The sequence below is a fragment of the Henckelia pumila genome, chromosome 2 (genome assembly GCF_033568475.1).
Source record: "Henckelia pumila isolate YLH828 chromosome 2, ASM3356847v2, whole genome shotgun sequence".
Classification (NCBI taxonomy): domain Eukaryota; kingdom Viridiplantae; phylum Streptophyta; class Magnoliopsida; order Lamiales; family Gesneriaceae; genus Henckelia; species Henckelia pumila.
Genome location: NC_133121.1, coordinates 102,030,422 through 102,100,387, shown reverse-complemented (window position 1 = coordinate 102,100,387; position 69,966 = coordinate 102,030,422). Strand labels below are relative to the sequence as shown.

Below are 69,966 nucleotides of genomic sequence, written 5' to 3'. Positions count from 1 at the left end.
CCGTTTCTTTTGTGCATGAGAACTCGGGTACCCCAAAAATGCATATAACTAATCATTACGGTATTTCCAATAAAATTTGGATAATTTGCTTGTATGAAATTTGATTGCCCCTGAAGTTGTTTGGTGAATAATAATAATAATAGTAATAATAATAATAATTCCAAGTGGCCATAAGCAAAATGAAGTAACTTTTCTTTGGACTTAGAAAAAAATAATTGTGAAGACTTTTATTGACTTAACATTAGTTGTAATCAACGGTTTGGATCAGCTCAAGGGTTAAAAGACTTGATCTAATGGCCAAAATTAAAGCTACTGTTAGTTGTGACAGTTAATGAGCTAAACTCATACTTAAGGGAATTGGATTCCGATCGATGAGTAAGAGGGGCATAATTCTTTCTGCAGATCAAAAGAGCAAAGTCATCTTCTTCTCTTACGTTATTCGGATATATCCTCAAAGATATCACAAGCGACTATCTTCTGGATGAAGGTTGAGATCGAAGCAAATTTTGAGGAGTTTGGACTTCGATGAACTCAGTATATTGATTTTGGTCTCGTGTATTAGCCAAAGTAGATTTACAGCTTGTGGTCATCTTGTTTCTTGAGGATTGTATTGGACATATTCGAAGTTGGTTAGTAGTGAATTCATTTTGGGTGAAAACCCAGAACCTTGGATGTAGGATTTATTCAATCCGAACCAACTAATTCCCTTGTGTTTTTTAATCGCATCTGCTCTTATTCTCTATCTTTTCTTGATAGTTGTTGTTTCAATCCTTGAGTGATTGTTCGTTGTGGTTTTATGCGAATTGGTTTGGTTTTCTTGGGCTTTGTAATTTCAACAATAATATGGGCTTCAAAAAAAAAAATAATAATATGGCAAAAATGTTATTTTTATAATGTTATTATTTGTTTCGAAACTCTGAAACTTTTTTTTTTTGGAAGAAATAGTGGAATTAAGGTACAAAGAAATTTGGTTAGGCTTGAATTCAAAATTGGTTCAAAATATTCTACCATATTTATAAGTTGTTATTACAACTCACTCAAAATATATCAAAATATATTTATTTGATATACAATATTTATAATAGCAAAATTATATGTCAAATAAATAATTTTGAGGTTCAAAATTCAATTTTTTTAAAATATTAGCGGTCTCATATAATTTATGAATCTCTCATTTCATAAACCTAGATTAGATTCGAAGTTGATAGCTCACTCTCCCTCGCGCAGAAATTCACAATGACAGCAATGTTGGTAAGCTCGATCTTTCATACTCTCGCTAAAAGCATCAATTGCCTTAAAGATCCAAAAATTAATTGGGCCTAAAAAGCCCTAAATAGTAATCTTTATTCTCCCCCAATTATTTCTGCTCAGTGCGTCGTTCTATATCCCCCATTTTTCCGTCCATCGATCATCAGTCATCCCAAATTCCCAACACCACTCGCCGCTGCTCGCCGTCGCCTGCTGCTGCCCTCCAGTTTCTTCTTTAAATATGGTTTTCTACTCTAGGATTTTTAATTTCTAATACTAAATTTATATATATATATACTTTTATTACGGTGGCTTAATATTTTCAAAATTGTGTAAACAGGGGTAAAGTATCCAAGTTCCTGCTTGTTTTTGTGATTGTATAAGAAATATCATTTTGTTTTCTCGATTCATCATTTGCATTGCACTAAAAGCTTATTTTATTTGGTGGTGATGGTGATAAATTACAGCAACCCCAAATCATACTGCTTAAGGAAGGGACTGATACATCTCAGGGGAAGCCACAGTTAATAAGCAACATAAATGCATGTATGGCTGTTGCTGATGTTGTGAGGACCACTCTTGGTCCAAGAGGCATGGACAAGTTGATCCATGATGAGAAAGGGAACACCACCATTTCAAATGATGGAGCTACCATAATGAAGCTTCTTGATATTATACATCCAGCTGCAAAGATCCTTGTAGATATTGCTAAGTCTCAAGATTCCGAGGTATTTAAGTTTGTTTCTATATTTGTAGGTTGTGGTCTGTTTCACTGTATTTGTACCTCGCTAATAATGTTTCAAGGAATGGGCAAAACCCTTTCGGCACTCGCTAATAATGTTTCAAGGAATGGGCAAAACCTTTTCGGCAGGACAAATTTATTTGGACTGAGGGTGCTGTGTTTTGTCTCAACAGCTATTTATTCAAAAATATTTGAAAGTGGACAATAAAACTCGAGCTTTCTTGTTTGATTTTAGTTATTATTTTCCATGATTGCTATAGTTGGCTGCCTTAGGGGACACTGTTGCATATGTGATGCCTGTTTTGCAGGTTGGTGATGGGACCACCACAGTAGTTTTGCTTGCAGGAGAATTTTTGAAGGAAGCCAAGCCTTTTATCGAAGATGGAGTTCATTCTCAAAACCTTATCCGGAGTTACCGCACAGCTGCTCACTTGGTGAGCATTAGAAATCTGTTTTCCCTCAACTGATTTTGGCATAGACCCAGCTTACATATTTCTAGTGTTTTGTGGATTCCAACAGGCAATTGAGAAGATCAAAGAATTAGCTGTTAGCATAGAGGGGAAAAGTTTAGGAGAAAAGAAGAGTTTACTGGCCAAATGTGCTGCCACGACGCTATCCTCTAAGCTCATTGGTGGTGAAAAGGAATTTTTTTCAACAATGGTGGTAGATGCAGTCCTTGCCATAGGGAATGATGACAGGCTAAATATGATAGGAATAAAAAAGGTAATTTTTAATTTACTCTAAATTTTTGTCGTCTTGCTTGTTAGTTGTTAGGGATAGTACTGTTCGTTTAAATATTTTCCCTTAGTTTATTTGGTTAATAGAATCATTGTTAACTATGTTGTGTGAGAGAGTATGATGATTGTCTTTCAACTTTTCGCGACCATACAATTTTGAATGGGAGGACATGTAGCTCGAACTGTTTAATTATAAAATTGTGTTGCTGCTACAGGCAATCAGGATCACCAAATAGTTTGCATTCTACTTTCAGAGCTTTTTTTCCATCTGTTGCTTTTGGCTCTTAACTATTGATTTTTCGTTTTCCTCCTGATTTCCTTCTGCAGGTCCCAGGAGGTACAATGAGAGATTCTTTTCTTGTGAATGGTGTTGCCTTCAAGAAGACTTTTTCGTATGCTGGTTTTGAGCAACAACCAAAGAAATTTGTAAATCCCAAGATACTTTTGCTAAACATAGAGTTGGAGCTAAAATCAGAGAAAGAAAATGCAGAGATAAGGTTAGGAAATTTGCATCTTCAGAATTTAATCCAGCTCTTATGAAGCACTTGCCAAAGTTTTGAGAAAGCTCACATTTACTGGGAAATCTTTCATAGGTTGTCAGATCCGTTACAGTATCAATCAATTGTAGATGCAGAGTGGAATATCATCTATGACAAGTTGGATAAGTGTGTGAAGAGTGGAGCTAAAATTGTTCTGTCACGGCTCGCTATTGGCGACCTTGGGACACAGGTATTGGTTTATGTTTTTTTTTTTCGGTATTCTATGTTTAAGGATGATGGTAGTAAGTAATATCGTCATCTTTTAGATCTCTTACTAATTGAGTGAGTGTTTTTTTTAATGATACATGTATGTTTGAGAATTATGAGTTTGTACAATATGTGTGGAAATATATATGATTTATTTGCTAGATGATGGAAAATATCTTCTGATGTTTTTTCTAGTTTTTGTCTGTGAATTTTTATTCTAGCGCCATGTTTTTTTTCCCCATTCTGTGGTTGCTTTAATTTGACATATATTAACGACTTTGTGAAAAGGTACTATTTAGTCAAGCACTCATGCAGCAAGAGTTTAAAAAGTTTTTTTGTTATGTAGTATTTTGCAGATCGTGATATATTTTGTGCGGGTCGTGTTGCCGAAGAAGATTTGCAGCGGGTTGCAGCAGCTACTGGTGGAACTGTGCAGACAACCGTAAACAACGTTATTGATGAGGTTGTTTTTCTTTGCATTTGGTCACATTAATTCTAAACTACCAGTGGTTATGCCTACCTACTCTAGATTGATCTACTTTGATAACATTTTCATGTGAAGCACCTTTCAATGTTAATTTATATGATATTTATAATTCAGCTGACCAGTAATTTTATGCCTGTTCAAAAGGTTCTGGGAACTTGTGACCTATTTGAGGAGAGGCAAGTTGGAAATGAGCGGTTTAACATATTTAGTGGATGCCCATCTGGTCAGACCGCTACAATTGTTCTTCGTGGTGGAGCAGATCAGGTTTTGTGATCATTCTGAATATTTTGATCCTTGCTAATTATACATGATTCAACCACCAGTCACTAATTGTTAGTCTCAATAATTTAGTTTATCGAGGAGGCTGAGCGAAGTTTGCATGATGCAATTATGATTGTTAGAAGGGCTTTGAGAAACTCAACTGTAGTTGCTGGTGGGGGTGCTGTTGATGTATGAATTCTCTACCACCTTGGAGAACATCCTTAATTTATTCTCTTGAGGAAAAACATTTGCGACTGAAGGCGATTGCGGTTTAATTTTTTAAAGTTTCTGGTGTCTGCAGATGGAAATAAGCCGATGTTTGAGACAACATGCTCGCACAATCGCTGGAAAGTCCCAGCTCTTTATAAATTCATATGCAAAAGCCCTTGAGGTAGATATTTTGGAAGATTTATGCATTTAATGCAAATGACTAATAAGATTGCTTCTGTTTGGTTCTTACTAAGAGCATAATAAGATAAACCAGTATGAATAGCTGAGCTAATCCTTGTGACGACAAGGCATGGGATAATCAGACAAAGCAGCATGCATAGGACAATAATATACTTGTATGTCAAATCTCTGCACTTCAAGAATCTCTTTGTTCTTATCATATAGTTGTTCCAGGTTATCCCCCGCCAACTGTGTGATAATGCTGGTTTTGATGCAACTGATGTTCTGAACAAGCTGAGACAGAAACATGCTTTACCATCTGGTTAGTTTCTAATCTGTTTATAATACTGCATGCCAAACTCAATTGTCATGTTGATTAACCCGTTAGGTAAATGAAATACATAGTAGCATACTACTTATATCTGTTAATTCTTTCCCCTAAACAGCTGCTTTTTTATGTAAAACAGGTGAGGGTGGACCTTATGGTGTAGACATCAATACAGGTGGAATAGCTGATTCTTTTGCCAACTTCGTATGGGAACCAGCAGTTGTGAAGGTATGTTAAGCTTTCTTTAATCTGGGAAATGGTATGGCATGGTCTATTTGATATGCATCATATATAGAGGTCCTTATTTTTTCTTGACTTTGCCATTCCATAGATTAATGCCATAAATGCCGCGACCGAAGCAGCTTGCTTGATCTTAAGTGTTGACGAGACAGTGAAAAACCCCAAGGTAAATTGAAATTTGGACCTATCACTTGATCCTGTCCCTTGGACGATATGATCTTTCATTACCCATTTAATCCTTCAACGCAGTCCGAGAGCGCCCAAGGAGAAGCTGCTGCCAGTGCCATGGGTGGCAGGGGCCGAGGTGGAGCTGCTTTTCGGGGTCGTGGTCGGGGAATGAGGAGACGATAGGCTTTTGTACGTCTTATGCTCTAAAAGCAAGATTGCTGAATTTTGATTGGTCTCGTTTTTTAGATTACCGGGATATGATTTCTTGAGTGAGAATTTAGGACTCTCACATACATCTCATCTGTGGTGCTGTTTTATTAAATTTCAGTTCGAATTTTCCCATTGATCCTGGTTGATTTTACACTCCAATTGCTACCGTGTTTAATTGGTAAGAAAGAGTTCATTTCTTTGAAATGTATCTTTGAAACAATACTCACTTCAAGTTGAAATGGTAGAATACACTTCAGGTTCTTGTATCTTGACCAAACAAAGTATTATTTCTGAAATGTTGTATTATTGCGAGGATATGTTTTGAGCACATTGATGACATTATTTTTGGACTACTGGGAATTGTAAGGGTTCAAGATGAGCATACAAAAAATACGAGATCCTCTGAACACATGGAATCGTTAATTTGTTAATCGAAAAAGTAACTGCTCCAAATGTTTATGCTAATATGCCGTGTTATATTGATATTTAGGACGATCAAAAGCAAACCCAAAATCCATTCAATTGGTTACTGATTTGGTTGTCCAAAGAACTGACACCATAAACTTTAGAAAAAACTAACATTGTAAGTTCCTAATTCTGAGTTTGCATGAAACTGCATAAAAGTTCCCATGATCAAATTAGAACATTGACACCGGTGAGAAACTTTGATTCAAACTATGCCCCTGGAATACAACAATCTATGGACGACTTACATAATTTGACGATTTTGTGGTGACTAGCAGATGCAACGGTTGATACGGCCAACGACGCGATCAATCCTTCATGCGCAGAGAGAGTCATGGCCTTGTTTTCAGACATGTTCCAAAGCTCCATTGACTGAACATAAAAACAAACCCTTCGTTCAGAAACATCGATCTTGGGGGCATGGCATTTGTCCCATATGATATGGTGTATGCTGCTTCAATTCATGGTGAATTTATGTCATTTACAAAAAAACGAACCTTTAGTGAATGTCGGCAAACCTGAGTCTCTGCATCCAGTATTGATACAACATTTTACTCTACAAGTTCGATTTTATTAATTTATTTTTACCTTGAAAACTGTCGCACAATACTCCAATATCTTATCTCACCAAGATCTTCTTTGTTGGGATGAAAGTCCAGTGACATTATCTAATTATTGAACTTGTAGAAATCACAGGATGATTATGATTATGTATAGATAAGAAGAGTTTCACACACGATCACTTGTCAAGGTATAGTAACATCAATCATTAACTAACATTGTCTGCATCCCAGACTCTTGACAGTTTTGTCAAAAGAAGATGCTGCGAGGCGTGCCCTGCTTGGACTGAAGCGAGCATCGGTAGCAAGTGACGAGTGTTCTTCAAGAGTAGATTTTGGCTTCAAACTGTCCGTGTACAACAAAAAATTGCATGCAACAATTTAGGTCATTTCAGATTACTTTCACAAGCAAGAAAATTAACACTAGCAACATGCTCCTTGAGCTTCCCAAGTTAAAAAATTTGTTACTTGAATTGAATCCCCAAACTTCCTGAACTCTTGACACTTACCTTCTTGTCATGAAATTCCCATCTGATGAGAAGTGGCAACACACAACTTTACTACCACTGGCACGGACAGAACTCACTTTCGTAAATGTGAAGCCTAAATATCATAAACTCGTTATCAGAACTTACGAAAATCTACGTATAGATATTGGATTGGTATCATAATAATGTAGTTAGTAACAAGGATCTCCAGCCTCTAGTTTTATGATTATATTATATATAATTATTGTTGGACTTTAAGCTATTGGGCTTTAATGTGAATGAAAATATGGACAAGTAATTGGGCTTGTTAAGTGTATGGTTAAGTGGAAAATTTGAGTGTCCCACATTGGAAAAAAAATATGGTATGGGTGAGCTTATAATATGTTACACTTTATGAAGGTGTAAGAATGATTAGTCAAGAGGCTCTCTCTCGCCCACCCCTGCGCAGAGGGTGCAAATCAAAGGCCCGATTTGCACTGAAAAAGGCTTGACTTGTGTGCAAGCGTACGAGCGCGACCTGGATGCATCGAATGTCGCGGACCAATAACGTGATCTCTTACGAAATTTAATCTGACCTGGTGTGGTAGCCAACCTCTCACGTTTATCGACCTGCCATCTAGCCGACTCGGGGTCGGTGGTGAGAGAGTTGTGCCGATCTGCCACCTTGTCCACCTGAGATACTAAAGTAAGGGTCATCCTTGGGACCAAGGCAAAAATTGCCTACCTAGTGTTGGCCACCTTTTGCTAAGTTTTTTTTTTTTTTTTTGGTTGGAATTTGGTTCGGCTTGAATTCAAACTTGGTTCAAAATATTTTACCATATTTGCTCAATAACGTGATCCCTTGGCTCAGCTACGAGATTTAATATGACCTGGTGTGGTAGCCGACCTCTCACGTTTACCGACCTGCCACACCTTCCATCTGGCCGACCCGGGGTCGGTGGTGAGAGAGTTGTGCCGATCTGCCACCTTGCCGACCTGAGATACTAAAGTAAGGGTCATCGTTGGGACCAAGGCAAAAATTACCTACCTAGTGTTGGCCACCTTTTGCTAAGTTTTTTTTTGGGTTGGAATTTGGTTCGGCTTGAATTCAAACTTGGTTCAAAATATTCTACCATATTTGCTCAATAACGTGATCCCTTGGCTCAGCTACAAGATTTAATCTGACCTGGTGTGGTAGCCGACCTCTCACTTTTACCGACCTGCCACATTGGCGACCTGCCATCTGGCCGACCCGGGGTCGGTGGTGACAGAGTTGTGCCGATCTTCCACCTTGCCGACCTGAGATACTAAAGTAAGGGTCATCGTTGGGATGAGCTAATCTATTCGAACTATAACTCAAAATATATTTATTTGATATACAATTATATTATACTAATAAAATATTAAAAATCGATGTTAATATGTGGTATCTTCTTCTCCCATTCGGGTTTCACAGTCAACATGGAGAGCCCCTCCATCTGATACGGTTACGATTAATGTCGATGCTGCTATCATTCCGGATCTTTCGTATTTTGGTGTGGGTATTGTTGCGCGAGATTCGCTTGTCGTTTTTATGATTCCCCTTATCTTCTCATTTAGCTGAGTTATGTGATGTTCACATGGGAGTGTTAATGGCTTTGCGCTTTCACTGGTCCGCATGTATATTAGAAATTGATGCTATTAATGCCATCAATAGTATTGCTAAGATCTCACCTCTTGCATTGGAGGCTCCGATAGTTACTCTCACTCGGCAATTTTGTTTCATTAATCGAGGAATTACTATCGATCATTGTACATGTAATGCCCGAAAAATCCATATATCCACTCACGAGTGTTCAGGAATTTTAAATGAATTTTAAGTTATTTTATTTTATTTATTTATGATTTAAAGGTTATTTTTTATTAAATGCTTTTATGTGTTGAGTTAATGATTTAAAAGTTGTGTTTAAAAAGATTTCATATCATGTATATTGCATGAGATTTTATATTTCAAAGTTGAGATTTTAGGTGCTAAAATATATGTTTAAATATTGTGTTAAATAATTTAATATTATGTAAATTGCCTCATATTTAATGGTTGCAAGCTAGATTTTAATGTGTTTCAGGTATGAGTTTAAACCCGGTGAAAAAGGATTCGAGACTAGTCTACGAACGAGGTTTAAGAATTTTTAAAGAGAAAAATGACCATTATGCAGCTTTCGATTAAAAATGATGTGTGTTACTTAAATTCTAAAGTTAAACATGTTTTTGGTGCAAATTATTTAAAGTTGGGCTTGGTAACCGAGTTCTAAAATATTTGAGGGAGATATTTAAAAAGCCAGTATTTCTATTTAATGGTCCAGTTAAGTTGTTGCATTTTTTTAAGTTCCAAATGCATGTTTATGGTATTTAAGTTGTTTTAAGTATTTTTAAGATGTCTTATGCAAAGAGTTTTAAGTTTTAATGTCGAGAATGAAAAGAACGACTCACATGGATCGGTTTAGTTATGTTATTTTGTTCTCAAGAAAGTTATGTTTATTATGAAAGCATGAAATTTTAAGAATGTAAAGATGATGTACTCATTTTTTATTTAATTAGCACACATGATTTCTGAAAGGAATATTTTATTCCTTAAAATCATCCTATTTTGAAAAAGATTTTATTAATTATCTTTTGCCTTTCTTGGACATGAAGTTATTTAATTCCTTGAATAACTTGATTTAAGTAATGTAGTGACCCTTACCCGGATCACCTACTAAACAGAACTTAGGCATGCAATTAACTTAATTAAACAGATATCAGAATAAAACTGCGGAAACCATAAATAGTTTACAACCCCAAGTAAAGGAATCTGTAATTTATCCGAATATTATACAACCAAATCGAATAGCTGTATCAACCCAAAACAACATAAATAAAACCTAGACGAAGCTCCAGCTGGCCAACCACTGCCTAGCCCCTCTTGGATTCACCCGCCTCGTCCAATCGCAAACCTGCCCCATGGAATAGGGTGTCCAGAAACACAGAGTACGAGACGTGAGTATAAAACGCTCAGTACGAGAGTATGAGTATACATGCATGCAAAGTGAACTCCCTATAAACTCGAGGTCAAGGATCAGATAACAGAGACAGACCGGGTCCTGGTATGTAGCACGCTGTGCCGTCGCTTCAGGAGGTGGCTCCCATACCAAATACCAGTGGATTTACCGGACCCAAAGCCATGGAAGTCCATCCACTAACAGGATAGGGTACAACCCTACTAACAGACATCTCGAAGGAGATAGCTCAGTATGCAAATGAATGCAGCAAAAATCAATGACATATAAACCATGCATTCACATAATACATGCATACTCAGTCAGGATATCTCGAACAGTACTTTCGTACCTCAAATCAGTGCAAGCTCTACCAACTCTAGGTCCACGCCTATAGTCTGCTCTACACTGCCAAATGATACTACTATCATTATAGCGCTCTAAAAGCCTTAACTAAGCTATTGCATACTCCTAAATATTTATAGGAAGCAAAAGCTATACCTTCGTCCGTCGTTAGCCCTTTGATGTCGATGCCTCCAGAACTTGGGCACAACTCTGCTACGACTTTCGAACGCCTCGCCGACCGCCGGGTCAAGCCTAGGAAGGCTAGAACAACTCGAATAGACTAGAAAGGAGAGGGAAATACTCGGAATTGGCAATTGGAAATGAAGCCTCGGCCCTCTATTTATAGACAACGATCGGAACTTCCGATCCTCGATCGGAACGTCCGAACCTCGATCGGAACGTCCGATCCTGCCATCGGAGCTTCCAAAGATCCTGATCTGCCACGTGTCAAAATATCACTTGTTGACTCCGGATAGGGGTGATCGGAGCCTTCGGTCCTGATCGGAGCTTCCGATCCAACCACACGTCATGCCTGACGTAATAACATCGGTGCCTCCGATCGCTCATCGGAGCTTCCGATCCTGTTCGGAGCTTTCGATCGTGCCTTCGGAGCTTCCGATCCGTCCAATACCCAATTCAATTAATTAGCATAAATCCTTTAATTACTCAATTAGGGTACGGGCTACTACATTCTCCCCCACTTAAGATATTTCGTCCTCGAAAATAGATCTTAAGTATCGAATGCAAATATAGAAATCAGAAACATTCTTTATTCAAATCAAACGTTTACAGAGTTTGCAACTGAATACAACTTAAAGAATGAAATCAAAACAACTCAGGATGGTCTTTACGCATCCTGTCCTCAAGCTCCCAAGTAGCTTCCTCAGTGCCTCTGCGCTGCCACTGAACTAAAACCAAAGGAATGACTTTGTTCCGTAAGACCTTATCCTTATAATCCAGGATACGAAGAAGTTTCTCAACATAAGTCAAATCCTTGTCTACCTGAACCTCAGACCGCTGCAGAATATGAGATTCATCCGCCACATACCGGCGCAACAGAGATACGTGAAACACGTCGTGAATACTGGATAGGTGCGGTGGCAAAGCTAGCCGATAAGCCAAATCGCCAATGCTCTCCAAGATCTCAAACGGACCGATAAACCTGGGAGACAACTTGCCCTTAAGGCCAAATCTGAGAATCTTGCGGAAAGGTGACACTCTCAGAAACACTTTCTTCCCGACATCGAACTGCAAAGGCCTACGCTTGATATTAGCATAGCTGGCCTGACGATCCTGTGCAGTCTTAATCCGTTTCTTGATCTGATCGACAATGTATACCGCCTGCTGGATAAGCTCCGGTCCCTCAGCCTGTCTCTCCCCCACTTCTTCCCAGAAGAGTGAAGTACGACAACGTCGCCCGTACAACGCCTCAAAAGGTGCCATCCCAATACTAGTATGATAGCTGTTGTTGTACGCGAACTCGATCAATGGCAAATGATCCTGCCAGGCTGAACCAAAATTCATGACGCACGCTCTAAGCATATCCTCCAAGGTACGGATAGTGCGCTCCGACTGACCATCAGTCTCCGGATGATAGGCTGTACTCAAACTGAGAGTAGTACCCATCGCACGCTGAACACTCCCCCAGAATCTAGAAGTAAACCTGGGGTCCCGATCGCTGACAATGCTCACAGGCACTTCATGAAGTCGAACGATCTCCTGAATGTACATCCGTGCCATGCGATCCACAGAGTACTCTCGGCTATAGGCAATGAAATGCGCTGACTTGGTGAGTCGGTCCACCACAACCCAGATAGCATCACAGTTCTTCGGGATACCGACAAATGGGTCACAAAGTCCATAGTGATAAACTCCCATTTCCATTCAGGAATAGGCAGACTGTGAAGCAATCCTCCAGGTCGTCGGTGCTCTGCCTTGACCTGTTGACACACCAAACATCTCGAAGCAAACTGATAAACACTGCGTTTCATTTCCTTCCACCAGAAACGAGTACGTAGATCCTTGTACATCTTGTTGCTACCAGGATGAATACTCAACTTAGTGCGATGCGCCTGAGACAAAATCTCCTCTCGCAACTCTTCATCCTGCGGAATCACAAGCCTACCAGTCAAACACAGAAAGCCATCTGACTGATAATGAAATCCAGATGAGCTACCCTCGTTAGCTAGACGAGCTAAACGCTGGGTCTTCGAATCAGACATCTGAGCATCTCGGATCCGCGAATACAAAGATGGCTCAGATAATATCGCAAACATCTGGATACTCTGCATACCTTTCTTATGCTTGAAGGTATATCTCAAAGTACAACAGTCACCGATCGCACTAGACATCGAACAAGTCTGAAGTGCGGATAGTCGCACCTTGCGACTCAAGGCGTCAGCGGTGAGATTAGCAGCTCCCGGATGGTACTTTATCTCGCAATCATAGTCCTTAAGCAAGTCCATCCAACGTCTCTGCCTCATGTTCAACTCCGCCTGAGTGAAAAAATACTTGAGACTCTTATGGTCAGTGAAGATATCAAATTTCTCGCCATACAGATAATGACGCCAGATCTTCAAAGCGAACACAATGGCTGCTAACTCCAAATCATGGACTGAATAGTTGTCCTCGTGAAGCTTCAGCTGTCTAGAAGAGTATGCGATCACATGCCCATTCTGAGTCAGAACACAACCTAACCCCTGAAGAGAAGCATCAGTGTATACCACATATCCTCCAGATCCTGACGGTAATGCCAACACCGGCGCAGAAGTCAACCGCCGTCGAAGCTCACAGAAATTCTCCTCACACTCGGAGGACCACTCAAAATCCACACCCTTGCGGCTGCGTCAAAGGTCGAGCTAATTGAGAGAAGTTCATAATGAAGCGACGATAATACCCTGCTAGACCCAGAAAACTACGGATCTCAGCAACTGTCGTCGGACGCGACCAATTAAGTACCGCTTCAATCTTGCTTGGATCAACAGAAATCCCCTCCTTGGATATGATATGGCCAAGAAAGACCACTCGATCTATCCAAAACTCACACTTGCTCAGCTTGGCGTACAACTGCTCATCCCGAAGAGTCTGCAGTACCAACCGCAAATGAGAAACATGCTCTTCCGTATTAAACGAATACACCAAGATGTCATCAATGAAGACCACGACAAACTTGTCCAAATACTCCCTGAAAACACGGTTCATCAGATCCATGAATATAGCCGGCGCATTAGTCAAACCAAATGGCATCACTAGGAACTCGTAATGCCCATAGCGAGTACGGAATGCAGTCTTGGCTACGTCCTGATCACGGACTCTCAACTGATGATACCCAGATCTCAAGTCAATCTTGGAGTAAACTGACGTGCCCTGCAGCTGATCAAACAAGTCATCAATACGAGGCAACGGATACTTGTTCTTCACAGTGACTCAATTCAGCTGCTGATAGTCAATGCACAGCCGCATGGACCCATCCTTCTTCTTCACGAAGAGAACAGGAGCTCCCCAAGGAGACACACTAGGACGAATGTACCCCTTGTCCAAAAGATCCTGTAGCTGATTCTTTAACTCACGCATCTCTGACGGAGCCAGACGATACGGTGCTCTAGAAATAGGCAAAGTACCCGGCATCAACTCTATGCCAAACTCGACTTCCCTAGCAGGAGGAAAACCCGAAATCTCATCAGGAAATACATCTGGAAATTCATCCACAACAGGAATGCTCTCTAACCCAATACTCTCAGCGGACAAATCAACTGCATAGATAAGGTAGCCTTCCCCGCCAGACTCCAGAGCTCGACAGGCTCTCAAAGCTGATACCAAAGGCATCGGGGGTCGCGCTCCCTCACCAAAGCTCGATAGGTAGTCAACACATCTATTCCCAGAATGCAATCAAAATCGTCCATCGCCAGGACCATGAGATTCGCTAACAGAATGTTCCCTTCGAACTCTAAAGGGCAACCCATCACTAGACGCTTAGCCAAAGCAGATTGGCCCGTCGGAGTAGAAACAGACATCACTACGTCTAGTGCAATGCATGGTAACTTATGCCTCTTAACAAAACGTGCAGAAATGAAGGAATGAGATGCACCAGTGTCAATAAGTACAAGAGCAGGTATACCATAAAGCAGAAATGTACCTGCGATGACTTTCTCATTCTCCTCCACAGCCTGATCATGTCTAAGGGCAAACACCTGGCCAGAAGCTCGTGGCCTCAAATGAGAACTCCCAGCAGACTGTCCCTGCGACCTCTGCTGAACGGTGGCCTGAGAACCCGATCCTGAACCAGATCCAGAACCGCCTCCCCCAGACTGTGGACAATCCCTCCGGATATGACCAGTCTCTCCACAACGGAAACAAGCTCCAGAAGCTCTGCGGCACTTGTCGGATGGATGGTTCTTCCCACAGTGATCACACTTGTCCTTCTTACCGAAACGAACAACACCTCCAGAACCAGAGGAAGAAGAAGATCCAGACTTCTTGAAAGTTTGGGCACGGGGACCCAAAGAACTAGCAGGCCTCGACTGAGGGAAAGACCTGTTTCGCCGAATGCTGTCCTTCGCCTGGTGACAACGGCTCACCAAACCCTCGTAGGACATGTCGTCGCCAACCGCCACACGGTCATGGATCTCAGGGTTAAGGCCCTGAAGGAACAGATTATACTTCATCTCTGAGCTATCAGCAATCTCGGGACAATAGGATAACAGATCAAAGAACCTCTGCTGATACTCATTGATAGACATGGCTCCCTGTCGCAGACTCAGTAGCTCGCCTGCCTTCGAATGACGGAGTGCAGGAGGAAAATACCGCTTTTGGAAAGCTGTGCGGAACTCGGCCCAGGTGGCCACTCCTCTCGCCACAACAAAAGGTGCAGAAGTAAACCTCCACCACCTGCGCGCACGCCCATCCAGAAGATAACCCAGGGTCTCCATCTTCTGCTCCTCGGTGCATTGGAAAGTCTGAAAAGTCGTCTCCATGCGGTCTAACCAGTTCTCCGCATCCTCCGGAGACTCACCTCCAACTAAGGGCATAGGACCCATAGCTAAGAATCGACGCACAGTGAAACGTTCGTCGTCATGATGACGATGACGCCGTTCTCGACGAGGCTCCCGGTCGGCATCACCCCAACGCCCACCAATACTGCCATGAGAACTCCGGTCGTCACGATCTGCCATCTACAAAAATACCTCACGGTTACCTTATGCAGAGTCTAAATCCCAAGAATACTATGCATGCTTTGATACCATAAATGTAGTGACCCTTACCCGGATCACCTACTAAACAGAACTTAGGCATGCAATTAACTTAATTAAACAGATATCAGAATAAAATTGCGGAAACCATAAATAGTTTACAACCCCAAGTAAAGGAATCTATAATTTATCCGAATATTATACAACCAAATCGAATAGCTGTATCAACCCAAAACAACAGAAATAAAACCTAGACGAAGCTCCAGCTGGCCAACCACTGCCTAGCCCCTCTTGGATTTACCCGCCTCGTCCAATCGCAAACCTGCCCCATGGAATAGGGTGTCCAGAAACACAGAGTACGAGACGTGAGCATAAAACGCTCAGTACGAGAGTATGAGTATACATGCATGCAAAGTGAACTCCCTATAAACTCGAGGTCAAGGATCAGATAACAGTGACAGACCGGGCCCTGTATGTAGCACGCTGTGCCGTCGCTTCAGGAGGTGGCTCCCATACCAAATACCAGTGGATTTACCGGACCCAAAGCCATGGAAGTCCATCCACTAACAGGATAGGGTACAACCCTACTAACAGACATCTCGAAGGAGATAGCTCAGTATGCAAATGAATGCAGCATAAATCAATGACATATAAACCATGCAGTCACATAATACATGCATACTCAGTCAGGATATCTCGAACAGTACTTTCGTACCTCAAATCAGTGCAAGCTCTACCAACTCTAGGTCCACGCCTATAGTCTGCTCTACACTGCCAAATGATACTACTATCATTATAGCGCTCTAAAAGCCTTAACTAAGCTATTGCATACTCCTAAATATTTATAGGAAGCAAAAGCTATACCTTCGTCCGTCGTTAGCCCTTTGATGTCGATGCCTCCAGAACTTGGGCACAACTCTGCTACGACTTTCGAACGCCTCGCCGACCGCCGGGTCAAGCCTAGGAAGGCTAGAACAACTCGAATAGACTAGAAAGGAGAGGGAAATACTCGGAATTGGCAATTGGAAATAAAGCCTCGGCCCTCTATTTATAGACAACGATCGGAACTTCCGATCCTCGATCGGAACGTCCGAACCTCGATCGGAACGTCCGATCCTGCCATCGGAGCTTCCGAAGATCCTGATCTGCCACGTGTCAAAATATCACTTGTTGACTCCGGATAGGGGTGATCGGAGCCTCCGGTCCTGATCGGAGCTTCCGATCCAACCACACGTCATGCCTGACGTAATAACATCGGTGCCTCCGATCGCTCATCGGAGCTTCCGATCCTGTTCGGAGCTTCCGATCCTGTTCGGAGCTTCCGATCGTGCCTTCGGAGCTTCCGATCCGTCCAATACCCAATTCAATTAATTAGCATAAATCCTTTAATTACTCAATTATGGTACGGGCTACTACATTCTCCCCCACTTAAGATATTTCGTCCTCGAAAATAGATCTTAAGTACCGAATGCAAATACAGAAATCAGAAAATCCAGATTCAAAAGTTGAAAAGCCTACTGATGAGAATACTGATGAAAGCAGTGAGGTAAACGAAGCTGGAAAGAATATTCCAAGCAGAATTCAGAAGAATCACCCAATCTCACAGGTAATTGGAGATGTGTATGGAGACGTGCAAACTCGAATGAAAGAAAAAGTTGATTATCGAAAGATGGCAGGTCTACTGTGCATGAGTTCTACATATTCTCAGGTAAGATTCTCTTGTTTCGTGTCAAACATTGAACCAAAAAGGGTTGAAAAAACTTTAAAAGATGATTTTTGGGTCAATGCTATGCATGAAGAGTTAGAACAATTTGTGAGGAATGATGTTTGGTACTTGGTACCGTGTCCTGCTCATGGTAATGTCATAGGAACTAAATGGATTTTCAAGAATAAAACTGATGAGTCGGGAAACATCATAAGAAATAAAGCTAGGTTGGTAGCTCAAGGGTATACACAGGTTGAAGGGGTGGATTTTGATGAAAACTTTGCTCCTGTAGCCCGCATTGAGTCTGTCCGACTTTTGCTTGCTATTTCATGTAACATGGATATGAAACTTTTTCAAATTGATGTAAAAAGTGCCTTTTTGAATGGGATCCTGAATGAAGAAGTCTATGTGAAACAACCTAAAGGGTTTGAGGATCCAAATCATCTTGATTATGTGTATAAGTTGAAAAAGGCATTGTATGGATTGAAGCAAGCACCACGTGCATGGTATGGGAGACTCACCGAGTACTTGCTGAATATTGGGTTCAAAAGAGTTGAAGTGGATAAGACTTTATTTGTGCAAAAGTCTCAAGGTAATATCTTAATTTGCCAAATTTATGTGGATGACATAATTTTTTGTGCTTCAAATGATAAACTTGTTGATGATTTTGTGAAGTGCATGTGCTCTACATTCGAGATGAGAATGGTTGGTGAGTTAACTTACTTTTTGGGATTACAAGTAAAACAAATGCATGATGGTATATTCTTGAGTCAAAGCAAGTATGCTAAAAATCTGGTGAAAAAGTTTCTGAATGATAACACTAAACACATGCGCACACCTATGGGGTCTAATGAAAAGCTGTCAAGAGAGGATGTTGCCGAAGGTGTTGACAACACCCTCTACAGAAGCATGATTGGTAGTCTTTTATATTTAAGTGCTACTAGACCTGATATCATGTATAGTGTTTGTCTATGTGCTAGATACCAGTCTAACCCAAAAATTACTCACCTAAAGGCCGTTAAACGTATACTGAAATATGTGGCAGGAACCATAAATTTGGGTTTGTGGTACACTAAAGAAACCAATTCGAATTTGGTAGGATTTAGTGATGCTGATTGGGCTGGGGATTTAGATGAGAGAAAGAGCACTTCGGGAGGATGTTTTTATTTGGGAAATAATTTAGTGTCATGGTACAACAAGAAACAAAATTGTGTCTCTTTGTCTACTGCCGAGTCTGAATATGTTGCTGTAGGTAGCTGTTGCTCTCAACTCCTATGGATGAATCAAATGCTAAATGATTATGGTGTTAAGAGTGATACTCCTATTGTGTACTGTGATAATTCTAGTGCCATTGATATATCCAAAAATCCAGTACAACACTCTCGAACCAAACACATTGACATTAGACATCACTTCATTCGAGATTTGGTCGAGAAAAGCATGATCTTAATTGAGTTTGTTGAAACTAATAACCAATTAGCTGATATTTTCACAAAAGCTTTGGATTTTGAGAGATTTTCCAGCCTAAGAAAATCTCTCAGTATGTGTGCATTATAGACATGATCGAGATGTTGTCAGGAGTGTTGCCAACACCCTGTGACAACACCTTTTCATGCATGTGCATTTTTAGGATCTTAGACATCTCTGCATTCATGCATTCACTCTGTTTTGTGAAGTGTTTGATACTTTGTAATCATTGAACAGTTTTCACTCAGGATTCTTTGCAAATTATTTTACAGTTTAATGAGGATTAATTGATAAAGAGTTCTGACTAAATCACAAAGTAGTGGAGGGATGTTTGTGTATTCCATGATCCTGTCCCAAGTGAAAAGTGATTTCGCAAATTCAGAAACTCAAAATAACAAAATGGTTAAAAGAAATAAGTCAATCATCAAATTTGATTGATAGTCAGAAGCAAATGGAAAAATCTACCTAGAGGGGTCCATTTGAAGATCGTTCTTTTAGTGTGAAGGCTACCACTTCTGCAATAATAATGATATAGGAAATTAAAATTTTTTGAATCCTGAAGTGTTGCTGGGAGATGTTGCCAACATCGTGGATAACACCTCATTTGTCAACATATATTTGCGCATCTAAGTGCATTTTAATTTTATGTCACATTCTGTTTTAGACATAATTAGGACATTCATATTTTATTTTGTGAATATCTTTGGCTGAAAGGTTACAAATTCCGATCTAACAAAAATTTTGAATTGTGCCCTATCCTCTGAATTTTTGAATTTAAAAGTGATTGGACTTTGTTTCAGTGGTGTTAAAATCTGATGAGGAGTTAAAATTGGAAATATTTGGTGAAATATTTGGCCAAGATTATCGGAGGAAATCAATGGGATTTATTGCCTAATTTAAAAGAGATTTGTTACCGTTTCTCACTTTGTTACCGTTAGGGTCATTGTTACCGTTGGGGCCTACTCAGAATCCAAGTTAGAATAGGAAAGGTTTGAGGGTTTATTTATCTGGGATTTTATCTTATTTTGGGAACACTTTTTCTCTCTATTTTCATCTCGCATTCCCTCATCCTCTCTGTGTTATTGTGTCCTGCTTCTTTTCTCTATCCTCACGTAATTTCATGGCAGGAAAGGGTTTTGATCCCCCAAGATATTCGTTCGGAAATAGGTTACAATAAAGATGCTGCGGAAGGTGTCACAACACCTACATCACCACACCCCGTGGTTGAACAAGCTATTGTTCCGGTTGCTGAGGAACCAGTGCCTCTGGACTCCATCGCTCCAGGAGAGCCTGGTAATGCCATCGACGTGGAAAATATGCCGGACTTAAGTGTGCTGAACAGGGTGTTTCCATCGAAACCCCTGACCCGACGATCGAAGAGACAAGCTGGATATAATCCAGATTACACTGCCTCAAAGCGTTTCCGTGGAAAGGGTCAATCATCAAGGCCTTCTATGCTAGATACAGAGTTTTCTTCAGGAGATGCAAGTGATGATGAAGATTACAAACTGGTGCATCGAAAGAGGGAAAAGCAAGTGAAACGGAACCCTCAGTTCAAACCATCCCCGTCCCATTTGAATCTGAAGAAAAATCTAAAGGAAGTTCATCCTCTGACAGTGAATCCACTGAATCAGAGACTCCATCTGTTCCTGCTGAACACGTAGCTCCTGCTTCTATTCAAGTTTCTGAGGGACCATCTTCTACTGCTCCTCTTGTGCCATCTGATGATGAGGAGATTTCCATAGCCCAGTTCATGGCTAAGATGAAAAAGGCCCACGCCAAAAAGCCTATATCCTCTCCTACTATCCCTGTTCAGGAATCGGATGATAAACCTGATGAAGAGATGCTTCAGGAGTTTGCTGACAATCGCCCTAAACCTTCTGAGAGTTCCAGCTCTACTTCAAGTGAGGATTCAGATGCTGAGGATGAGTTGGAAGACGAGTCAGATTCTGGTGACTCTGAAGAAGAAGAAACAGAAGGTGCTGAGGAAGGTGTTGCTGACACCCTGGACAACACCTTAGGAGAAGAGTACCGGGTAAATTTCTCCTATTCCTCTGCTTTTTATTCCAAGAAGATTGCTGACTGTTGGGATCAGTACTCTGATCGTGAATTCCTGGAGGAGCAAAACATTGATGTCGAGAGCTATGAAGCTCAAAACTTGGTCAGATTCTTTGAAGTGAGAAATCTACTGGCCGCTGTCTCTACTGCTGGTCCATATTGCAGGGAAATTGTTCGAGAATTCTACTGCAATCTCACTGAAGCCGTGAAGGATCCAAGATTTGTCAAGTATGGAAAGGTGTATGTGCGAGGACAGATTTTTGCATTTAGTCCTGCCATGATAAATGGTTTCCTTCATACTCTGACTGTTGATGATGCTGCACTTCCTTCTCTGGATGAGATGACCTCGGTCATTACAGGTGGTCAAGTCACTATTTTTCCCTCCCGTCCTAAGAAGTTGCAGGCTGCCAAGCTCACATCTTTCTACTCTGTTCTCCACAAGACTGCTGTGAAGACATGGACTCCCTCCGGAAATTCTACAGTTGTGACAAAGCACCAGACTCCTGTCCTTTATGCCATTGGCACAGGCGCAAGTTTCAACTATGGAAGACTTGTTTTTGACACTGTAATGGGATTTGCAGATTGTGCTCAACCTACCTTGAAGCTTCCTTATCCATCTTTGATCTATTCTATGCTGTTGTCTCAAGAAATTGAGAATGATAATGATGAAGTACTTACTGAGCCTGGGGAATTGATGAATATTGCACCTGCTCTACTCAAAGGAAACAGAACAATTGATCTTCCTTGGTCTGAGTCAGATGTTGCCGCAGGTGTTGTGGCAGGTGTGGCCAACACCCCTTTTGCCACTACTATTTTTGTGCCCCCTTCTGCTGCTCAAGCGGTTGATTCAACATTTATTCAAGCTCAATTGGTGCATGCTGACCAGAAGATTGCACAAGCTCAGGCTGACCTTGCATATTACAAAGGGTTAAAAGCTCACTATGAGTCTCTTTTAAGGGGAGCTGGCCCTTCTGAACAAAAAGGGAGAGAAGACAGTGATGAGGCTTCCAAGAGCAATCAATTCTAATTTTTAGTGTTTGGTTTTCTAATTTTTAGTTTTTGGCTTTCCTAGTTTATTTGTTTCTCTTAGGTTAAGTTTTTAATTGCTCTGTTTTTGCTCTGTCCCGAATCAAAACCTTTTTGTGTATCACTGATGTTTCGTATTAATTTTGAGATGTCATAGCTAGATGTTGCTAACATCTTGTGACAACACCTCTGCTTATACTTAGGAGGAGAATCTATTCAGGGGGAGTTTTGATTAAGGGGGAGTTTAGTTGTGTTTTGTCCAGAAAGGCAAAAAGGGGAAGATTGAAAGGAATATTTTATTCCTTAAAATCATCCTATTTTGAAAAAGATTTTATTAATTATCTTTTGCCTTTCTTGGACATGAAGTTATTTAATTCCTTGAATAACTTGATTTAAGTAAAGTTATCAGAATATTATGTTATCTAATATCTATTGATTTAATTCTTTATTGTGCAGATTTGCCTTGATCAAGATCTAGAGTCCTGCGCCTACAAGGAAACATTCTAAAGAAGGACTCTTGCTCTATTTATTGATGACATACGCCTACAAGGAAGGCATCAATCATTGAGATACCGCGAGTTTTAACAAGTAAAAAGAATACTTCATAGAACTGCTGAAGCTTGACGGTTGAACATAGTGCTTGAAGCCGTGAAGAACAATTCGGAGATTGTTGATCGAAGAAGTGTGCTACTCACGTGTTTTGGCTTCAAGAGTTTTTCTCCTTATTTTGTTTTTTTCATTATTCTATTTCATATAGAATGCTTTTTAGGAGAAACTTTATTATTTATTTTCTCACTTGTCTTGAGAAATTGATTTTTACAATAGTCACTAGTATTAGGGTTTGTAACACTCTGTGAAAGTTTTCTAGTGAAGTTTTTCCCTGAGGCGCTGCAAGAGTATTTATACTCTTGCTTAATTCAATTGAGTCTATTTATTTGGTTGCTTATTTATTTTATACACGCTTAACTTATATTCCGCTGCAAATTACTCAAGGTGTTATAGTAGGTGTTGTCAACACCTTGTGACAACACCTCAAACTATTTATGTGCAACTATTATTTCCTTACAATTTCAAGCATGAAAGGATTTTTTTAAGAGCATGACATGTTAGCCTCAAGTTTCAGGTTTTTTTTTCAAAATTTATGATGACATGATGATTTTAAGATGTTTTTACATATGTTTCATGAACGATAAGAAGTTTATGATGCAAATTTTTTATGATGTGTATGGTGAAGTTATGAGAAAGTTTATGAAGAAAATGTTACGACGATGTTATGATGAAGTTTACAAAGTTTATGATGACGATGATGTTATGATGATGCATGAAAAAGATTTTTGATGTCGTATGTGTTTTGTGGTGGCAATACATGACTAGTACTTCGGGATGAGCTCCGGAGGTGTCTTTCCAAAGAATGAAAGTTTAATAGGGAAGCCATATGCTTGTTGTACAACGACCGTGATCACGGGAACCAATGATGTGCTCTTATGATGATTGCCACAGTACACATATCTCATCAACCCTAAATGATAAATTTTATGTTATGTTAATGTTATGCCATTGCATTAACTTTTATGTTTCATATATGATATATGTATGTATATGCTTATCGAGTCTTTAGACTCACTATACTTGATTAGTGCAGTTGGATTTGAAATGTAATGAATTAAAAATCTTGGTAGAAAGACTGAAGAGTCCAAGAGGCGAAGACATTGCATGACACAACAGTTTTTCGAATCTCTGACGTTTAAAACAAGAAGTTTTTCATATGTTTATTGTTCTTTTATTATTAAATTATTTTGATGCATGACCGTTAAGAGTCAGCGTTAAAGACAAATTTAGTTTTAGTATTTTCAATGACGGTCTCATGACGATAAATTTTATTGATTTTAAAATTTTATCATTTACGTTGTTAATTCTTTACGATAGCTTATGCTTCGTATCATGAATGTTTTGAAAAGGTATTTTCCGCACTACATTTATTTTATCGAAGCTCACGTTTCGTTTATTTTCTTAAGATTTTAAATATCGATTCCAGTTTCCCATGTAAGTAGTAGATTCGACGTGCTCGTATGAGTACCGGTCATTGACGGTTGGGTTGCATACTTTTTTTCAAATATTTTATGCACATTAGAGTCATTAGATTTTTTTAAAATGTTATTTCTTAGATTTTAATTCCAATCACGAGTTGTTAAACTTGCTAGTTCGATGCATGCCCTGCACAATTTATTTGAAAAATTTCCCCACGCTTTTCCGCATCTTTACTCTTGAAAATGTTTAAAAATACGGGAAGTCACAGTACACGTGTTGCTAACACAGTCGCACATTTCCTTACACAACAAATTCTTCAGTGTTGGCATAATCTGGAGTGTAGTGACTTTTGTCTCATAACAACGAGTTTTTTTGTAACTAAAGATAAAGGCATGTCTTTTGTACACTCTGACATTTTGTATTGAAATCTCAATTGTTTTCTCTTGAAAAAAAAAAGAATTTGGTTCACATTCAACTTGGGAAAAGTTTAACAATATAATAATATAATTATATATCAAATAAATAATTTTTGTTTTTTTTCTGGAGTTCAAAATTCAAATTCTTCAAACATGAGGGGTCCCATATAATTTATTAATCTATCATTTCCTAAACCCTTGACTTGATTCGAAGTTGATCTCTAGTTGAATCTCACTCTCCCTCGCGCAGAAATTCGCATCTGATAATGGCAGTCATGCTGGTAAGCTTGATCTTTTATACTCTCGCTAAAGAGCATCCATTGCCTGTGTGTAAAGACTGAAATATTCTCTGGTGATGGTTGTTGCTTCCTATGTAGCATGGACACAACTTTTTTTTGGAAGTATCCGACACGGATACGGATACGATACGGATACAGATACGACAAAAACTGTGTCATTGAATTTTTTGAAGTTTGACCAGTCGGACACGGCTAGGACACGGATTGGACATGTTTTTGGATACGTTTGGACTCAATTGTAAAAAAATTTAAAATTTCAAGGGTTAAATTCAAAAGCAATAAGATTTCTGAGGACTATTTTTTTTTTTGAGATATACTATTTAATAAATATACTAAAATTAATTGGGCCTAAAAAGCCCTAAATGGTAGTATTTCTTCTTAGAAAATGGAGAATATAGATCCGGTCTTGATTTTAATTCAATATATAGACCTTTGACCAAAAGACTATAGTGCCTTTCATTTAAAATATTAGATAGAGTCTAGATATGTGTTTTTCTCTCTCCTCCCTCTGCTTCTTTCTTCTTCTTTGCGTTTTTTTTCTTTCCTCTTTCTCCTTCCTCATATTTCTGCATTTTTTCTTGCCATTGTTCTGCTCATTTCTCAGTTTTTTTGTTGAATATTTTTTAAGCGAAATCGTGAAGAGACCGATCATCATTGATTTTCAGTTCATATGGAGTTATTTCTAATTCATATGAACTGATTTTCGAATTTTTTTGGTTCGCATAGACTGATTTTCGACCGGTTTCGATCGATTTTTAATTTATATCGACTGATCTCAACCGAGCAGGTTGATTTTCACTGATTTTGAAGAAATTTCAATTGGTGTCGATCGCTTTTCACTTCTTCTCGAATGGTCTCGACCGAGTACGTTGATTTTGATTGATTTTGAAAAAATCTCGACCGGTGTCGACCGTTTTTCACTACTTCTCAACCGGTCTCGACTGCCTTATAATTATATATATATATATATATATATATATATATATATATATATTTTTTTTGTAATAATAAATAAAAACATTGGTGATGTAATGGTCAGAACCCGAGAGGAGAGAGAGCAGGGTCCGAAACCCGGAGAGGAGATAGAAGACGAGAGTTATTAGGAATGAATGCTATTTATTTTCAAAATAAATATGAATTATAAAAAGACCAAACTACCCTTAAGTTAAGACCCTTTAACTGAATTAAAAATTCAAAAATCTCTTATATTGAATTAAAAAAAAAAAGACCACGCCTATATATTTAAGAATCAATTGTAAATAAATCCCCAAACCCAAACTTTTATTTCTCCTAACTCCCCACCCTTAAGATTCTTTTCAATTACTCCCTAGGACTACCAAATTGGTTAATTAAATTTTTAATTCTTGTACTTGATTGATGCTAATTTGTGCTAAAAATCTTAAGATTTTATACTTTGATATGAGGATTTTATGTTCTTCTCTGGTATAGAGAATTATCCGCAAATATGATATCAGAGCTTTAGGTTAAATATTCAGACATTATATTATTCTTTAAATCATACTTATTTTGTTGAGGAGGAGATTTTCAACAAAAAATGAATTCAAACGATAGTTTGAACCAGATGAATTTCATTTATATGGAATCCTATAAACAAGTAAATCTATTTAAAATAGATTCCCCACAACCGATCCTAATAAATAAGGCTCGGGGTAATTTTTTAAGCTCTGAAGGGATTAAGAAATATTATTTCTATTTCTCAATTTCTAGAGATTACCCCAGATTTCTCTAAACTCTCCGGTGATCTTAGAGAAATCCAAAATATGATACAATATTACAACAATCAGCTGTATGAAATACCTCGACAGATTGAAAAAATTCTTAAGAGACAAGAATAAATTCTTGTAACTCTAAAGGATCTTAAAAAAAAAAATCCAAAATCTAGAACAAATCTCTGGTTCTAGAAAAGGTAATATAGGAGGAAGCTTACAACTCTCGTTTGGTACTGAGCCTTTGTTACATCAGAATGGTAAAACCAAAATGGTACAAAAACCTTTAACTGATGAAAAAATGATGATCAATCTTATAAAAGCAGTATCAGAGAAAAACACTATCTGATGACTACTTTAGAAATATTAGGTCTCGAGGATCTACAAGATCTTGCAGATTCATTTGCAAATCTTCGAGTAGTAGATCTAAAGATGAATTTTCCTGAAGGGGAACAACCTACAGGGAATCATCCAAGATATGTGGTTAAAACAAAAGAACCACCTAGTGAATTCTACGTTGGAAAAAATTCGCATCCAGCAAGAACTAGGTCGAGAAGGAATAAAATCTCACTCCACCAAACTCATTATGGAAAAACTGTTTTATATCCGATACATCTTTATGGGGTTATGTTAAATCTCGATGTTCTGGACTTCAAAACACAGAAGAACTCATAGATGATTGGACGTCAGTTATGAGAATCACAGCAGGTACTTTAGATCTCAATAAAGAAGGATTAAACTTCTAGAAATGAGTCTAATGAGATCGGTTAAGATAGCTTGGGAAATAAAAATTTTTGAGACTAAGGAATCAGTCTTAGCAGGAGAATCCCTAAGCGAGATTGGAGGAAGAATGACCACCCTATTTAAAGCACAATTTATAGGAGTGAACTACTTCAATAATCAAGATACAAAGAAGAAATGAAGATATAATCAAGCTCTGTATAGTCTCGAGTTGCACGATATCTGTTTAGTATATGAATACATTATTTTATTTACTAAATACAGATGGAATTCGGGAGTCGAAGAAAATGTAGCAATTCAGCTATTTTTCGCAAAATGCCAAGTCCCTGGAGAGAAATGTTTATAAAAGAATACATTCCAGGTAATCCAGACACTTTGGCAAGACAATCCTCTTTTCTTGAAGGAAAATTGGCAGAATGGTGCCACATGACAGCATTACAAAAGAACTACAAAAATATAAGGGGTATTAATAAACATACTCCTCTATGTTGTAGAGAAAACGATCTCCCAACAGTCATTGAGAATAAATCATAGGGATTTAAGAGGAAGAAATTCATAAATAATCCCTATAATAAAAGGTTGAGGAGTTCTTGAAAACCAAGGACATTTTTGTCCAAACAAAAGAGCAGATCTTATAGATCAGGAAAAAAAAAGTGGACCTACAAGATGCAAGATTTCATCCACAACAAGTTCGTCTTAAATCAGGGGAAGAACACCATACAGAAGAACTTTCAGGAGAACTCATACGAGAGCAAGTGAAAGTTTTAAAGATTGTAACTGTTGGACATGTGGAGCAAGAGGGCATATTTCAACAAACTGTCAAGAGAATGAGAAGAAAGAGTCAAACTCTTTGAATCAACACCTTATATGGATGATGATGTATTCTTTCAAGATCTAGTTTATGCGCAGAAAAAATTGTAGGAGTTATTTATCCAAGAATAGCCTACAATTTAGCTGACAAATATTTTAGTCGAGCCTTGACGTTGAATCAAAACTTCAAGGAAAAATAATTAATAAAAGAAGATAATAGATCATATTCTATTACATATCAAATTTCATATGCTCTTTCTAATACTCACAATTCAGAATTATTTATTAGAAATGAGTTTATTGAAATCCCAGAGATTTTTGGGAAAGTTGCTCAAGCAATTTATCCGAAAAGAATCGAGTTTCCTATAATACAAGAAACAGACATTCAAATTCAAGATAGACCGGTTCTATACAGAGATCTCAAAATAAAACCCCGAAGGTTATCTTTCCAAGATGACAGAATTACAAGTCAAAAATGGGAAAGATCTCCTATTCAGGAAATTCAACCAGAAGAAAGAGAGTTTTCTTTTCCATAATGGGGAAATTGAGGTCTACAGAAGGTTGGAAAGAAGTCAAAATAGTATTTGAAATTACAAGTCATATGAATTAATTCCCTTGTAACTCGATTTACTATTTAGAACAGCATGTAAAAGAAACTTACCAAGGATTGATAAATATTGGTGAATTGGAAGTTCAAATTTATGGAATTCCGGGAAAAGAAGCAGATCAACTAATTCTTGGCTTAGAATTCCTGGAAGATCATAAACCATGGAAACGCGTTCAAAAAAGAATAGAGTTTATGACAAAAGAAAAGACTTGGAGAATTCAATAAGAATTCTATGAGATGGAAAACCGAGAGACATTAAGGCTGAATAGTCTTAATCGGATTACTGAGTTACATTGTAGTTTACTAAAAATGGCAGAGCCATTTAGTAACCCCTTTAAGTAAAATGATAACAAGTCCTTTTTCTATATACATTCCAATTGTAATGTTGTACGAACAATATAAAGCTGAATATTCTGCAGCTTACATTGATTCAGGAGCAGGAATTTGTACAACAAAGAGAGGAGTCTTCCCTAAGGAATATGAAGAAGACTTGCCAAAAAATTGATGGACGATATTTCTCTTGAAGAATTTTAATTATTTGCAAAAGAATAAAACAATAAGAGATCATCATTGGAGGAGCAGGTCAAATACCTTGGTATAAGATAAAGACACACCAATCTATTTCCATGATACATGAGCTGATATCATGTTAGGAAATAACTTATTACAAATGATTAAGAAGTACACACAAGATAATGAGTCAAAAAGACTTATGTTCACTGCAATTTTTTATCATAAAATTATCGTTCAAAGACTCAAGGTTGCCTTTTAATTTACAATTGCTGATAATATTTCGCATCCAGCGTGGTGATAAAGGACAACTTTTTCACCAAAAAATGAAATATTCGAGAAAGTTTGGAGAAACCATGTTTAAAATAACAATAGAACAAGAACTCCAAACAGAGGATATGAAATTTCTCAAGCTAACTTTAAATCACAAAGATATAGAGTTGGAAAACAGTCTCCCTAGAAGATGTCAAAAAGAAACTCAAAGAAAGTTATAATGAACATCTTTTGACATAGTGGGATAGAAATCAACTCAAATCCAGCCTTACTTTAAAGAAAGGCAAAGAGTATCAATTCGTTAGATATAAGTCTATCCCGATGAACATAACAGATCAAAGAGATATGAGAATGATTATCAAGAAACATTTAGACCTTGGTTTAATCAAAGAAGAAGTCTCACCATATAGCAGCCCAGGTTTCCTGGTTAGAAATCATGGTGAAATAAAGAAAGGAAAACCCAGACTAGTTATTAACTATCAAGGTATTAATAAAATACTAGAATTTGATGATTACTTCATACTCAGTAGAGAACATCTAATTAGCTGCGTACACAATGCTAAATTGTTCTAAAAGTTTGATTGTAAGTCTGGATTTTATCAAATCCGTATGGATGAAGGTAGTAAGAAATTTACGGTCTTCTCTACACCACAAGGACACTATATTCGAGAAGTTATGCATATGGGATTGACTAATGCACACCGGATATTTCAAAAAAAAAAAAAAAGATGGATAATCTATTTAAAGATTATTTCAACTTCATGTTTGTTTATATTGATGATATTCCTATAGCATCAAAAAAACATAGATGAATATGTCAAACATTTAGAGATTTTTTCTAAAATTTGCAAAAAAAGGACTAGTTTTATCTATAAAAAAAGCAGTCATAGCAAGAAGGAAAATTGAATTTTTTGGCATTGAAATGAATCTGGAATAATTTTACAACCCCACATAGCGGAAAATGTACAGAGTTTTCCAGAAAAACTCAAAGATGTAAAACAACTCCAAAGTTTTCTAGAAGTAGTTAATTTTGCTGGGATGTTCACAAACAACCTGGCAATGTACAAGACGGTGTTCGGTCCTTTATAAAAAAAGAGGCAAGATTCATATGGACCAATGAACACACCAAAGGGGTTAGCAAATTAAAGGAGATATGTAAAAATCTCCCAAAATGGTCATACCCGTAGATGAAGATGATCTGGTATTGTTCACAGATGACAGTGACGATTGGTGGACAACAGTTCTTACTAAGCTCACTCCAAATAGGGAAGTACCATGCAGATACTGTAGCGGAATTTTTACAGAATCCGAGGGTATCATATGACATATCAACAAAAAAAAAATTTATGCAGTTAAAAAGTCTTTTGGAAAATGGTCATTATTTTTACTTGCTAAAAAATTCACCTTAAAAATTGATAACACCCAGGTAAAACCTTTACTAAAGAATAAAATTGAATCTAAACTTGAGAAAGCTAGGTTATTAAGATGACAAGAATTATGTCAAAATTATATTTTGATATTGTTATTATTAAATATCATGAAAATATTCTTGCAGATTTCTTCACAAGAGATGAAAGACAGTGACGTGGATTCCATCATAAAAATGCAGAGACACCCTCAGGGAACACCTTGGGTTGCTAGTCATAAATGCTGATATGGCCGACATGTTACAAGAATTTGATCGGAGGAAAGTCTCCAATCGAATCACAGGATGTATGCAGGCTCAAACTCAATTATGGGTTGCTATTCAAGGGCCGATTCTTCGTACCATAGAGAAACAACTGGCTTCTCAGAAACTAGAAATGATAAAACCATTGGTTTTACAAGAACAAGAAATACAACCACTGGTTGTAGAACAAGCTACTGGGGATTCTAACACCCAAGAAACAAGTACTAATCCATAATCAGTTTTTGATGAATTGTACGAAACAACAATTGATGAGCATAACTCATCAAGTCAACCCTCCGTCTCTGGGGTAAAAGAGGAAGAGATCAATCTTAGGCCGAACACAGACAAAGACAAATCTAATATTGATATTGATCAAGCTATCATTTCTTCATTTCAAGTTTATCAACAAAGGTGGGAGAAATTAAGTACAAGGAGAAAAGTTAACCCGAATACTTGCAGGGTTGATGTTGCAGCAAAATATCCAAGAGTTTGGCTAAAAAAACAATGTCAATCCTAAGGATGTAAATCTATGGTATGAATTCGGAGATTTGAACTCAGTTTATACAACTTCACCAGGCTTTCCGGAGATATCACAGTTACCAAAGTGGATCCAGGAAGCATTCCAAGAAACATGGGCAAATAATGATCATTTGTCCGAAGGAGATGTGCTGAAATTATATTTCTTCAGTGCAGCTCCAGAACCGACAGGGAAAGGATCATACGAGTCCTTTCATTTCATCAAGCTTAGGAGACCTGATATGAATAATCAAAGATTTATCAAGGATCTTATATCTGAAGAAATAACACTTGTGTCTACGTTTGGAGAAGATGAAATCTCCACCCGAAGGGCGTAGGGTATTTGGGTCTGTCTCACCGAGATGGACAAAGTTAAGTTTTCGTTCAAGTTTTATCATAATTCTGTGAATGAATCGTTCCTGTTAAACACAATGACAGGAAAAACTACAGCTTTCGCGGAAGAACCCTTCGAAAATAAGAGAAACATTTTGTGGAAAAACAAGTTGTCGGAGAGTAAAAAAAACTCTCAAAAAATTTTGTAACATGGCTCATATAGGGAGATAGTCAGAGGTTATCTGCCCAGGATGCCCAAATCAAAAGGAGCCAGAATTTGGAAAAACTTTCAGACCACGAACGGATCGAAAAGATTTTTTCGAGACAGACAAAGGTGGACAGTGACCACCAAAGATGTGTTTTCCCAGGGGACCACTGCAAAAGCAAAAGATTCCCCGACAACAATAAAGCAGTCATGTGAGGAAAATAAAGCCAAAAGAAAAAGGATGACATTTGATTCCTCCACTAGCAAAAGATGTCATCAATAATGACATAAAAAGACAAGAAATATAGCTGTAAGATTCCCTGAAGTTGCTCGGTGAAACGAGTGAAATCACAACTATAAATAAAGACATTCAAGGAACCTGAGGGCATCGATCATTCCCTTCAGTTTTCTTACTAATAAAATTGTTGTAATATTTCTCTTTCTAAGTATTGTAATAAGCTTTCTATTTTATGTATTGCAAGAACAAAGCTACTATGAGTAAGTAAACAAGCTCTTTCCTCCTCTTCGAAGGAGTGAATTTATGTAATAATATTATGTCTGAATAAATTTATCTAAACCTATTGTTCTTCTATGCTCACATTTTATAATTAAATTTATATATCATATGCTTTAAGGTAGAAAAAAAAATTAATGATGTGATGGGTGTCGTTGAAGTAGCTTGCGCAGAAACCATATGTTGCGACTTCGTGGTTGGAGTATGAGGAGCACTTCGTAAAACTCGGAAGGTATGACTCGACGACATTATGATCAAAAAGGTATTTAAATTTAATTCATTTTACGAAATCATGTTGGTGTAATGACCCACTTTATCAAGACGGGTCTTTTCAGCGTGCTTATGTCCTCACTCACACGCACCCTGAGAAACTTCCCAGGGGGGTCACCCATCCTATAATTTTCCCAAGTCAAGCACGCTTAACTTTGAAATTCTTATATGATGAGCTCCCGAAAAAAAGATGCATCTTCTTGATATGAGTAGTACATATGAAATCTTTTAAACTCTCCTCAACTATGTAGTCCCATACCTACACAGTCTCAGAATCCCTCTCATTCCGGCAGGATCGGTTCATTCATGTCTCCCTCCGCCTAGAAGCCTGCCAGGAGCCGCTCATTGTCCGTGCAACCTCATGGCACCGGCGATCACTCCCCGCCTCCTCAACCCCGGGCGTCACATGCCCACCAGCTTCCGCTTGGTTCGTCCCCGAACCATACCGTACTAAGAGAGGTCGCTCTGATACCATTTGTAACGATCCACTGTATCAAGACGAGTCTTTTCAGCGTGCTTATGTCCTCACTCACACGCACCCTGAGAAAATTCCCAGGGGTCACCCATCCTATAATTGCCCCAAGTCAAGCACGCTTAACTTTGGAGTTCTTATATGATGAGCTCCCGAAAAGAAGATGCACTTTCTTGATATGAGTAGTACATATGAAATCTTTTAAGCTATCCTCAACTATGTAGTCTCATACCTACACAGTCTCAGAATCCCTCTCATTCTGGCAGGATCGGTTCATTCATGTCTCCCTCAGCCTAGAAGACTGCCAGGAGCCGCTCATTGTCCGTGCAACCTCATGGCACCGACGATCACTCCCTGCCTCCTCAACCCCGAGCGTCACAGTTGGACCCTAATCCAGAGTATCGGCTGGAAATCTTGCGTAACTAATAGTCTTGTTTGGCCTGGACTGGTTCGATAGGTGAAACAATGACACATAAAAAATATTAGTTACTAATTAAATAATTAAATCAAATTTGGGGACCACTAAGAAATGAAAACAAAGAAAAATGGGTGTAAAGAGTTAGGAGAAACTTATGTTTGGGACTAAGGATTTTAAAATAATTTACCCTATATTTAATTGGCCCATTTCTTCTCCAGATTATTTTTGCTCAGTGCGTTGTTATATCATCATCGTCCATCGATCATCAGTCATCCCAAATTCCCAACACCACTCGTCGTTGCTCGCCGCCGCCCCCTCTGCTCGTCGTCGCCTGCTGCTGCCCTTAAGTTTCTTCTTTAAATACGGTTTTCTCTCTTGATACTTTGTTGATTTTAAATCCTGATGTTAAGATTCTTCTTTTCCCTTGGAATGTTTGCTATATGTTCATTTTCTCCATGCTATTGTTACGAATTTGTAGTCTTTCATTTGCAATTCTGAACACGAGTAGGAAGTTCACAAACAAAATGAAATTCATGAATTTCTGAAGTTCAGTCTTAATATTGAGATTGGGTTTTATTCCCATTATGGTAAAAAGATTCTTTCTTTGACCAAAATTTATTTTGGTCTCAGAAGCTGACTCCACATTATGAGTAGGTAAAGTGATTCAAACACGATTATCAAATCTGTTTTGTTACTGATTGGAGTGGTTACAAAGTTCGATGGAGTTGCATTGTAAATTGATATTGCTTCTGGTCGTCAGTCATCTTTAGACAAACATAGAACAAAATTAACCGATGGGAAATTATTCTTAAGTTTTCTGGCGAAGAACTCATTTGTTGTTTTGGATTTGTGTAAACAAGGGAAAAGTATCCAAGTTCTTGCTTGTTTTTGTGATTGTATAAGAAATATCATTTTGTTTTCTCTAATCATCATTTGCATTGCACTAAAGCTTATTGTATTTGGTGGTGATGGTGATAAATTACAGCTACCCCAAATCATACTGCTTAAGGAAGGGACTTATACATCTCAGGGGAATCCACAGTTAATAACATAAATGCATGTATGGATGTTGCTGATGTTGTGAGGACCACTCTTGGTCCAAGAGGCATGGACAAGTTGATCCATGATGAGAAAGGGAACACCACCATTTCAAATGATGGAGCTACCATAATGAAGCTTCTTGATATTGTACATCCAGCTGCAAAGATCCTTGTAGATATTGCTAAGTCTCAAGATTTCGAATATTTAAGTTTGTTTCTATATTTGTAGGTTGTAGTTTTTTTTCCTGTATTTGTACCTTGCTAATAATGTTTCAAGGAATGGGTAAAACCCTTTCGGCTGGACAAATTTATTTGGACTGAGGGTACTGTGTTTTGTCTCAACAGCTATTTATAAAAAAATATTTGAAAGTGGACAATAAAACTCGAGCTTTCTTGTTCGTTTTTTTAAAGCATTATCTATTAATCAACCAAATTTTTTTTTCCAAAACCAGAAATCAAATATAAAGATTGGTTGAAGACGTGAGAAATTAATCTTAAAATGTTTTTGCATAAAAATATCTATTATCGATTGATTTTAATCAATTTAATAATCAGCATCCATAATGTGAAAACTAATTTGACTTACTTAGTAACTAATGGCTGAGATTAAAAGTGTTTAATCTATCTTCATCCAATGGATGAGATTTAAAAAAGTCTTATAACCATCGTTTATAAGTGACAACAGTTAAGTTGGTTAAGGGAAAATCAAGAGCTATCATAATCTTCTTCCTTCAAGAAACACTAAAATCTTCTGGAACAGAGCGTGAGAGACGAAAGATCTCTGAATTCGAAGACTGGTGCCATCTTCTCTTTGTTCTTGAGTTTATAGCATCTGTAAGGCTCGGTTGTAAAATCTGTGAAGATTGTGGAAGAGTGTTTGTAACTCGATTACTTTGTCTATATAGTGGATTCATATTGGGGATAACCCAAGAACCTTGGATGTAGGATAATAATATCCGAACCAAGTAAATTCTTCCGTCTTTGTGTTCTTAGTTTTCTGCATTCTTATTATTGAAGTGCTTGAATTCTCCTTCTCGCATGATGTTCTTGGGAATTATCTTTACAAACTGGTATCAAGAGCTTGGTTATTCACTGATCGAGGGGTTTATCTTGATTCGATCTGGAGGTGTTCGATCTTCTGCCTAAGTGAATTCTTGAATTGATTTTTGGAAGAATGTCTACTGGCCAGGGGCAATCTCACAAAATGCCAACGTCAAGATTTGAGGTGGAGAAATTTGATGGGAAAAACGATTTCAATCTCTGGAGGAAAAAGATGATGGCTCACGTGGGAAATTTGTGGCTGGATGAAGCTCTAAAGGGTGAGACTATGATGCTTGACTCAATCACAAACAAGGAAGAGATCCTCAAGAAAGCAAAAAACACAATTGTCTTGAGTTTAGGCGATCAAATCCTCAGAAAAGTTGTGAAGGAAAAGACTGTCTGTGAGATGTGGATGAAACCGGAACAACTATACATGACCAAGACGCTTCCCAATAGAATTTACTTGAAACAAAGGTTCTATGGATTCAAAATGGATGAGAATAAATCCATAGATGAAAACACAGATGAGTTTACAAAGCTGCTATCAGATTTGGAGAATTTGGATGTCACTGTTGATGAGGAAGATCAAGTTATCTTCTTGTTAAATTATTTGTCAAAGGCTTATGACCAATTAAGGGATACTCTCAAGTATGGGAGAGAAACACTATCCCTTGAGGAAGTCATTGGAGCAGCCTATTCGAAAGAATTGGATCTGAAAGCAACTGGAAAGTTTAACAAACCTACTGAAGAAGGTTTAAATGTTAGAGGAAGATTTGTGGAAAGGAAGGATTATGGTATGAAGGGCAGAAGGCAATCTAGATCAAAGTCTCGGCCAAAAAAAACCTGCTGGTTCTGTAAGAAAGAAGGACACTTTAGAAGAGATTGTCCTCAAAGAAAGTCTAATACTAGACATGATTCTGCCCCTGTAACCGAAGCAGTAAATGTTCTTGAAGATTTCGAAGAAGCTGAGGTTCTAACAATCTCCTCTAATGATCCAAAGGAGGAGTGGATTCTAGATTCAGGCTGCACTTACCATATGTCACCAAGAAAGGATTGGTTCTTTGATTTCAAAGAAGTTACTGCTGGACAAGTCTTGATGGGAAACAACCAGTCATGTAAGGTTCATGGGGTTGGCTCTATAAGGTTAAAAATGGAGGATGGATCAGTAAAGATCATAATTGAAGTAAGATTTATCCCTGATCTTAAAAGGAATTTGATATCCTTAGGCGCTTTGGATCAAAAAGGCTATAGCTACAAGGCCCAAAATGGAATTCTAAAGGTTGTTAAAGGATCCTTAGTAGTAATGAAAGGAATTCTGAAACAATGTGTGTATGTACTACGAGCAAATTCTATCACAGCTGAAACAAATACAGTGATAGCTAGTAAGGATCAAACTGAGCTTTGGCATAAGAGGCTCGGTCACATGAGCCTCAAAGGACTACAGGAGCTTAGCAAGCAAGGCCTACTGGATCCAAAGCAGATCAACAATCTGGAGTTCTGTGAAAATTGCATACTTGGTAAGGCTCATAGGCTGAAATTCAGTACTGGAACTCACAATACTAAATCAACTCTTGACTACATACACTCTGATTTGTGGGGTTCACCAAAGGTACCACTCTCATTGACAATCTCAATATTTCATTTCCTTTATTGATGATTACTCAAGAAAAGTGTGGATTTACTTTCTCAAAACTAAGGATGAAGCATTTAATAAATTTGTTGAATGGAAAACATTGATAAAAAATCAAACAGGAAATAAAATTAAGAGATTGAGAACTGATAATGGCTTGGAATTCTGTAACCATGAATTCGATAATTTTTGCAAGGAATTTGGTATTGCAAGGCATAGGACATGCACTTATACACCACAACAAAATGGGGTGGCCGAACGTATGAATCTAACCATTATGAATAAAGTTATATGCATGCTAAGTGAAAGTGGGTTACCTAGCAAGTTTTGGGCTGAATCAGCCTCAACAGCCTGATATCTAATAAATAGATCACCTTCCTCGGTTATAGATTTTATGGTTCCCGAGTTTAAATGGTCTAAACTGAAACCAGACTATAATCATTTGAAAATATTTGGATGTATTGCATATGTTCATGTTAATCAAGGCAAATTAAATCCTAGGGATTTGAAAGAAGTTTTTATAGGATATCCAAATGGAGTTAAAGGTTACAAAATTTGGTTATTGAAAGATCATAAATGCATAATCAGTAGGGATGTAATCTTTAATGAGAATGATTCTTATAAGAATAACATGAATAAGTTTGCCACAGCCAGCTCTAAACAAGCTGAGCAGAATACTGAGTTTGAGTTGGAGCCAATGGATTTGGACATTTTCTCAGAATCTGGAGCTGCCAAAAATCAGAATCAAGGTGGAGAAAATCAAATTAAATCTGGTAACTCATATGATGTTAACTCCGATCTTGATCAAAAGGTTATTGACATTGAAACTCACGAAGTGTTGAATGAGGAAGTAAATCATAATGAGACTTCAGAAGATTAGCAACTTAATGACTACCTTCTTGCAAGAGACATAGTGAGAAGGGAAATTAGACCACCTCCTAGATATGCAAGTTCTGAATTTACAGCTTTCGCTCTAAATGCGGCTGACCTACTTGAATTGGAAGATCCAATGAGTTACAATGAAGCTATTAAAAGTAAGGATTGGCCGAAATGGAAGAAAGCTATGGAAGAAGAACTTGAGTCATTGCATAAGAACAATACTTGGAAGTTGGTTGATAGAGCTCAAGGCAAAAAAGTCATTGGATGCAAATGGGTATTTAAGATAAAATCAGGGATTCCTGGAGTAGAGGAAGCTAGATACAAGGCTAGATTGGTTGCAAAAGGCTTTTCCCAAGTTGAAGGTATTGACTACCATGATTTCTTCTCCCCGGTTGTTAAGCACATTTCTATTAGGATCATATTGACCATTACAGCTATCCATGACATGGAATTGGAACAATTAGATGTCAATACAGCTTTTTTACATGGAAATTTGGAAGAAGAGATTCTAATGACTCAACCCGAGGGCTTTATCAAACAAGGGGAAGCCGGGAATAAATTTCATGATGTTTTGAAGCTGCATTCCAAATTTCAGGTCAATCCGACGGCTAGATCTTAAGATATGAATTTTTCAAAATCGTCGCTCGGAGCAGTTGGAATGTTGCGCTGACGGTGAATGTTGTAGCGCGTTAGCTCTTGATTTTGGCGCTAGAAAGAGTGCTAACGCGCTTAAAACAAGGTGATTGGCGCATGAGAGAGTGCTAACGCGCAAGAGCAAAGAATGATGAATAGCGCATCAAATCAGTGCACAAGGAGGCGCAATCGCGCGTCAAGGAAAGGAAATTGGTTCTGAGATTGAATGATGAGCAAGTTGTTTTTAAAATGTTTAAGTCGGCTACCGATAGCCTAACTGTCAAATCTTGCTCTCATGTTAATTTTATTGATGTAATTTATGCTGATGTTGGTAAATGTCTGCAGGTGCAGTTGTCTGCAGGAATTAATCCCTTGCACAAGTTCTTTAATGATATAGCATGCAAGTGCAGGACTGATTCGAGTTTTTCACAGACGGTGGATAAACCACCTTGAATTTCGCCACTCAAAGAGGAGTATAGTCGGGTTATAGACTATAAATTTAGCGCTGACTGGGAGGCAACCCAGTTTTGTTTTTTTTTATTATGTTTTTGGTTTTTATTTTTGTTTTTATTTGATTATTGTTTCTTTCCCATGCCAGTTGGTCGTGCCCGCCGATAATCTAGACTACTGATACCGTCCCAGAGGATTTTGTCAAGAAGGAAGAGGATGCATCGAAAACCAGGGGAGTGTTATTGTTGTTTTCATTGTGTTTTTGTTTGTCTTGCATTTTGTTTATTGTTCTAAGCATTGAGGGCAATGCTTTGGATAAGTATGGGGGGGGGGGGGGGGGGGGGTAGATTAGTTTTGTTTGTGTTGGTGTTTGCATTCATTTGGTATAGTCTATTGCATATAGTTTGTATTCATGCATTTCATTATGTTTTGTGTTTATGTTGTCTTGCATGAGTTGGATGAGTCATAATAGCCAATGATGATGAAGTTTATTTGAAAAAAATGAATTTTTGAAAAAAAAATTTTGCTCTTGACTTGACATGAGAAACTGTAGGTTGAACTGTGAATATTTATAAGCACTTTTGTTAGACCAGTGGAGTGTAGCGAAAGATTTGATGAAATTTCTGTCTGTTTGACCATTGCACGACAATAGGTGATTTGTGGATCTTGATTGTGTTCTATGAATTTTGATGAGGCTCTAGTTTACACTTATGATCTTGGGCGCACCTAGAAAAAAAAAAAGTTTTATACAATTCCATCCGGGCCTTGAAAGGATTAAAATCCTATAATAAAAATTAAATTTAAGGCTAAGTATGCGGATTAAATGGGATTGATGCTCCATCCGGGCTATAGACGAGGGGATTAGAAAGAAAAAATAGAATGATTTTTCATATCCTATCCAGTTGTAGCTAAGTCAGCGGGTAATTATTGGGGCTAAAGCAATACCGGATGCAAAATCCGGAGGTGTGTAATTTATTATCTCAAGGGAGGTGAGTTTAGTCTAGAGGTTGTTGGAAGGAATGAGCACTTGAAGTGTGAAACTTGCACTGAATTGTCATACGTTGCTAAGCAGATTTGAGACGAATTCGGTCTAAGTTGTATGAAACTGGAATGACATTTCACACACACACGTTTACATAAAACCGAAAGTGTATTATGAAAAGTTGAGAGCATGTCTGTGATTTTTGTTGGTAATTGAACTTCTCAAAGGCTGTGCACATTCATGACTTGTCCTTACTTATGTTTTTGTTTGCATTTTGTTTTTGCATGTCTTGCTCGAGGGCGAGCAAGGTTTAAGTATGGGGGTGTTGATAAGTGCATTTTGTATGCATTATTTCATGTTATTTTTATGTCTATTTTGTGTGCATTCATATTATTTTTATGTATTTTTATGTGTTTTAGTGCATGTGTGTGTATTTCACTTCTCCGGTTAATTTTGTAGGAAATTAGATTTTTGAAGAGCGAATAACGGAGCAGCCTTGATCTAAAAATCATATTTAATTTTTGAGAGATCCAAATCCGATCTCCACCAATCAGAATAAATTTCATGATGTTTTGAAGCTGCATTCCAAATTTCAGGTCAATCCGACGGCTAGATCTTAAGATATGAATTTTTCAAAATCGTCGCTCGGAGCAGTTGGAATGTTGCGCTGACGGTGAATGTTGTAGCGCGTTAGCTCTTGATTTTGGCGCTAGAAAGAGTGCTAACGCGCTTAAAACAAGGTGATTGTCGCATGAGAGAGTGCTAACGCGCAAGAGCAAAGAATGATGAATAGCGCATCAAATCAGTGCACAAGGAGGCGCAATCGCGCGTCAAGGAAAGGAAATTCAGCGCTGAAAGCTGCGCTATCGCGCATGAAGAAATGAGGCACGCGCGCGAGCAAGAACCACTCCTCGCGCGCGCGCAGAATATTTATCCAGAGAGTTGCAAGGAAGGCGCGCGCGTGCAAGCTTCTTCCTCGCGCGCGCGCGAGGCGTTAAGGAATCACTGTTGTTTATAGGTGCGCGCGCGCGAGGACTCAAAGGCGCACGCGCGCGTGTTGACGGGCCAGAAAATTCCGAAAATTATATTTCAACTAGGAAATTAATTTTTAAGGCTTTCCAAACACTATAAATAGGAGTTTTTATTATTTTACAAGGGTTCCACAATTTTTCTGAGTTGGAGACGGAGGCAGAGACGGCTACACGCTTGGGAGAAGAATTCTTTTCTCTTTTCTTTTATTTTTCTTTTATCAATTCATGATTAAAACTTGGTTTTGAATTATGAATTGTGAGTAGTTTTTCTTTTTCGATCAAGGCCAGGTGATTGGGCCAGACAATTTATGTATAAAACTCGTTTGTTTATTTGGGATTTTTAGACTTGATTTGAATTTATTAATTATCGAATTTATATTTGTCTTACAAATTTCTTGGCCAGTTATTTGTTTGCTTGTTAATCGATTCCAAGTCGACAGAGGAGGTCTCGATTTTGATCACTTCGATAATCAACATAGTGTAAAACTGACTAGAAATAGAATTCGGTTTCATTATGCGGTTTAGGTTTTTACTGAATTTTCACAGCAATTTATGCATTCAAATTTGATTAGAATTACGAAAGATTAGTTCATCAATATTTGAATAGGTTGATTGTTCTAGAAATAGTCCTTCGAACAAATTAGGAAAATTCCCGTGAATTACGATTAAGTCTGATATCTTAGATTTACTGCTTGTTACATGAATTGTCTGGTACCTACGTGAGTCCTTGATCGAACTTTTCCAAATTTAAGTTAATCTAAAGTTTCCAGCTGCGTTTTAATTAATTTGATCTTTATTGCAATTTTATTAATTTTTATAAAATATGAAATCATCCTTTTTAATTAGTCTAGATTAAGTAGAAATAAATATATTTTGGTAATCATTTTTATACAGTCCCTGTGGGTTCGACACTTGGACCTTTGTCCACTATATTATTACTTGACCTGGTACGCTTGCCAGTTGAATTTATTCACACCGATTAACGCGGTCATGGCCTTAAACAATCACCAAGACAATGGTATTTCCGATTTGATGAATTTATGCTTCAAAGAGGATTCCAAAGATCAAAATTCGATAGTTGTGTCTACTATTTGAAGTTGCCAAATCAGTCCTACATCTATCTACTTATCTATGTCGATGACATGCTTATAGCATGTAAAGATTCCAAGGAAATTCAGAAGTTAAAGCTTCTCCTCAGCTCTGAATTTGACATGAAGAACCTTGGACAAGCAAAGAGAATCTTAGGGACGGATATTGTAAGGAACAGGAAGCTCAAGACATTGTCAATATCTCAAGCAGGGTACTTACAAAAGGTTGTCGAGGTATTTGGCATGAATGATGCAAAGGAGGTAAATACTCCGATTGGTGCACATTTTAAACTAAGATATGTCAAAGATGAAGTTGAAAATGAATCTGCACAAATGAAGAATGTTCCTTATACAAATGCAGTAGGCAGCATCATCTATTCTATGGTATCAACAAAGCCGGATATAGCTTATGGCATGGGATTGGTGAGCAGATTCATGAGCAAGCCAAGTAGAGAGCATTGACAAGCTGTAAAATGGTTACTTAGATATCTAAAATGGACAACTAATCTGAAATTAGTACACTCAGGAAACTCACAATCATCTTGCGAAGTGATTGGATATTGTGACTCGGATTATGCCGCTGATCTTGACAAAAGAAGATCATTATCTGGATATGTTTTTACTGTCGGAGGAAATGTGGTTAGTTGGAAGTCAAGTCTACAACATGTAGTAGCTCTTTCGACAACCGAAGCCGAGTATATCTCACTCACTGAAGCAGTAAAGAAAGCATTGTGGATTAAGGGATTTGTAACTGAAATGGGACAGGAACAGAAGTCAGCAGCTATTTTCTGTGACTCACAAAGTGCTATTCACCTATCCAAGAATGCTATGTTTCACGAAAGAACAAAGCATATTGATGTGAGGCTACACTTTGTAAGGGATATTATCTCAAGGGAGCTGATTCATGTAAAGAAGATAGACACCCAAGTTAATCCAACTGATATGCTGACAAAAGTGATTCCAGTGGGCAAGCGCAAGGAAGCTTTGGGCATGCTAAATGTTCTGGAATGAACACTGATTACTGTTGCATTGGGGCGTTCCTAATAGAACCACTGACATGTAAGGAAATCGAGCCAAATATGTGGAGATTTGTGAACACTAATTTGACTCAATTAGTAACTAATGACTGAGATTAAAAGTGTTTAATCTATCTTCATCCAACGGTTGGGATTTAAAGAAGGCTTATAACCATCGTTTTTAAGTGACAACAGTTAAGTTGGTTGAGGGAAAATCGAGAGCTATCATAATCTTCTTCCTTCAAGAAACACTAAAGTCTTCTAGAACAGAGCGTGAGAGACGAAAGATCTCTGAATTCGAAGTCTGGTGCCATCTTCTCTCTGTTCTTGAGTTTATAGCATTTGTAAGGCTCGGTTGTAAAATCTGTGAAGATTGTGAAAGAGTGTTTGTAACTCGATTACTTTGTCTATATAGTGAATTCATATTGGGGATAACCCAAGAACCTTGGATGTAAGATAGTAATATCCGAACCAAGTAAATTCTCGCGTCTTTGTGTTCTTAGTTTTCTGCATTCTTATTATTAAAGTGCTTGAATTCTCCTTCTCGCATGTTGTTCTTGGGAATTATCTTTACACATAACCATTGTAAACCCCTTTTTCACATATCCACATTACAACTCAAAATCTAAATCTTTTTAAACCAAACTGGGGTGCCAAATTATCAAGTCACGTGCCTTAACAAAAAGTTTTCGATAAAAAAAAAAAGGAAAATAAAATCCAATCAAGGTCATTTTTTTTTATTATTCTATGATACATTTTGAGTATTTCTCTCTTATAATATAGTCAAATGTTAACTCAACTTTGTATTGCAATGTCATAAACATTTCTCAACATGGAGAGACGTAAGCTATCTATGTTGAAACAAAACCTCCCAGTCCCTCAATGTAATTAAAACAAAAAAAACAGACGATGTCCAATTCAGCAAATTGATGAGCATTAAAATACAAGTAGCGATTAAACAAAAATACTAGTTATCTCTGATGCTTAAGTAAAATATTATACATTGGATCAACAAAGGTAATTGCTTGGGACCTTGATGTATTTTTGGGATGTGAAACTTTCATTATGAAGCACGATATATCTCTACATATGCCAAATATGAAATGAAATACAAATGTATCAGTACCCCATACTATCAAGAAACCTGGCTCGATCCAATACATCTTTACATCTGACTTTTGGATATAAAATCAAGAATTCAGTACCATTAACAAATGCTACGAGTAGGATAATTCAAATAGTTAAAAGAAGGGCCACAACCGAGAAAATCCACAACGGAAAATAAAGCATAGAACCATGGAAAAAAAGTACTAGGGAAAGAGCTAAGAATGGGCTCTAAAAGAAATAATTTAATAGTCATATGATCCTACCTCTACGTAAAGGAAAATGGACAAATCTGTGATTCAAGAATCCGTTGACTGTTAGTTGCCAATCAACAATTAAAGAGATCCCACCGAGCCTTTCCAAGACGTCCAAGCATGGAGATATCGAATCTTAGCTTGATGAGCAGGCCAAGCTCAAAATTTCCCAGACAGTCTTCAAACGTACCATTGGTGGGACTAAGCGGAAACAGATGGCTGTTTTGATGGATTGTCTCACAAATATAAAATTCAAGAGTCCCCTGATCATCATATCAATGAAGAAATTTATCAGCAGGATGAAAAGGCTATAAAAGTTAAACATGTTCAATAAATTTCTTGTTTGGCATCACGAACTAAATTTGGAGCCACACACACCCAACAGCTCGTCAATGAATCAAAGACAGTCAAGTCAGATATAGCATCTCTACAGGGTCAAAATGTTACATGTAGCCATGGTTAAATCCTTCTCCAAAGTTATGTTCCATGCCAAAGAAAATAAGATTTGACCCAATCATCAGACATGCTTTCATAGGAAGAAAAACTGAGCAAAATCCTTTCACCCCCCATTTATCAATTCTGCTATTTCCCAAGAAATTTCACTACTCATTTCTACTGGCCTAAAGAGTCACAGCATAACATCAAATGATTCAAATGAACTCAAATTGAGCATTGCAACGGATATTACTGGCATCAGGGTCAGAGACAAGCCACAGGTGAGAATAGGAGCTAGGATATCAAAGCACAGTAGGGGAGAAAGGGGCTTGAAGATGCCATTCTTGGAGGTGCGTAAATAATCTAGTATATATCCTATGAGTCACATCTTCACTACCAATTCTGATTTTTCAAGCAGAGAGAGATTGCTAGGGTTATAAATAATCGATCACTTGATAACTTATGAAAAGGAAAAACTATATCTAACACCAACGGAGATCTCACCAAACAGACTCAAAATGGAGCCTCAAGCGAATCGTCCCAAATGTCTGCACTTCCGTTAGAGGCATCTTCTGCATCTTCCTCCATCGAGAGCCTAATATATTCTCTGTGAGCAAAGCGGTCCCACTCGGTCAAATTTGGATTCTCACGCTCCTGTTCATCAAATGAAGGAGAAAAAAAGACTCAGGAGAGCAATCCTACTAAGCACATCCAACTTTGCATTTTATTAAACGTCAACCAAGAAAAAATTTGCATAAATTTTACCTGCCGAATTAGAAAAGGATCTCGAGTCTCAAATGCCATGAACTTATTGAGGTTAAAAAGGATATTAAAAACACTGCCCGAAAGTTTGGCTCCTTTTAAGTCATTTAATGTAAAATATCCCTCATCCTGCATGGAATAAAGTTATATATCATGAAAATGTAATAACGGATAGAAATCAACAGCCCAACATAAGAATTATAACATGTTCTTAATCACCTAAATGCTAATTTAAAAGAATGCTGATGTTATCAATTTGTCTAGCCACAATGGTTCACAAGATAACGTACGATTCAGTGCTCTAAACAAGCTTACAATTTTTTACGCTAGTGCTTTAAGTGACAGCGACCAAGCCAATAAAACCCACAAGTTCCATAATACAAGTTCATTAGCAGTCTATGTCATCTTCTGTTTCCTTTTAGGACACTTTGTGGAAGGTAAAATATTTATCAGACAATAAATCTAAGTATTTCAAATTTTCAAGATCTCTGGCTTACACAGCAAAGATTTTCAAACACCAGGTTACATACAATTTGAGAGAGAAACAACACGACTATACAAAAAAGTAGACGAAAAATAAACATGAAGTACATGTAAAAGAGATGTATAAAACTCAATTAAAAATAATAAGAAGAATTTCAAGGAAAGTTCACCTCTGGATTAATCATGTCAACTATCTGACATAAAATATCCTCAAATAGCACAGGCTCTTGGGCCATGCATTCCATTCTGTGCAGCTGCTCTTCATAAAAAAATTGCATTTCATTTCTTGTAATAGCTCCATTTCCATCTAAATCTATGCACTTGAACCTGATAAAGGATTATTAAAAATGCTGGCAGGAATGGGTTTAACAGACAAACAATCAATCTTAAGAAGATGTATATCAGAGCTAGTGTGCAATGTCAACAAAAATAATTATGAAAAGAGATAAATGTAATGAAGCATGTGGCAAAGGAACATAATATAACTACGTTAGACATAAGCAATTACATTTAAGGAAAAGTAAAATAATGTCAGATACCAAAGTCCAAAATGAAATAAATAGAGTCGTTCACATAGTTTTCAGCTCCTATAAAAAGAGCATAAGATGGTCATAGGACCAATACTCAAATGCTTTCTCCGTGAAAGCCATTTTATCCCATTAGGTATCCGTCACAAAGGTACACTTGTGGAAGTCGGTGCTTTTCAACCCATGCAGGGTTCTGAAAAAAACCAGCCTCACAATTTCCTGATTACCTACCCTTTTCCTCCACTTAGGAAATGGGAAAACAAACAATTAATAACCATAAAGCTCAGGTGAAACTTTAGCTCCCACACCATGCATTTCAAGTATCAAATTGAGAACTTCTTTGCTTTCTACAACTAGAAATTCTGTAAAACTACAGAAGAAACAAATTCCACCTATAAGGTTCAGATACCAAAGTCTACCCATTTTTTCAGTTGAACCACACATACCAATACTCAAGACTAGGCTCAGATGTTTTATCCTCCTCTGACAATATGAAGTAAACAAAATCTTCATATCCCATCTTTCCTTCAACCTTACTCGTGAACTTTCTGGGTACCTAAGAAAAATTCCAAGTATGTAATATTTAGAAAGATTAGAGAAGTATCCTGGCACAAGAAATTCTTTCTTCAATTAATCAGACAACGTGGTTGGTATAGAACAAGGCACACAAAGAACACAAACCTGAGAAAATATTCTATCAACAATCCTGTAGGTAAGTGCATGGTTACCATATCTAATGAGGTTCTCTTTGTCAATCAGGAAATCATGGTCCGTGTCCAGCTCCCAGAATTTGCAATATATAACATAAAAATGCTCATAGGAGAAGTACCTGTAGCAAAATGGGGAATGAGAAAGTAAAGAGCAGGTATGGGCATTTGTCAGAGGATAAATCCAAGAAATATGCAAAATAATATATCTAGTGATATGCACACTCTTAAATTAAATAATATGTAGTACTTCCTATATCCCAATTTGAGAATGTTATATTTAAATTGACATGATTAAAGTTGGAGCAAATAATAGTTCAGATTATATTAAATGTAAAATGTGAGTAAGCCAGCCACATAGAGCTGCTAAGTAAGAATCGTTTTAGGAATTTAACTCAGAGCTCCTCACAGATGGATATAAGTAGATCCATACTCCATTCCCTCTGTTTGGAATGATCAGCTCCTCGTTCTCTCGGTCCTGCCCTTATATTGGATAATGTATGGGCTTGTTTAAAAAGAAAATGCAAGCATTCAATGAAGAAAGAGGGAGTAATATTTTTCCATGCCAACACACACCAACTCGGGAACAGTGAACAAGAGGGATACCTCATTTGCATCATTTCACAAGTCAGTAGTTTTCCAAGAAGTGGAGACTCAAGAGTCAGGACCATTTGCTCATCCATTGCCCTTTTACGAGTATTCTCTGGTTCAGAGCTTTGGTGGAGTTGGACTTGGTTTGGGTATCCCCAAGATTAGTTAGGGATTAATCTGAAGCAAATCTTGGTGAAAATCTGGGCAGGAGGGGTAGAATATTTTGGATCGTGCAGGTTCATTGTATTTGTTGGATGGAGAGAAAAAGAAGAATTTTCAATATGGTGAAGAACCGGTAGGTGAAATGCTGGGATAAGATAAAATTTACGGTTCTGTTTTATATCGAAGACGAAAGAGTTCATAGAGTTTCGTTTTCAGATTCGTATAGGGAATCGGAGTCTTAAAATTAATTATACTAAGTTGACTCTGGTTTTTATCTCTTTTGTGTGGACCTCTGGTCCACTTTTTGTAATTATTACCTTTTATATATTAATGAATATATTTTGTTTCCTATCAAAAAAAATTATCTTTTCCTAGAATAGTTTTTTGGCAACTCTCAATGACAGCAAGAAATGAACCAACAACATGTGGGAAACCTAGAAAATATGGATTATTTCTATGGTTTCCCTAGTCCAAGAATCCCAATACATCATGACTATCATGCGAACCAGAGACGCGAACAATAAAAAGCAAATAAATATAACAATAAGCATCTACTTTGCTTACCGCAAGACTTTGTTGATATCCTCTTCCTCATCAGCATGTTGCATTGCAGCAACTAAGTTCGAACGCCTAAGCTCCCTGAGGGTAAGATGGCCATTACCCGATCTATTCACGTAGTAAAATATTCGGTATATCACAGTTTCCGCTGGAAATAGCAATGAAAGAACTGTCAATTCAAGCATAGGATGCGATATCTTTAACAAGTAATCCCGTAAAAGAGTATCAAATGTAAATCAGTAAGTGAAGGGAGTCAGTATCAGGAAACAATATAATTGACCATCTAAAGGTCTACAAAAATATCATACATATACCCTAAGATACAGAAGTGGTGCTCTGACAAATTTGTAAAACAGAAACTCGAGACTAAGGAAAAACAACAGTATATTGCTACCACCAAACATGACTTCACCAAATCTCTTAGGCTAAAGAAGGAAAAAATGTAAAATAATTTATTAGCCAGGCATAATACTTCGAATCTAGCATCTGCTAGTTAGTTAATCATTTGGATTAAGTCACTCCACGGTCATGGTTCAAGCCTTGAATTAAATCAATCCTCTAACAACAGTTTACTGTTAAATATTCACAGATGATACAGCAGTGAAAATTGTGAATACCAAGTGGTTATCAATCCTATATCCTATATGTAATGATGAGTGGGATGGAAAACAAAATGAAATTACCTCTACATGGAACGTCAGCCTCACATTTATGTAGAACACACTTGAATACTCAAGGCATATTCATAGATGATAAATCAATGAAATTGAAAACTGTGAATACTAAGTGGGTTTATCGATCTTATATGTTAAGGAGAGCGGGATGGATGACTAAACAAATGAAACTCCACATGGAAAGTCATCCTCACATATGTAGGACACTCCAATTTTCCAAACTCAGAACATACTATGTGTTGAAGTTTTCCATTCTCCCGTTAATTCTTTCTAGATAATATTTTGTCAATTGTCACCAGCTGAAAATCTTTGTAACTCTTTCAAACAGGTACATGAAGCGAAGAATATAATTTCAACATAGAAGCAAGAGTACCACAAGAGAAAATTGTGTCAGATGGTAAAAAGGCAGTAAGGCACTGAGGAAATCATGCTATAGTACTACTGTACATTTAATTCAATACTAAGAAATTTGGTAAAGGAAACACGTTGCAAGGAAACCAGAGTTTCAAAACCACATCTCAAACACATTGCAAGAAACCATCTAATAACTAGCAAAACCACATCCAGGTAGGCCATAATCTGAAAGACAATTTTCAGGCACCTGTGAAAGCACGGCGGTGACAATGGTAGTAGCAATTGGATACAGTATAACTAATATTGACAACAATAAAAAGTAGCAGAAAATGACAATCAAAATAAACCATATTCAGATCCCACATAAGTCAAAATAAATCAAACAAGCAAGAGTTTGGGATAATACATCATTGAGAACATACCATATCTTTCCTGAAATTCAGGGGTACTCTGCAAGAACTCCAACCCTGGATGAGTTGCCAAAAGTTCGCGGAGCACAGGTTTGAAATCGTCCTACAATCAAATAATTGTATTCCCAACCAATGCAATGCACGAAAATAAGTAACAATCTCAACACTCATCTTGTGTAAATGTGTAATATGTTAAGAGAAAATCACTATCAGACATGACGTAACCTGAGTTAAATATTTCAGATCAGGCTGCTTCAAGATTGTGAATATTTGTGTTCCAGCATCGTTAGTCAACATGTTTCCATTGATCCAATAATCAACAAAGGCATCCCTGCTCGCGAGTTAGATGGAGTAAGCATGTACATCACTCACAACAAGATTGGTCAAATACACGAGTCAAGGTATAAAAGGCAACCGCTCCTAACTGTAACTTATTAAAAAAAATTGCAGGCGCTACTCTAAAAATAACAAGGTCAGTTGAATTAGAAATCGACTGTCAGAGTTAGGCCAGGTCTGTAAAACCATTACCAAGCTATCCATTTGCACTTGAGATATTTTGGTTCACTAATGTGTTGAAAAATCCAATTAAATAAAACGTAATTACTACAGAAACAGCTAAACCAAGAGCTCTAGTAGAGCTCTTTTGCATCGCTTAAATTAAAGGCTCTGGCTGAACAACATGAGGAAGCAAGATTTGCCCAAGGCAGGCAGATTGTTGAGGGACTAACACCAGTAAACTGCATATTAAACTTTCGCGGTTTAGCATGATGAATCTTTCATTGGATGCACACAAGGAGAGCAAAAAGATGAAACGTCAAGACCTTCATGATACTGAATATGCTAACTATAGAGTAAAGCGATAACACGTATTGATAAACCCTCAGTATGCCCATCAAAGTGATAATATTGAGATAAAATGTTGGAATAATGGACACCACAACACCGTCTAAAAATTGGTGAATTATATTAATGAGGCTCACTTTCTTCTGGGACAATAAATTCGATAAATGTGACAGAGTACATGTTCATTCAATGGTGCAAAGTTAAGAGTAGATAAGGGATGTCAATGAATTGACTAACAACCTTGAGTAGCTATTTTTTTTTTTTCTGTTTGGTTATGACGATTTCTTCTCATCTATTTACGCACATGAACGGAAAGCATAGGAAATGTCAAAAATATAGAAAGATCGACAGTACAGTGCAATCACAACCATAAAAACACCAAATTACCTGGTCACCATTCCAGTGCAATCATTATCAATCTTTCTGAAGAGAACGGTAGAGAAGAATGATGGGAGTTTGCAAATCTCCTTTGTCACCAGTTTAAAATCTGAAAACGAGTAACAATTATGAGTACAGAAACATATCACGGGCTAATAGATGACATGTTTGCTTTGGTCATGGTAATATCAAAAATTCCAAATGTGTCATAAATAACCACAATAACAACTAAAACATGAATATCTAAGAACATAAAACGCATATATTTCGTGAAGCATACCATTCATTTGTAGTCCATCCATGTGACCATAGAAAAACTGATTCACTCTAAACAAGCATCGCTCTTTCAACTCATTTGGTGGTGGGCGGCCATTTAGAAAATAAAACTACAAAATGCCATACAAAACATATGACCACTTATCAACAAAAGCAGTGTAAATAAAATTTCAACACTTTCCACAAACATTCCAAGCTCAAAAAAATTCACCTGAGGTATAAGCTCTTTTACAGGCTCATTCACTAATTTCAGGGGAGAGCCAAATGCAGATGGCCCAGGCCTATGTTTCATGATTCGAGGTGAACCCGATGAGCTTCTAGGTGAAAGTGGAGGTGTACTCCCAGCAGGGAACATGGAAGGCAATGCATTATTTGGTCCAACACTTGTGCTAGATGACGTACCGGATACATTAAATGGACCACCTCCTTTAGCATTATTTAGCAAAGACTTTACCTGTAATTCATGGTTGGATCTTTGAGAATAATAAAAATATACCTTACGGCTATAAAGAGACCAAAAAATATTAAAAAGTCATTGCAACTGGAAATCGGCTGTTTGGCATTATGATCCAGTGGTGTATTGAATCGTGATCCGAATAACAGGTTGCTAGTGATTATTTTTTGCAAATAACGAGAAACTTTCTATTGATAAATAAGGTGAATAAAATTATATTAAGATAAAGATAGAAATTGAAATATATATGCAGATATGTGAAAACTCCAGTCGGATATTTAAGCAACATCTTATGCTAAATGTCAATAGCTCCATGTCTAACAAATAAAAAGGTACAACTGTGAACTTGACCAGAGAGTTTGAGCTCTTAAGTTTCTTGTGATTAAAACTAAAGAGCATTGGACAATCTGGATATAGCTTCGCTTGGATAGGAATTGCCCCTTTTACCTACCTGCCCTTTGCCTACGCCTACCAAAACTATAAAGACTGCAAACGAGCACAAAGAAACACTGATTCCAAAGGATTTGAATTTGGGACTGGTTTGGTGAATCCTATTCTTTTCAGCTAAGGCCCCTTTTTTTCCCAAATAAGGGTAAAAACCGGCCAACCCGTGTCAAAATTTGAAAACTTCATCAGGTTCAACAGGGCTGAGTCTTGACTTGAACTCAAATGATACAAAATTATGTGGTCACTAGTCAATAATATCAGTTTTCATCTCTAGCCGAACCAGGATTTAAACAAGCAGCCAATCTAGCTCCTGCTTTTAAAAATGAAAAATGAAGCACAAAGTTGAGAAATTTTCTCATGCTTTTCCTTTTAGTTCCTCGTTTAAGAACATATAGCAATTATCTCAATGAAACCAAACGGTCAAACGTTTCTGAGTATATTAACCAAACTTAACCTACCAAATGACAAAAATGAGTTGCATAAAACATAAAAGAAAAGAAATTTCCAGTACAGCACAAATTATTGTACGCCGATCATGAATTGTCATCAACAGACGAAATGTACAAGAAGCTCAAGAGGACAATACCAAAGAATTGGTTTCAGGAAGAGACAGCCACTGATCAAACAGATTCTCAACGACGTAATTGTTAGCTTTTATGGCCAAAGAAGACACCTCGGGAAGCTGCAGAAGTTCAGCATCGAGGCTCGCAATATCGGCATTGACAGCATCCATTATCTTTATCAGAACCCCAACTTACAAATCCTAAAATCTACGAACCCTCTTTGAAACATCAAAAAGAACGTTAAATTACTAAAAATGACGGATTCCGATTTCCGTTTCTCCGAGTTAAACTACTCACGAATCCCCGTAGATTCCGAATCAGCGACGGGTAACGGGCCCCAAATGTGTAATACCTACGAATCTGCGCACAAACCCTGGAATTCGATTGAGACTCAGATCGGAGAGCACGTAGATTGATCGCAAACCCTTGAGAGCACTGTCAAAAGCGTTTATCTGTTAGGAAACTCGGATCTGTTCAAAGGTAGAGCCATAACCAGGAAATTAATATTCTTTTAAATTTATTTTTTTGGAAATAATATTTATTAATTATTCAATCAATAGAATTTCTGGAAGATTACTATATATTATATTAAAAAAGAATTTTACAATTAGATCATAATGATAAATATTATAATAACAAGTCAGTTAAAATATCGAATATCATTTTACAACGTTGTTGTATGATAACGAACGAATATTATCCAAATATATATCCAACAATCCATATTTATTCTTATACGCGAAACAACAGAACAAAAATATTGACACGATTTTAAAGTAAAATGCAAAAAGTTAGCTCTCATTGACATAAATATAAAAGTTAACCCATAAACATTGTGTATGTAGAGCATAGTTTCTAAAGTTTTTCTAAAATATACCAAAGACCTTAATGGATGAGGCCAAATTTATAGCTCAAAAAAATCTTTCAATGTCTCTATTTGTTTGGACAAGATAAATAAGGATAATAAAAATCAAAATTTATGCATATTTGTAACCTTTGATTTAGAATGAATCACCGGATTCAACAACGACAGTCGCCATTCTTTGGTAGTTTTTGTAAAAGCATATTTTAAATTTTGCTCACTCACAATTTTCAAACATTTCTTTAACTAAAAGCTTGAAACACTTAAAATAAACTCATACGAAAATGACCTATGTACGTATGACATTTCCATCTGTTTGTTGGATAGGTCGATGTTACACATGGGGCACTACCCCATGGGTAGCTGTCAGCCCTTGATTGACCCAAATGATGTGGGACCCACATAATTCACGCTGCCTATTTGTTTATTTAAACCTTCAATTTCTAACAGAGGTTCGTCCTTCATGACTCGCCTGGCTAAGCCCTACTGGTTCGAGTTGAGCTTAACCTTCTGCGAATTACCGAAAATAAACATCACCATAACATTTCGAAAATCATTATTACTATTTTCTTCCTTCTTGTTTGAACTGAGTTAAAAGTCGAAGCAATCACCAGAAATGCCAACGCACGTTCAAAAAACTATATACAGAGGATTTGAGGACGAGTATACAGCCGTTTTCGCACAAGTTACAAGCAAAATCAATGTTGTTACATGCCTTTGACCAAAACCATGTTCCTTCAACCCAGCTTTACACAGCAACATGTCTATTCAACACTCAGAAACCTGCCTTTCGCTTCACAAAATACAACTAATCAGACTCGACCTAAAATCTAAATCCGACAAAAGCAAACCGCTCTTCAAAACATATTTACATCCAAGCTAATGTTTATATGAAGTTCAAACAACTTATCTGCCAGTTCTGGGACCAAGAAGAGACCAATACAATTCCATGAGAACTAAAGGTTAGCATCAGGTAAACTCGAAAAGGCAACAAGCAACAAATACAGAGCGCTTTCCAGAAGCACTAGAAAAGAACTGAGCATTGGCTTTACAGAAATAAATAACAGTATCATTTTCCTATATCTAGGGAGAAGGAGAGAAAAGGAAGAGCTAACATTTTTATCTTTGGCCGATACTTGCAAGTCAGCAAATGGTGTGTTCTCATCAAGCCTTCTCAAAGGATCATGGACTAGAAATAACAATATTATAGCTTGCCCAAAATTTTCCAAACAATCTTCAAACATATTATCAGTGGGACTGAACAGTTTGTATCCCGTTGGATGATTGTCCCACAAAACACTGCTACATAGCCATCTGGATTGATACAAGGAATTCACTATAAAAATCTGCACAAAGGACTGCATGAAGTCAAAAAAAAAAACAATAGAAATAAGCAGGTGTCATCTTATCAAGGCAAAAAAGTGGAGACAAATCATTGAAATTAAAACCAGACATAGGATTAAATAGAAGACAGGCAGTGAAAACTAGAGTCTCTAGAGGTTTGACGCGACAAAATGTTGCCATGAGCATGACATCAACAACCGTACCGGACCAATCAGCAAAGTTTATCCAATGTGGAAAAAGCAACCCAACACACATCAATAGGATTGAGAAGTGAAACAATGAGCTCAGTTTTCCCCATCACCAATTCTACACCTTTCTAACAGCATTTGCTCTTTTTTTTTTAAAGTAACATTTGCTTTTTCAAAACGTCTTGCCAAAATATTTAAAATTTCCCAACAAATACAACTCTACCAGCATAAAACAATCTCAATATTGGGTTTTTGTTCTAGCTGAGCTTTATATTGCATCCCATTTTTCATTATGACGGAGACAAGCAGTAGGCAAGTAAACAAGCTATCATCTGAGAATGAGGCTCAGGGAAAGGAGGCACTTGAAATGCTGGTCCTATAGGCAATACATATAGGATACATTGTTCATTATGTGGTAGTCATGTACATCTAGCATCCTACATGAGTCATGATTTGTATCCATATTCATGTTTCGATGGCTGACAACGGAAATTGGAAGGGTTAAGCAGCTGACATTGCATTATTTTCGAGGGTAAACAGAATAAGCATAACTATCATCCATCACCTTACAATTCTTGGGTTTGGCCACGTAGATCTACAGCACTGGTTTCTGCCTCAAATGAAAATCTAAACTATCTCCAATATCACAATCAGCCGAGTTGATTTCAAGGACTTCTCTCCTATTTTTAGTCATCAATCTGTATTTCACCCCATTTCCTCCAAAATGCAAATAACTGATGTTAGCTGCACCTTAACCACACACATCTATCAGTAATCTCATTTCAACTCACTGTCTCCCCAATACCATATCTATTATTCACATTTCAAATCCAATTCAGTCTCATGCAATTGCTCATCCAACAAACTTATGACTCAGGCTATCTTTTCATGTACCTACATTAAATGACAATTATAAGTGCAGCACAATAACTGGTTGTCTTTTCCGACCACTATTACTCGCAATCAATAATTGGGAATCATCAGAAATAAAGGTATCCAAATGCACATAAATCGTTCAGCAACAGATTAATGTGAAGGGATATACATCTCAACTCCAGTAGGGATCTAACCTCACAAGTCAAAAAGGAGCCTCAAGCGATTCATCCCAAACATCGGCACTTCCATTAGAAGCATCTTCTGCATCTTCCTCCATTGAAAGCCTGATATATTCTCTATGTGCAAAGCGATCCCACTCGGTCATATTTGGATTTTCACGCTCCTGTTCATAAACCAAAATTGTTCAAAACAGAGTGGGCCAGGCAACTCCAATAAACGCATCTAAAGTCACATAACACTGTAAAGAACAAATTTGCATCAAGATACCTGGCGAATGAGAAAAGGGTCACGAGTCTCAAAAGCCATGAACTTATTGAGGTTAAAAAGGATATTAAAAAGACTCACTGAGAGTTTATTTCCTTTTAAATCGTGTAGCGTAAAACATCTCTCATCCTGCAATAAAATAATTTGTCACACAACAATGTGATAATTTAATTAAGATTTAAGCATAACAGAAGGATGCTTTAACTCAAACCATCTGTGCAGACATTTGATATAGAAGTGTGCAAACAAAGTTTTGTTCAACTAAAATAATTCAACAGATAATGCATGGTTCAGTTTTCTGAACAAGCTCATGAATTTCCATATTAGTGAGTGCGACAAGAAGATAGTAATAGTATCCTATTGCAGTCTAATGCATGTGCTGCTTCTTTTTAGACGTTTTTTGGATAGGAGACAAGTTAATAAAATTTTATTAAAATGAATAGGATTCCACTTTGCAAAATGACGACCTTAAAGCAGCAGGCTACATAGCAGAGGGAGACAACACAATCATACAAGAAGCGGCGATAAGCACAAGGATTCTAAGGTCTTCGATGACAAAACAACTGAAAGACATGACCTGAAGTATCACAAAAGCTTGAAGGGGGTGAAATTATCACTTAGGCGGATTCACCTTTGGATGGATCATGTCAACTATCTGGCATAAGATATCCTCAAAAAGTACAGGTTCTTGGCCCATGCACTCCATTCTGTGCAACTGCTCTTCGTAAAAGAATTGCATTTCATTCCTAGTAATAACTCCATTTCCATCTATATCTATGCACTTGAACCTGAAAAAAAAATCTAGTATTTCAAATGAAAACCATGCAGATTCAACAGATGACCCATCTGTCTTCTTGAGATTCCGTTTCAGAATCAGGTGGGGTATTAATATTAATTATTACTGACAATAATAATGGTGAAAAGAAACGGATGCAAATAACTGTATGGTAAAGCAGCTCAATCTAACGCTCTTGGCTTGGTTAGCTGGCAAATATTCAGAATTCGGGAAAAAAAAAACTAGTTTTCAATAACCTCAGCAGAGACCAGAGTAAGAAATGAATAACAATCCTAAATTCATCTAAGCTTTATCTTCTGCTCCATGCATTTCAAAGAGCATTAAAATTTTAGTTTTTTTCTCCACGAGAAATTTATAAAAACACTAAAGAGGGAAACTCAACCTTTAAAGTCAAGTTCACAAGTGTCTACTCGTTGATGAGTAAAATCACACTTACCAAAATTCAATACTAGGCTCAGATGATTTATCCTCCTCCGATAGTATGAAGTAGACAAAATCTTCATATCCCATCTTTCCTTCAACCTTACTTGTGAACTTTCTGGGAACCTTTAGAAAAAATTTCAAATTAAATAATAATCAACAACTTTCATCAATTAACCAAACACTATGGTTTGACATGAAATCGGTAAATAGATAAATCAAACCTGAGAAAATACTCTATCAACAATTCTGTAGGTAAGTGCATGGTTACCATATCTGATGAGGTTCTCTTTGTCAATCAGAAAATCATGGTCTGTATCCAGCTCCCAAAATTTGCAGTATATAACATAAAAATGCTCGTAAGAGAAATACCTGCAGCAAATGCGAAAATGGCTAAGAATGGAGATTACAGATGAAAATGTGACTTGCAATTGACCTCATGAATCTCTTTCAATTTAAGGAAGTGCCATGTAAATTTAAACACAGTTTAAATATATATATAGTTTGGATATTGAAACACATGCATATGCTTTGGATATTATTTGGTGGAAGTCAAGTTATCAGTTGTTAAGTAAATAAAAGACATTTGGCTATAAGAAAAAATTTATTATTTGTCAACCACCAATCAGAAAGAGTATTCAAGCGAGGACATGATCATGTGAGATTATTTTAAAAATCTCATCACACGAGGCATCTCATGAACAACCAGAAACACAAACACTTGATGCCACTTACTGTACGAATCATAGAAAATATATTCCCAGTAAATGAATATTAAAACCTTGTGTTTACCGTAAAACTTTGTTGATATCCTCTTCTTCATCTGCATACTGCATAGCAGCAATTAAGTTTGATCGTTTCAGCTCCCTCAGGGTAAGACGGCCATTACCCAATCTATTCACGTAGAAAAATATTCTGTATATTACAGTTTCGGCTGGAAACATCAATGAATTGAACTGTTAACTCAAAACACTGAAAGCTGATTCCTCGACAGAAAAACAAGTAAAAGAATTCCAACAGGAACCAGCAGATCACATAGAATCAATATTGCCACGGCCTTTTATGGTTATAAATAGCAAAGCATAAGGAACAATGTTCATTGACTACCTAAAGGTAAGGGTTAAAATATTTATAATGGTCTTTTTGTCATCTGACAGATATTCTGACTTAACGCAATACAAAACCTTGGTACCACCAAAAAGATTATCATGGTCATGGACGAAGTTTTCAAGACTCCAATAGTCACTTAAAGCATATTTCACATATGATAAATTCACGGAGATTGCTAACAAGTTTACCATTACAGAAGTGTGAGACGAAGGGAAACACAATAAAGAAGGTTTATGGAAACTTCAACTCAACTTTTAAATTAGGAAGCATTGTGATGCTTTTGTTAAGAATAGATAACAATCATATCTATAACTGTTATGTATTTCATTATTCAACAGCAAAAATTGACATATAGAGTTAGGGATTGTTTTTAATCACTAGAAAAGTGATTCTGATTGTTGGCTTAAAAAAATCAGTCTTGTGTGTTTCTTAAACCCAGATTTTGCGTTGGCTTATGCTTAATTTAATTGAAATCCAAAAAGTAGTGAAATTTTGCTTCTGATTCTACAAAAGCGATTATGGTAAAATGATAAAAGAGTAGTATTAGAATCACTTATTTATCAAATATTATCCAATTTTGGTTTTCAGCTTCTCAATTCTATTTTCAAACGCTAGTCACTTGTGATTCTTACCCACTTCATCATTATCTAGAAATGTAATCAACTAAAACCAGAAGTAGTTGCAAAAATTCGCTTACAAACATAGTGACATACAGTGCTTCATATGGTAACAGTATATTTAAGCAGCAAATATGGATCTAATCATTAAGTAAATTAAATTCAAGTAAACCATTGGAGTTTGTAATGAAAAAACCATTCCGGACATACCATATCTTTCTTGAAATTCAGGTGTACTCTGCAAGAATTCCAGCCCTGGATGAGTTGCCAGAAGTTCTCGAAGCACAGGTTTGAAATCATCCTACAATAAAATATTGCCAGCACAAAGAGAGATAATCGTGACTATCCTTAAACTCGACTTCCATAATAGATTAAAAAGTCATGGATGGTTGCCGTGAAACCTGCACCAAATATTTGAGATGTGGCTGCTTCAATACTGTGTATATTTGTGTTCCTATGTCTTTTGTCAGAATGTTCCCATTGATCCAGAAATCAACTAATGCATCCCTGTTAACATATCATTAAATGGAGTAAGAGTGTTATGTTGTATAAAAACAAGACTGGCCAAAAACACGAACCAAGGAAACATATATTACAAGCTGATCACAACTAAATCCTTAACTGATGATTTGTATTGCTGGAGTTCACTTTCATATTGTGTGAGGGCACTGATATATGTGCTGATCCAATACATGGTTAAAACTTAGGGAAGGGGTGTGTATGATTTGAAAAACACCTGGTAAAGAGCCCCTTCTAGTTTAAGCTATAATTGGTGTATCTCTTTATTTGCATTCAGGTAAAGAATGTAACATCATCATTAAATATCTATCACCTTTAATTAGGGGAGAGACCCTTGGAGTAACTATTTTACGCGTAGGGCGTGAGTGTAATTATACTAGTTTGCATGAAGTATGGGCAAACGTTAACAACAGAACACAGCAATTACCTGGTCACTATTCCAGTACAATCGACATCAATCTTTCTAAATAAAGCAGTGGAGAAGAACGAGGGGAGCTTACAAATTTCCTTCGTTACCAGTTTAAATTCTGAAAACAAATGAAAAGATAAGCATAGAAACATATGATGGCTATTATTTATTAGTTCATTCCATATTGATGCTATCATAAGTTCCAAATGCATTGGTAGACAAAATAGCAACAAATAAAACTGAAAATTCTTATACCATTAATGACTAACCATTGATTTGGAGTCCATTCATGTGACCATAGAAAAACTGATTGGCTCTAAATAAGCATCGTTCTTTTAATTCATTTGGTGGTGGACGGCCATTTTGAAAATAGAACTAAACATGTTGCAATAATCAAGTAATCAATATCTATCATCAAAGACAAAAACAAATGCAGCGGGATTAATTTCAACAATACTAATGCAACCTGAGGTATAAGCTCTTTTACAGGATCATTCATTAATTTCAGGGGAGAGCCCAATGCAGACGGGCCTGCCTTATGTTTCATGATTCTAGGGGAACCTGATGAACTTCTTGGCGAAAGCGGTGGTGCACTACCAGCAGGAAACATTGAGGGCAGTGTGTTGGTTGCTGAAGCATTCCCACTAAATGATGTCCCAGATACATTCAAAGGACCACCTGCTTTGGCATTATTTAGCAAAGACTTCACCTGTAATTCATCGAAGGATCATTGTGAATATCTATGGTTCTGTTTCAGTAATAAAGCGGCTGAAAAAAATTTCTAAAGGTGCTGCACTGAACGATCAACTATTTTGTTTACAAACACAAAAATGCTCCAGGGCAAATAAAATGATACACCATTCAGATTTTCAGTAATAAAGATATGGGCAAGCTATCAAGTCAATTGACATAAAAAAATAATAATAACCCTCCGCACTAATTTAGCATAAAGATATGGGCAAGCTATTCGTCATGCCCAACCACTATCGAGTCAATTGACCTAAAAAATAACCCACCACAATAAAATTTGGTCTGTATTAAGTCAGGTTTGGGTTAGCCCACTTTGTAAGAATATTTATCTTCATTATTTTTAATAAAAAATTGACAGATAATATGATAAAAATTTAAGAATAAATAACTAAATTAGTTACTTTGTTTTTTAAGTATTCAAATTAATTTTTAAAAATAGTGTGAAAAGTATGAAAATAATAATAATGATTTATTTTTCAACTCACTATCGAATGACCTGGCCTGACCGTTACCTGGATAAAGAAAATAGCAGCATGAATATTATTATTGGGTCAGAGGCTTCACTGGCTTATGGGTCTCGGTTGACAGCCCTTAATTCATTTATATTTGTACTAATTCACTCCAGATTAATGACCGAAGTACAGTAATCATTCTAACCAACTTCTTGAATGTAACCTTCTTTGGAAAAGTCGTAACATTAACCATACCAAGTATCTTCTACCATCACAAAATACAGGAAATTAAGATTATATGCAGTAAACCAAACATCTGATAGTTGTCACACACGTTCTTTATGCTAATAAGCTACTGCATTTCGTTGAAAATTTTCAAATAACTGGGAAAAATCAAGAAATGAGACGGGGCATGAGTTTTCAACAAGTGTGCTCTTTCTGGAAATCCTTGTTCAGCTTTACAAAACATATACTTAACAACAAATATATAGTTGGAATTCTATACGCAATACCAGGCCACTATCAAATCAGATAGTCCGCAACTCTTTTGCAAACTAACACTTGATGTCAATCACTGTGTCGTCCATGGAACATCATCATTGACTTTCAAGTTGCAACGCTCCCTTACTCGAGGTAAATAAACCTAATCTACCCAAGAAACTGAAAAATGATATCTAACATAAAGTGAAAAGACAAACAGAAAAAAAAAATACCAAGGAGTTGGTTTCAGGGAGCGAAAGCCACTGATCAAACAGCTCCTCGGCAACGTGGGGATTAGCTTTAACGGCCGAGGAAGACACCTCGGGAATCTGCAAGAGTTCAGGGTCCAGACTGGCGGTATCTCCACCGAAACACACATCCATGGCTCCCTCAAATCCTCAGATCTACAGATGCTTCTTTGACCATCAAATAAAAACCTCAATCGCCAAAAATTACATAAAATCTCAAATTTCTGTCGTAAAACCTCTGATCTTGACAGATTCCAAATCGGAGGAGCGCGAAAAATTCCTGATGTACAGAAACCACGCAAATGCATAAAAGAAAACCTAAAAATCGATTAAAAGCGAAATCGAAGAACGCAGATTACGCAGGGGAAGAATTGCAAACCCTTGGGAAGAGTGAAGCGAGTGTTTTCGTGTGAGAAATCGGTAGGGTTGTGATTGATTGTAATTTGCATGACATTTGAAAATGAAACCAGAAGAAACGAAAACCTGAGACGTCACGTGTTCATTTTCTTGCGTATTATGTACTGGGCTGGGTCGGTTGCCTCTGCAGTTTAGTGAGGTCCGGCCCAATAACGAGATCGTCTTGAACAATGTTATTTTGCTACTACGACTCCGTACGGTTTTTTTTTTTTTTTTTTTTACCAAACTCCTGCATGTAAGTATATATATATATATATATATATATATATATATATATAACAATTTTTTAATATGTTTAATTATCATATTTAAATGAGTGTGTATGTATTGTATTTCTGTGAGTAGTTTTTTTTTTTTTTTATGTAATAATTAACTAAAATTGAAGGCAGTAAATACAAGTTTTTAAGTGATCATACCAAAACACTTTTTCTAAAGACTTCTTCCACCTTATAATAATAATCATAATAATAAAATAGTCAAGATATAGATGTCTAAAGGTCCGGCCCAATATCTCTCCCTAGACCCTATATATAAAGGGTTTTGTTCATGCCGCCCGCAGGATACTACCCTTCGGGCGAAATGTAACCTCGTTAAAATCAGCGGGTCTCATGTGGGGCACACTAAATCTCCCCCTTAGACACCATCTTTTAAATTGCCGAAATTGCCTTATGTAATATAAATATTATAATTTTATTTTTATTTGTTTTTTTTTATATTTCAAATTTCCATATTTTTCTCAACTAAACATTGTACATAAGATAAATTGATAAAAAAAAAATTAAATTTATTTTTATATTATTTTATAAATGTTAAAAAATAAATTTAAATATTATTTAAAAAATAATATTTATATATAACATACAATATTAAATATATTGCATGATTTTATACACACGCAACGCGTGTGCGATTATGCTAGTATGAATATTAAGTATATTTAAAGAAACAGTTTCTTCATATGTTAAATTTTTTTTTTTTGAGTGTTTAATTATATTTAGATGTTTTTTTAGATAAATTATAATTAACTAGAAATAAAGGTGATAAATACAATTTTTGAGTGATTATGCGGCAAAAACAGTTTCTATAAATACTTCCCCATTTATAATATAGTAATAGTAATTGTGAATTAGTATGCAAATTGTAATCTTTTATTCACAAAAAATTCAGGGTTAGAGCGCAAGGTTTTTTTTCAATGGGTAGCCGAGAAATTTTGATTAAGGCGGTGTTGCAAGTCATTTCATCGTATGCAATGCCATTCTTCAAAATATTAAATACCGAAAGGCGAAAACACTTTGTTAGGAAATCGAGCAAATATGTGCAAATTTTTGGTGAAAGGATTCACGAGGCAAAAGAGGAGTGTATTGGACAAAATGGAGTTATCTTTGTCAACCGAATAGTGATGGTGGTATGGGTTTCGAAGTCTATAGGCTTTAACAAAGCCTTGTTGGCCAAAAAAATTTGGCCAATTATCCAAAAACCAGACTCATTGATGGCTAAGGTGCTGGAAGGAAGATATTTTAAGCATTCGAATATTTTAGAGGTAGGGTTGGGATCACTACTAGAAAATATGGCTTTTCTGACATTTTCTTGATGACATTTATTAAAAAGTGTCATTAATATATACATATAATGACATTGATTAAAAACCCAAATTTTAATATAATAAAAATCTAATTAGATATATTATACTGACATTTTTTATGAATGTGACTAAAAAAGATTTTATTTTTCCCGCTCCGCTTCCAAAATTTTCTCTCTCCCTCCAGAAATATCATTCTCACCGCCACGGGCCCATGGCCCATACATCCTTAATTCCTTTTTTTTTTCTCATTCTCACCGCCATTATATCCTTAATTCTTTTTTTTTTTCTCTCCAATAATCTCACTATCTCGTTGCCATTCCTCCCAGCCCCCAACATCGTCTCCCAGCTCCACCTTTGCCACCATCTACCACCGGCGACACCATCCTCACAGTCTGCCCTGCCGAGGTCGATATTCTTTTCTCTCCCACTGTCTCGCCTTCCGAAATCGTTGGTCGAATGTTTTTGTGCGCTCTGTTTTTCCTGGCTATTTACGAGCGTTTTCTCGTTGATTTCTGTAATTTCAGGTGGTAAAAGAGGTTTTAATCGACCTAAGGTAGAATTTTGACAAAGCACAGCTCATTTCCAGCCGTGGCCCGAGTTGTTCAGCCGCAAAACTACCTTTATCCACCGCTCAACCGTCTTGGTTCGGTAATTGATCGATCTGTTTCGATTTTAAGGAAGTCTTATTGTCGATTCCAGTCTTTTGTTACAGATTGATTTATAAGGCTGTCCGAGTGAGTAGTTTTATCCATTAAAATTTAATTTGATTTCGCCCCATTTAAAGTGGGAAGGAATTTTTACCTGGGATTCGCTAAGTCATGTCTTTTTCTGAATTGAATCTTTCTTTGCCTTCGGCAGTTATGTTGTGGTGAATAATCCTTTCAAATTCATGGATTTATGTGATTCTAATATTCGGTTACTAGGAATATTGATTAAAAGAATGTTTTGGTAATCAGTTTGGAGTATTTAGCTTTCGAGATTCTGGTTATGCTGCTCTTTTTCACACAGAGGATTTGAAACAGGAAAAGCACCAAGTAACAGTGGCATCACCGCTTGTGATTGCAGTTTTTAAGTGTGTTTCATATGTAGTTGCAGGAATATATCTCGCTGAGAGGCTCAATAGTTTCTTAGCTGATAACTGGACAAGCTTTGCCGGTCAAAACTTTTTTGACACGCAGAGGCTTTTTCTGTCGGTACTCTGGTCTGGACCTCTGTTGGTGATCGCAATCCTAATCCTGGTCGGTCATGTGTGACTCCTTTTCTTGTAATATTTAACGTTTACTTCTTCTCTTATGGTTCTTGTCTTACGCTTTTCAATATGCAGGTTAACACCTCGTTTTATCTCTGTCATCTTATTGTTAGATGGAAATGATCTGAGCTATACATCTTGCGAGAGTAGCTATCACTAAAGAGGATTGAGCTATTTTTTCTCTAAATCTCAGTGGTTCTCTTGCGTTTAGGTTTTCATCGAAAGTCCAAATTTTTGGTTTTCTTTATTTTGGCATCTGGCTGAAACTTTTCTGTTGGTTTATTCCAATCGGATTGACTCTTGGGTGAGATATTGATTAATAGACTAATTTTTGCTTAAGAGCTTTTTATTTTTACTTCTGGTTTTCTGATATGTTAACCACAATAATTTTGATTACCGAGTGCTTTTAATAGTTTAAATTGTATTTTTGTTTTATCATGAACAACAAACGCCACATTAAATATATGAAATGATATATATTTAACAGCTTAACAAGGTGGATTAATGCATCATATTATTATTTCCAGTATTGATTTTACACTTTTCTTGAAACTTGAACAATACATGATTACATTCCAACATTAGGAGACTTGTTACTCAGACTAGTACAGGACTGTGATTAGTTATCAGTTATTTTGATGTTTATTTCATGTTTATTTTGATATCAGTTATCTTGATATTACTAATATCCATTTATCTCTTTAATTTGATTTTACAATTTAAAATTATACCAGGATGATGAGTTCGTGTTTGGTAAATGTTGCCGCATATTTGTTAAATACTTGGAAACGGAGATTTCCAAATATCTTTATTTAATGCAGGTAATTTTTTTTAGTTTAGTTGTGTGTTTGTTTTTTTTAAATTTTTTAGTTTATATTTGTTTTATTGCTCTCCTTTTTTTCCATATGTGATATCTTTATTGGTAATGAAGCATCATCGGTTATTCACTATTTTACAAGTAATTTACAGTCTCTAGGATGCAATTTATTCGAGATTAGCATCATGATTAAATTAGCAATCTAAACTAATAAATGTTTTAAATAGATTAAGTTTTGATATCTGTAATGCAATACTACACACTAAAACAATAAAGTGCCATGGTATAATTTTGTTTCATTTTTGTTTTGGTAGTCTTTTTGTTTTTGTCTAACATGAATATACACATGGTGTTTTATTCGAATTATTGGCGCCTGGTTCTTTATTTTCGGTTATCACATATGATATTCCATTTTGTTGTGTTTTACATGGATCACTGGAACATTGAAAACTTGAATGGACTGAATATTTAATACACTGAAGAAGTCACCTATACATTTGATGTCCTCTCTAATTGATGAAGAGGAACGAGAGAAATCTGGTAATTGGGACCAAATCGTGTTATGTGATTTGGATAAACATGTTTTAATTTCATTTTTTTGTATCCTGATTTGTAAGTGGAACATGTTTATCTTGGATTTGAACTTTATTATTGATCGCCACATGAGTGCTTGTTATATGATGGATGGATGTCAAGAACTTGCACATGTCTATACTTAACAAATTAATATTCATTTTTCTAGTCATGATCTCTAATGGTTTTACGAAATATTAAATATTTATTCTATTAAGACATTAGTTATCTACTTATATTTCATTTACTATATAATATTACAAGTATCTAGTCGGCTACGATGGTTCATGATCCGCTTAATTAGATGTATTCAACTATGGATTTTTTCGTGATGGGTTTAATTATTGTTTTTTGGTCACTCCATTTTGATTAGTTATCCAGAGTTTTTAGATATAATTTGATATTGTTTCATTAGTTTATGTGTGGATTCTGTGATGACTGAAGATTGTGTTGATTGATCTTCGAATGTCGTATTCTTATTAAGTTTAATGTTTTGGATTCCACTAGTCTAGTTTTCTTCTGTTCACGTCATTTTTTGTCATTCAAGTTTTTTTTATGTTTTGAGGCACTACTTATCATTAATGTCTTGGTTGTGAACTCATTCTTTAATAGGCATTTGATATTAGTGAGATATGCTAGAGTTTGTTAATTTCAGTATTATATTATTTATGTATTTGATATCTTATAATCAATGGTTTGAATGTTATTGTAAATTTATAATTTAGGTACCAAGTGTTTTTTATGAGGTCGATGAGAGGCTAATGCTTAGGGAACTGGAATAGATAATTGATTGCGGTATTTGTGATCTAAAGAAGTTTATGTTGCTGTTATTTCCGATAACACGGCTCCACATGGAATTTTCAATTCCAAAAAGTCAAATCTCGAAGCTCAGAGTTTCATCGGTAAGTTGAAATTTTAGCTCTTCATTTTATCTCGCGCTCACACATTTGGCGTGTTTTTTCCAAGCTTAAATGTTCATCAGAGAGCTTGCTTAGTGCGAATTGGAAATTGATCTTTGATTTCGGTGTCAAGACGTTTACACGTATGCAAGTGATAGGTAATTGTGATTCATGCTTTAATGAATATGAAAAATATGATTGCTGAAACTATTGAAGTGTGTGCTAAGAAAAGCAATTACACTTTCCTTCTTGAAGTTGTATTCTATGGGAAAATATTTGATGTTTGTCATTTTATATGATTCATGAATTTAAGTAGAATGAGTAGATCATCCTTTTCAGTTCTCTCTTGGGATATGGTAATCAGGTTTTTGCCTATTAGATAGAATGTGAGAGTCTGTTGGGTGTCATGTTACCTCCAAGACGTGGGGAACATACTAGATCAAATGACACAAATGAATTCACTTCTAAAATAATATGAATAATTTAAATGCAGAATCTTGAATATGGCAAGCATTTTGTTTACATGGTTTCAAACATTAAGCTTGCACTTTGTCTCATAAGCTGATGTGTTTTTTTAGAACATGTTCCCAATCCTATTCCATTAACTTTAGCATTGCAAGTTAAGATGAATTGAATTATTTCATATAAGATCTATCTGCAGATTTGTTCTAAAAAACACCAGTGTTCAATGCCAATAAATAAAATTTTTAATCTTGCTTCCTCACTTTTTTATTAAACTGTCAATGAAAAAATCCCATACTTTCAGGATTTTATTTCTGTAGTTTAATTTAAACGATTTTGTGCAGGATTCTCTTTATTCCTTGGACTAATGATTATAGAGTCATAGACTACATTATATTCATTAACTGTGCGACAATGGAAGCCGTAAAAGAACAAATTCTGGTCTTTGAGGATGGTAAGCCTCCAGTTTATGAGGAAATCAAAGCACTGGAACCAGAGACATCATCGTTTCACAAGAGGATCATACTGCTCAAGAAACACCTTGAAGAGAAGTCTAAAGAAGCTGCCAGTGCAGAATCAAATACATTATCTTTGAGAGAAAGCAATCAAAAAGTTTATCTTCTTGAATATGACAAATGGCTTGAAGAAACCAGAACCTTGGAGGCCAGCTTGCAATCTCTTGAAGAAAGCCATGGATTAGCTTTGAGAAATCAATTAGAAGGATTTGTTAGATTGACTCAATTGAATGTTAGGAGAATGAAAAATATGACAAATCATTTATTAATACTTTGATTCTATGAAATTTTTTGTTGATGTTTTAAGTCAATTTTCTATCTATTTGTTCTCATAATGGAGCATCACAACTATTAAACGTAAAGATTATATGTGATTGTAAAGATATTAAAAGAAAATTTAAAAATGTCCTTATAAATAATGAATTGTGACACTTTTCAATGTGATTACAAATTAGCATAAGTGATATTTATATGTCACAATAGTTCAATTAATGAGACATTCTA

The 69,966-nt window shown here is 36.8% G+C and overlaps 3 protein-coding genes and 1 long non-coding RNA gene across 15 annotated transcripts; 2 read left to right on the top strand and 2 right to left on the bottom strand.

Moving 5' to 3' along the window:
- The first annotated feature begins 1,172 nt into the window (after positions 1 to 1,172).
- LOC140880904 (T-complex protein 1 subunit eta) lies at positions 1,173 to 5,894 on the top strand. Of its 3 annotated transcripts, none has more exons than XM_073285765.1 (14): positions 1,173 to 1,251; positions 1,716 to 1,976; positions 2,299 to 2,424; positions 2,510 to 2,713; positions 3,055 to 3,224; positions 3,321 to 3,456; positions 3,820 to 3,936; positions 4,105 to 4,224; positions 4,312 to 4,410; positions 4,523 to 4,612; positions 4,846 to 4,933; positions 5,079 to 5,167; positions 5,271 to 5,345; positions 5,429 to 5,894. In XM_073285765.1, the coding sequence occupies exons 1-14, from the start codon at positions 1,237 to 1,239 to the stop codon at positions 5,528 to 5,530; spliced, it is 1,692 nt and encodes a 563-aa protein (XP_073141866.1). In that variant the 5' UTR covers positions 1,173 to 1,236; the 3' UTR covers positions 5,531 to 5,894. The 3 variants fall into 3 exon arrangements, with proteins under 3 accessions (XP_073141866.1, XP_073141867.1, XP_073141868.1); XM_073285766.1 differs by lacking the exon at positions 1,173 to 1,251 and adding an exon at positions 1,292 to 1,492; XM_073285767.1 differs by lacking the exon at positions 1,173 to 1,251 and adding an exon at positions 1,294 to 1,590.
- Positions 5,895 to 44,600: 38,706 nt separating this feature from the next.
- LOC140884258 (probable serine/threonine protein phosphatase 2A regulatory subunit B''delta) lies at positions 44,601 to 53,608 on the bottom strand. Its single transcript, XM_073290962.1, has 13 exons — positions 53,457 to 53,608; positions 52,181 to 52,423; positions 51,974 to 52,079; positions 51,703 to 51,802; positions 50,698 to 50,803; positions 50,485 to 50,575; positions 49,041 to 49,182; positions 47,698 to 47,845; positions 47,463 to 47,572; positions 46,660 to 46,816; positions 46,010 to 46,135; positions 45,749 to 45,898; positions 44,601 to 45,072 (listed from the first exon to the last, which is right to left on the bottom strand). Exons 1-12 carry the CDS (start codon positions 53,601 to 53,603, stop codon positions 45,758 to 45,760), a joined length of 1,617 nt encoding a protein of 538 aa, XP_073147063.1. The 5' UTR covers positions 53,604 to 53,608; the 3' UTR covers positions 44,601 to 45,072; positions 45,749 to 45,757.
- A 1,877-nt stretch (positions 53,609 to 55,485) lies between these two features.
- On the bottom strand, positions 55,486 to 63,456 carry LOC140884257 (serine/threonine protein phosphatase 2A regulatory subunit B''beta-like). Of its 5 annotated transcripts, none has more exons than XM_073290957.1 (14): positions 63,328 to 63,456; positions 62,934 to 63,228; positions 61,485 to 61,727; positions 61,288 to 61,393; positions 61,037 to 61,136; positions 60,492 to 60,597; positions 60,301 to 60,391; positions 59,156 to 59,297; positions 58,588 to 58,735; positions 58,380 to 58,489; positions 57,779 to 57,935; positions 57,151 to 57,276; positions 56,898 to 57,046; positions 55,503 to 55,641 (listed from the first exon to the last, which is right to left on the bottom strand). In XM_073290957.1, exons 2-13 carry the CDS (start codon positions 63,081 to 63,083, stop codon positions 56,906 to 56,908), a joined length of 1,620 nt encoding a protein of 539 aa, XP_073147058.1. In that variant the 5' UTR covers positions 63,084 to 63,228; positions 63,328 to 63,456; the 3' UTR covers positions 55,503 to 55,641; positions 56,898 to 56,905. The 5 variants fall into 5 exon arrangements, with proteins under 5 accessions (XP_073147062.1, XP_073147058.1, XP_073147060.1 ...); XM_073290959.1 differs by having other exon boundaries at positions 63,308 to 63,415; XM_073290961.1 differs by having other exon boundaries at positions 55,486 to 55,609; positions 62,934 to 63,403.
- A 1,732-nt stretch (positions 63,457 to 65,188) lies between these two features.
- LOC140884259 (uncharacterized) lies at positions 65,189 to 69,760 on the top strand. Of its 6 annotated transcripts, none has more exons than XR_012150614.1 (6): positions 65,189 to 65,352; positions 65,472 to 65,595; positions 66,037 to 67,017; positions 68,312 to 68,488; positions 68,569 to 68,643; positions 69,292 to 69,760. It is a non-coding gene; the product is annotated as an uncharacterized lncRNA (long non-coding RNA). The 6 variants fall into 6 exon arrangements; XR_012150613.1 differs by lacking the exon at positions 68,569 to 68,643 and having other exon boundaries at positions 65,195 to 65,352; positions 66,037 to 66,185; positions 66,272 to 67,017; XR_012150615.1 differs by lacking the exon at positions 68,569 to 68,643 and having other exon boundaries at positions 65,196 to 65,352; positions 66,037 to 66,500; positions 66,931 to 67,017.
- Positions 69,761 to 69,966: the final 206 nt, after the last annotated feature.

What these genes read in the sequence shown, in the direction of transcription:
- LOC140884257 (XM_073290957.1), bottom strand. Translation starts at nt 63,083, where the DNA reads ATGGATGTGTGTTTCGGTGGAGATACCGCCAGTCTGGACCCTGAACTC. An exon ending in GAATGGACTCCAAATCAATG is followed by an intron (nt 61,137 to 61,287) that starts GTTAGTCATTAA and finishes ATTTGTTTTCAG; the next exon opens with AATTTAAACTGGTAACGAAG. An exon ending in ATCTCAAATATTTGGTGCAG is followed by an intron (nt 60,392 to 60,491) that starts GTTTCACGGCAA and finishes ATTTTATTGTAG; the next exon opens with GATGATTTCAAACCTGTGCT.
- LOC140884258 (XM_073290962.1), bottom strand. Translation starts at nt 53,603, where the DNA reads ATGGATGCTGTCAATGCCGATATTGCGAGCCTCGATGCTGAACTTCTG. An exon ending in TGAATTTCAGGAAAGATATG is followed by an intron (nt 49,183 to 50,484) that starts GTATGTTCTCAA and finishes TGCTATTTCCAG; the next exon opens with CGGAAACTGTGATATACCGA. An exon ending in TTGACATGATTAATCCAGAG is followed by an intron (nt 46,136 to 46,659) that starts GTGAACTTTCCT and finishes TATTCCATGCAG; the next exon opens with GATGAGGGATATTTTACATT.
- LOC140880904 (XM_073285765.1), top strand. An exon ending in GAAACATGCTTTACCATCTG is followed by an intron (nt 4,934 to 5,078) that starts GTTAGTTTCTAA and finishes TATGTAAAACAG; the next exon opens with GTGAGGGTGGACCTTATGGT. An exon ending in GGGAACCAGCAGTTGTGAAG is followed by an intron (nt 5,168 to 5,270) that starts GTATGTTAAGCT and finishes GCCATTCCATAG; the next exon opens with ATTAATGCCATAAATGCCGC.